Consider the following 70,753-nt stretch of genomic DNA (forward strand, 5'->3'; position numbering starts at 1 on the left):
TCCATTTACAAAATGGAGAATTTCATTTGCAAAAAGATGAACAAGACATGCAAGAAGAACAATTATATTAGCAAAACTATATAAAAGAGAATTGATCTAGAGTGCAAAAATATCCAGAGACAAAAAAGATGAACGCGCGAATAGGGTATCGATAAGGGACTTAAAAAGGGAGCGATTTAAACTGTTAGCAGCGTTAAACATATTTCGAGCGAAGTAATGTGCGAAAGAAGGTAGGAATTGATGTTTGACCCTGATACGTCCGTTCTAGCGACGGCGTTTTCGTACTTAATCAGAGGTTTGGAATAGAATGTGCCCGTACAAATTTTGGCAGACCTGCTGCACGCATTGGTATCATCATCATCGTCTTCTCGTATCACGTCCATCGAACGTCTTCAATTCCCCTCTCTACTTCCGCACGTCGCGATACATCCGTTGCTTGTCCGATAAGCAGTATGCACTCGGTGTGCAGACGAATGCAGCCAGACGTAGCCGCGGTACCATCGAAAACGTATTGCCACTAATTCCTGTCTCCTATTTATTTGCGCAGCCCGTCAAAATGGTCTGGATTACCGCCGACGATAAGGTACTATCCTCACCATTCAGTTAGTAAGCGAGTTTTAGTTTTGCAGTGATTTTAATTGCTCTCTATATATCTCTACGGTCTCTGTGTGTTAATTGCTAAATGTGTCCAGTGAACAAGTTCCGTTCGACACGCAACACCGTGACTCTTCATCGCTCTCCCAATCAGATCCTGATGCACCCCTCGCGAAACCATAGAAAACGATTGTCTACCTTGCACTCTGCAACAGAAGACAGCGAACTCTCGATGGCTTTTGTTTACACGACGGACTCGACGAATGCTTAGTATCGCGAAACTCTGATAAGTTTTTATCTCGTTTCGAACGCACAGTGGAACTTTTGATACAGCGAACTAATTTTTTTAAGATCACAAATTTTCGAATTAATTATATTATAATTATATCTATACAGAGATTACTTATTAAATTAGTTCCTCATCTTGCACTTAATGTATATTAAAAATTTTTCGCATTGCAATAGTTAGCAATTCAATTACCGATATATTTCAATTCATCAAAGTTTCTATATTTCTGTATTTAATTTATTCTATTATTGATCTAAATATTCTACAAATACGCAGAAAAGCAGCAAAATGTGAGAAAAGTTAGCAAACGTTTTCCATGGCTAGTCCCCTATAAATCAGGATCGATCTCGAGTCACGTTCGCTTGCGTAGCTTATTTTACTAATACTTTTACTTTTTGATTGCACTTTAATTCATGTTGATTGAGTTTGCCACGTACGGTAAGTATCACTATTCGGTTCACTCGAATATTGTACATATCGCAGCGCAGTATTTTCTGGTTTCTTTCCTTAGCGTTCGTAGCCGTTTTGTAATTTCTATTTTAAACCACCGTTTGATTCTCGATCGTCGAACGTTCTACGTTTCACTGGGACATTTTCTTCCAGTGCAACGAGTCGCGACGATAAAGTGGAGAAACGCAATTTCGTTTTTCCATTCTGGATGACTGGACATGGGAGTCGACCACGCAGCGAAACGGCTGCATTAATTATGCGTTTCGCACTCGTAGAGTCGAAAGCATGCGTGTATTATTTTGTTACAATGTTGAGTTCTCTTGGATTGTTTACAAAGTATACTTTGGGAATTTTTTCCAATGAACTGGGCATTTTTTTACGAGGCTTGTCGGATCCGTTCGCACATGATTTTTGTAACGCTGTCGTGGAAACTATAGTGATTGTGCAACGACATTCCTCCTCGATAAGTTTTCACCAACGTCGACGAAACTTGAAACGACTCGGAGCTATTTTTATTTAACACGATTACGGTCGGCTCTTGAACAATAAAAAACTAATTACAATGATTTGTGCAAATGGCATCGATCGAAAGCGGGACTACTGTTACTAACACTTTGACCTTCGAGCCGCAATAACAATTGTAATCGATGCAACAATTTTCTCTGACTCAGAAATTAGGTACTCAACGCGTTAAAAAATGTGAAAGCAAAAATTTTAAACGAAACGAAAATTTAGTAAATAGTCTGTCAATAGCTTTTTAACCGATTCCTTAGCGAATAATAATAATTAAAATGAATAGCATTTTCGGCGAACGGCGGCGTACGAAAATTCCCAGATACAGCTTAAATCAGTGCGAGCATGTCGGTAAAGTTTCGTGAAGATCGTCGTGTCATAGGTCAAGTAAAAATTCCTGAAGTATCCCTACGCGAAGTAGATCGGCGACGAACCGGTTCGTAAACGTCTCGACGACAGTAGAGATACGGTTGCAGATTGCAAAAGTCGATCGCGATTGTCTGTGGAATATTTGTGGTCAATGGAAATTAATCTGTCCTATCAAATTGTATATCTTCTTTTCGTTATCGTGGTCTGCGCGACTTACAATTGACAGAGCTGAATCATCTTATCGCGATGATTAACGTGTCGATTGGGAAACCCGGTTCCACGTTCACGGTTCTATTCGATACTAGCTCGGTAGCTATTCTTACTGCATTATACGAAATTTAGCGTTACAATTGAGCAGCAAACGCTAAGCTATTCTTAGTGTAACAGCATACTTTGGGCATCGACTGCTCTTCGAGAGACATGATGCCGAAAAATCACGTGCTAATTGTAATAATCATCGCATCGAATTTTGATGTCTATAGAGATTTGTGATAAAGCGTTTATACAGATCTGTGGACGCTGATTTTGGATCTGGTAACACATTTTCGTTATCGTATTCAGCTTCTCAGAGATAAACGACTCGTGTGAATCGACGCTAATTGTAATTAAGGCGTTACCGACAACTTGTCCCTAATCGAAATTTGATATTACAGATAACGTTTTGTAGAACTGATTTTATCCTATTTCGGATATATCGTATAGCGGATTTCTTATCGATGTACGGGCTCGTAGAATATTTGAATTTTTAGCTAATTTATTTGTATATTTGCAGTTGTTTATTCGTCGTTGATGCGTGGATTTTTATCCATCTTCAGCTTGTGTAAATTTATAAAATATATAAGTGTACGTCAACATTGAATATTAATAGCTCCATGCTCTATTTTTGTTACAAGAGATGTTTCTAAATAGTAACTTGCATAAAGATCCACAGCCTATTTATGCTATTTATTTAGTTTGCATGTAGTTTAGTTGATAAAAAGTAGACAATAATTATTTGTAAGAGATAAAATAGAATTTTGATTTGAAATGTGTGCTTTCATTTCTTTAAGCTTCTTTTTTTCATCTGATCGTAATCGAAAAGGGGCTTAGGAACTAGTTCTGTCAAGGTCATAGTGCCTGTTCATAACCGTATGAAAATAGTGCCGGTGTTGATCCGCTACCCTACGCGAACAAAAATAAATAAATATATGAAACTCTGTAGTGAGTATAGTGGCCGTGACCTTGACAAACTGATTCACTTTGCTTGGAAATGTAGTATAGTAAATTTTCCTTAGAATTATTTGTTTTTGTTCAATATTATTACAAGCCAATTAACACTTTGTACACACGCAACGAATTATGTTTGCAAAAAGTGTATTAGCTTACAATTATTTAGTATTGTTAGCTGTTATATAATGCACCAGCTGTGAAATGTGCTGTTCAACCCTTTATTTCTTGAAACTGCAATTTTATTTCAATCAACCAAAATATCCCTAGATTTACATTTCAATCTTTAATCGACAGAGATAACTAATATTTAATATACATATATATTTATTATAACACCAAATTACAGACAAATTCAGTATACTCATGTACGTATGTCTATTGTTTATAGGAATAATTCTAAAGTTATCATTTAACCCCATGAAATAAAGAAAGCAGTAACAAACACGTTTTTGAATTTTCTTTAAATATGAATGTAAGAATAGCATAATTCAGGGTATAAAGGGTTGGTGGCTGTTTTAACTCGGACATCTGTCGCGCGAAACTAAATGTTATTTAATTGTTATAGATGGCTGGGAAGCCAAATACTCAAGCTTTGTACGCTCAAAGCCACTTAGACCACATGTGCGCCCTCGACATCGAAAGCGGGGGATCGTTTGTGCGTCTCTCTGGAATTATTTGCACGATCGGACCGGTCTCGAGGTCCGTCGAGACCCTCGAGAAGATGATCGACACGGGCATGAACATCGCCCGAATGAACTTCTCCCATGGATCCCATGAATACCATGCCGAGACCATCCGCAACGTTCGCGAAGCCCAGAAGAATTTCTCTAAAAAAAGCGGCATCAACACCCCAGTGGCGATTGCTCTTGACACCAAAGGTCCCGAGATTCGTACAGGTCTCCTGGAAGGCGTAAGAAAGTTTTTAGTTAACGCCATAAATGTCTCAAACATTATACATGATCCACGTCAGAATTTTTATTGAATTTTATTAGAACATTGTGTCATAAATTTTTCTTTGTCGATAAGAAACCTAAAAGGTGACACAATTGCTATATGAACATTAAGTGTCGTTAGTCTTACTAAAAATGTTATATAATATATAATACAACTTGTTGAAAAAATACATTTTTCATTATCTAAGGGCATACAAAATAGACACAGTATTTTAAAGCTTAGATAAAAGTCTTATTTAGTTATCTATTGAACTGGAAGTATACAAGATTTTCTACAAGTATAGTTTCGTTCATAAACTTGGACCATGTTAATCTAAAAAGTAGAAAATATTGCGATGCATTTGCATTACTATATTTTCATGCGAAGCACTCTGTGTGCTTACATTATTTTATAATGATATTAAATATTACTATGTAAAATATATGTATATTCTATTGCTCGTCGTAATATATTTAACCTCACTGATTATTTATTTATTAGGGCGGGTCCGCTGAAGTGGAATTAGTCAAGGGCCAGAATTTCAAACTGTCCACTGACAAGTCGTACGCCGAGAAAGGAAACAAAGATATAGTATACGTCGATTATGAAAATATCACGAAGGTATTGAAGGTTGGAAATCGTGTCTTCGTTGACGATGGCTTGATTTCTCTGATCGTCACTGCCGTCAGTACGTAACATTTAACCATTCTTATAAATAATATACTAGAAAATATAGGGGAGATCTCATTTTACTTCCTAAATAATTCCACATTTCTAAAAAGAATTATTTTCTAATTGAATAAACATACAATTTAACTTAAAAATCATTTTCTCAGCTAATTTAAAATTATACTTTCATAGCCAGCGAATGGAGGAATATTTGTTTTCAGTTAAAAAAAATTAACAAGAGAAATTTCTAATTTCGATAGAATAAAAATCCAATTTAATTTTAAAATCATTCTCTCAGCTAATAAGTTACATGAAAGGATTTTTTCTCTCCTCATAATGTTCAATTTTCTTACTTTTATGCTTGTAAAGATAGAATTTCGCCTACACAGTATTTAACTGTATAAACTTTTCATAACATTCAATTGAAAGATAATTTCACCAATCCGTTTGAATCTATAACAAAAATTAGATTTAAATTTATTATGGATTATTATGAGATATATTATTTATATTATTTTTATAAGACTAACACCTGTTTCATTTCTGATGGTACATCATTGTTTTCATTTAACAGATCCCGACAGCGTCAGCACTACCGTGGAGAACGGTGGCATGTTAGGCTCCCGCAAAGGTGTCAATCTGCCAGGTGTACCGGTAGATTTGCCAGCCGTCTCCGAAAAGGACAAGTCCGATCTGCAGTTCGGTGTTGAACAAGAGGTCGACATGATCTTCGCCTCGTTCATTAGAAACGCCGCAGCCTTGGCAGAAATCCGTGCGATCCTTGGCGAGAAGGGAAAGAAGATTAAAATTATCTCGAAGATCGAGAACCAACAGGGCATGACGAACCTCGACGAGATCATTGAAGCGTCCGACGGCATTATGGTTGCTCGTGGTGATCTTGGTATCGAGATCCCGCCCGAGAAAGTGAACATAGCTCAGAAATGCATGATCAGCAGGTGCAACAAAGTCGGCAAACCAGTGATCTGCGCTACTCAGATGCTCGAGTCTATGGTGAAGAAACCGCGTGCTACCAGAGCCGAGACATCTGATGTTGCAAACGCTATTCTTGATGGCGCTGATTGCGTCATGTTGTCAGGTAATATCAATGATATGATGAGGTCGATACAAACACAATTAGTTGACATGTGCTAAAAAATAAGACATTCGTTAAAAATTAACTTTGCTATTTATCAATTTCCGAAAATTTGAAAACACTTTCTCAAACGATACATTAAATAATTGATGGGTTATTCAATTTGTAATTAATAAGTGAAATATTCTATCACAGGTGAAACTGCCAAAGGTGACTACCCACTGGAATGCGTTCGTACCATGGCTAACATCTGCAAAGAAGCAGAGGCTACCATCTGGCAAACCCAGATATTTGGCGATCTCTTAAGCAAAGCCATCCCCCCGATCGATGCTACTCACGCAGTTGCAATTGCTGCTGTCGAAGTGTCTATGAAATGTTTATCCAGCGCTATCATAGTAATCACGACCACCGGTCGTTCTGCACATTTAATTGCGAAGTACAGGCCACGCTGCCCAATCATCGCGGTGACCAGATTCGATCAAGTTGCACGACAGGCCCACCTTCATCGTGGTATTCTGCCACTCGTCTACGAAGGTAACATAAACATTCTACTATTATTAATTATCATTCTATTTCTATTAAAAATCTTAATAATTTCTTTATTCTCAAAATTCTTTGGTAACTCTAGGCAAAAAGTTTGCATTAATTCACTAATTGTTTACAGAGGCACCGTTGTCTGACTGGATAAAGGATGTGGACGTACGTGTTCAATGCGGTTTGAACTTCGGCAAGAGCCGCGGTTTTATTAAAACCGGCGATTCAGTGGTCGTGGTCACTGGATGGAAGCAGGGCTCAGGCTTCACGAATACACTTCGCGTCGTGTACGTAGATATTGAAGTTCCTCACGATGATGACGAATGCGTTGTTCGAAGCGTGACAGATTCCTATGAAGACATTATGTAATTGCATGCCCAATGTTGTAACGTGCACTAACATTCCCTTTCCACGCACAGTGTAGTTTAATACAATTTGTCCCAATAAATTAAAACGAAATACCCTGTGTGTTTGTGTTTCTAGGTGAAGTTGAACTGAATCTCAAAGTCAGAGTGCATTAAATCAGGTTACATCATTATATTAAAAATGAAACGAAATGATTTTTGTTATATGTTAAATGAAATGGAATTCTTAGAAAGTAATGGACTTAAGAACTCTGACTTTGGTGTACATACATGTTTCAGTTTGTTGTGTAATCGTGAAATGCATGCTCACAACGGTAACAAAAGTAATTTTTCTAATTAACATCGTCAGTAATGTAATAATTTTTGGTTATTCTTTTTAGGAACGTCGATTAAGTACAACTACTAGCTGATTCATAAGGAGAAACCTGGATACAGTGATTGTAGATGTTAAAAATTCAGTATGTATGTAACTTATATGTATGATGAACTTAGCATATTCTTTAAACGTTTTAAAATTTGAAAAATGCCAGTAGCTACAGTATTATTTACTTGGCCCTACGAAGGTCTGCAGTAATACGGTACGGAGAGCATACGTTCACGTATACGTAAATAAGTATACTGTTACACGTATGCATACACACTACATTAATGAATAGTTACAGTGAGATAATTAATTGAAGCAAACTATTGAAACTTGGTTTATTAACTGTTTGAAGGACATACGTTGGATTCTCTAATTTCTGTATGAATACGAATAAAAACGAAAATTTATTTTACTTTATTACATTGTTTTCATTACACGCCCCAAAGTGTACATTTTCCTTCAGTTGTATTAATTGCAATGTTCAGATTGTACGTTGCAAACCACCAACCCGCACCTGACATGAATCATATCAACAGCAAAATGGATAAATAACTCCTAATGTTGCTCCTCTGTAATAATTAATTTCCTTCTCCTTCCAATCCCATCAAATTCACAAGTATATCGACTTAACACCAGCCGTACACTATGATATGCTCCAATGAAGTCGCAGCACCAACCAAAAAGAAACCCAATTACAGAGTACCATGGGTATTTAAATTTTTTCAATTTATATGACATTAGGTACATGAAAGTAATATAAACGCGGTACTCATTTCTGTTAGAGTACTCGTAAATTTTTCTTTCTTATAACTATAATGTAACAATATAACATTTGACATTAAGCTGAGCGATTTTGAAGACGAGACATTATGCAATGGCCAGGCAGAAGCTACCTATCGAAAGTCAGGACTTGAACATAGTACACAGCTAGATATAAATTCTAATCCGAAACTATCAAGACTCACCAAGATCATGGTTACTTTGGGTGAGATCATTAGAACTCATTATCCTTTAGATTATGTTTTTGAACATCTACGTCAAAGTACAATCTTCTTTAGTAATATTCTATTAAATAATACATTAAAGAAATAATAACGAAGCAAGATTGATGATGAATTGCTTCTACTCGTGTTTGCTAGTAGAAAGAGTATGGCATTGGTCAGACAAGTAAAGAGATCACACTAAAGCTCCTAGATGATCACTGAAATTTTTCACTGACATAAATTTAAATCAGAAACTATTTAAACTATTATCTACCAACATTTTACAAGCAACAGAAAACAATTATTTTTTCATAAAATTTTAAAACTTTAAATTTGAATTAAATATGAAATAGAGATAATTAAAAAAAGATGCAATTTCAATTTTCGTTTGATTTGCTGAATGCATTTTTATATACTGCCTTTTTACCACAGTTTTTATGGTATGTCGCGTAATTGAAGTAACAGAATAATGAAAAAAGTATTCTTCGTCGAGGTTGTCCGAACCCACATAGACGTAGACAATATCTGTGTTTTCTTACCGTTTGGCCTAGGTGTCGTGAACTCTGATCCCGGAGCTATCGTCAATATGATGATGGCCGGCGCAAACATTGTTCGTTTGAACATGTCTCATCAAGTGGACAAATGGCATGCAATCACTGTACAGTCCATCAGACAGGCTGGGAATAGAATGTATGAGTTCACCGGTGAGATTTATCCTCTAGGGGTTGCGACCAGCCTTCGGGGACCTGAAATAAGAACTGGCATATTTAAAGGGGATGCATCGAGCATAGTATGATTCTTATATATAATATAATTACGTATTATTATAATTATAATTATAACTAATTATACTTACTATAATTTTTTCTACATTTCAATTTTCTATATCCAATTTTTTATGTTTTGTACTACTTGATTTTCTATACTACATACTATAGTTTCCTTCATTCTACTTTATTTTGGATTTCTATATCTTATACTATTTAGTTTTCTCCATTTTATATTTATTTTTTTATTTTATACTATACTGTGTTCTTCACACTATATTACTTATTTTTCTATATTTTATACTATATAGTTCTTCAGATTTTATATTTTGTGGTTTGGTACAGTTTAGACCATTTAATTTTCTATGTTTCATATTGTAACATGTTTTTATGATTTTCTTATATCCTATTATTATTATTTAGATATATTAATCTTTAGCGTCCGTATTATTTAAATTTAAATATTTTCTACAACTTATTTTTCTACATTTTACATTAATTTTCTATATTTCACATGATTTTTATTTCCCATATGTTATACAATTAATTTTTCTTCGCACAACGTATTACTTATTCTCCCATACGTTGTGCCATCTGTTCCACATCCTATAATATTTCTTCATGCACCTTTCTGGCAACGTTAAAATTGCACACGTTGAGTCCAAACATTGGTTATCGTAAATAAAAAATTACTTTGTACCGAAAGCTCGGGTTTCTTGCCACAACGTCCCGCGAAGCTGTTTCAATAATTCACCTCTGCAGGGACACGCCGATTTGAAAGAGGGGAACGTGGTGAAATTATTAACGAACGTCGTTGCGAAACGTGCCGGATGCGTAAATTGTTTTTGGGTGTCTTATCCCAACTTGCCGCGCGTATGTCGGCCCGGCGACAGAATTCTCATCGGTCGTGGCGTAGCATTGTTGCAAGTCTGTTGCGTCCGTAAGTTGCGTTCAATCTTCCGTACATTAATTCTAACAATTTTATATATTAATTCTAACGGTGCGTACTTTTCTAGAAATTTATTTTCGCTGAACAATTTTTAATCAACGATAAGGCTGCTACGGTTTTACAAAATTCATTATCCCCTTGGGAAATACCCTTGAAGCTTCGCTTAAATGTATAATTAAGCACAGTTCGTTCGATTAAGTACATAGAATGTATTATGTTGTCTATATTTTTAATTATTCAGTTCAAGCTATAATTGGTACTTATGTTTTACCTAGAGTTTGTTTCATTATTATTGTTTTTCTCCTTATTTGTTCTCCTACCTAAAATATTTAAATCTATATATCTTTCTTTATATCGTATTATTTATTTCTCTACGTTTCATTCTATTTATTTTAAGTTATATTGTTTAATTCTTCACACTATTTATTTTGTTATGGATTGTATTATTTAATGCTATATTTTAACTATTGCTACATATGCTACATTTCAAACTACCCAGCTTAAACTACCCTTTTTAATTATTTCGTAATAATTTGCGATATGTATATTTCCATAAGCATTCAATTAACTTCTTAAAATCAATCGAATTACAAAGACGCAAAAGGCAATTTGTTTTCCGTCCAGGTGAAGCAGACGTTGTTTGTAAGGTATTAAAAGGAGGCATCGTTCGCGACGAGGCGCAAGTGCAACTATTGGACAGCGTAGTCGAACTGCCCCAATTGTCGAAGACAGACGAGGAACAGATTGAATTAACTTCGTTCTTAGAATGCGACTTTTGCATAGTGAATCACACGCGGAACGAGAAGATGATAGAAGCTGTTAAAACCGGCTTCGACCAAATCAGTAAATCATAAGCTAATATAATTGTGCTACAACGCTTCCTGCAAACTAGTTTTCGATGTCTGCAATTTTGATTAATCATTCCCAAAGGTACCGTCAAAATTTGCGTGATCGCGAAGATCTCCTCGCAACAAGGTTTGGACAACCTGGATGACATTTTACTAGCAGCCGACGGTATCCTGCTCGACAGAGACAGCATCGAAATCGAAGTCGGCGCTGAACGATTGTTCATGGTCGAGAAGGTTGTCGTCGCCAAGTGTGTAAAGGTAAAATCGTCATCGAACGCTCATTAAAATAAAAAAGGCTGACATAAAGTCAACTGAAGGTTCAATTATTCCTCATAAAAGCAATTTTATAATATCAATAATTTTAATATTAAGAAAATAAATAAAAGTCTGTAAAGCTCTTGTATTAAGCTAAGATAAAGCAATTTTTATTTCGCATACCTTTTGCATATTGTAAAGTAAATTCTTTTTATGTTGCTAAATATTTAAAATTAAATTCCTTTAACTACGAGTATAATTAACTACGAGGTTGCAATTTATGGTTATTAACAATTTTCGATATGTTTTTCATTCAGGCAGGGAAACCTGTTGTACTAAGCTTTCACGTATCCAAGAACAGCGCATTGAAACTCGACGTGAACCTAATTGCGAACGCTGTTTTAAACGGGGTTGACGCTATCTTTCTTAAAACGGGCGAGTTGAATGGAAAGGAAACTAGCGAGCTAATAAAGAAGGTGGACGTGGTCTGTAGACAGGCGGAGAGCGCGCGATGCCAGAGAGAGATCTTCGACGAGTTGGCTTGCAAGGTGTGTGATTTACGCAATCCGTATAAACTAATATACACGGTAACGAAATAATGTCGTCATTTTGAACAACATATAGAACACGTAGTATAAAACACAAGTATACTCGCTTGATGTGAAAACGTTGTTTGACATAAAGATATAAATGTTATAACGACACTGTGGATTTTGTGCAAAATAAAAATTGTCCAAATCAATTGCAAGCAGTGGAGAATAAACAGAATATTGTTTTCTCCATAATTGTAATAAGTTTGAAATAGTATGACAATATTCTTATATTTTTCTATCTTCACAATTTTTACCTAGACATTTTTTATTTTCATAAACGCCTGAAATTCGCAGTTTGGTTATAACAAACAGATATATTTTATCAAGTATATACATGTACTTATATGTATATATATATATAAAATAGTAAATGTTAATTACATCTCTAATAACGCCAAAAATTTGATACAAAAGTATAGATTGAGATCAAATAATTATTACAATGTAGAGAAGTTAATATTTAGAAACTCGTTTCTAATTTTATATATTATTATATATAAACGAAATTAGTCTGCAGTCGAGTTACATTATCATTTTATTTCATTTTATTTATTTCTGACATTTTAGTTCAAAATGACAAATAGTCAAGCAATTTAGAAGAATTTTTTTTTGTAAATGTGAGGAAGAATTTTTTTGTAAATAAACTGAAATAAGGAGTTATCGATATTTCTCTTAGCGGACATAATTAATATCATGGTATTTCCTCTGGTATAAAAATAGATGCTGGTGCCTCCCAATCCTATGCACGCAGTGACCATAGGTGCAATCCAAACATCCTTGAACTTAAACGCCGCTGCAATTATTGTTACAACGACGTCTGGTCAAACCGCTGTCTCATTGTCGACGCATCGACCACATTGCCCTATTCTTGCTATCACGCGTTTCGGGGATGTTGCAAGATGGCTGCAACTGTACCACGGACTCCAACCGCTTCATTATCGACGTAAACCAATCAGATTTTTGCTTACGACAGTTCTTATAATTTTTATAAAAACCGTCAATTATCACGTGAATTTATAACAGCTTTACATAACTGATTATACATAACTGTTTATACATAAACAAAAATTACTTACACATATAGAAAATCTATTTCTTAACTATATTTACCGTGGCATAAAATAATTGATTGCACGAAGTATTAAAATGCGAAATAGCATCGAGAAAATGCAATGCATTGCATTTATGTAAACATAAATAATTTAATGAATTTTAAAAATTTCAATGTCTAAGTTAATTCTGTTATTTTATTTAACTTTTTATCTAAACTAGTGCAATTGTTAATGATTGATATAATTGTGTATATAGTCTCAAATAAATAGATAAAGGGAGGATAGGAGATATGTCTATAATTAAGAAGAACAAAGTATTAGTCACGAACTTTGAGTTTTCTATAATTACAAACAGAGCAACCGCTGGCTGATTGGAACGACGACTTGAATTCACGGATACAGGACGGCGTCGATTCTCTTCGAAGGCGAAGATACATCAAAGTCGGGGATGCAGTCGTTATAGTTACCGGATGCCGGCAGGGATCGGGATTTACGAATTCTATACGAGTGGCCTATGTATCACCGGGACATGTGGAAAATGGCTCAACCAACCTTGAGCCTTGTTGGTGAAACATGCAACTATTTGTACATAACAATATTAACGTAACAAACTATCTATACCAAATTAAAAAAAATGTAACATTAAAAGGTTTAACTTGATTCGAGTTGTTTTATTTCAATAGTAAAGTTATAATTACTGTCAATTTTATTACAGAAATAGATAATAATATAGAGCTGTAAAAATAAAAAAGAAATTTAGGAATTTTGTCATGTTATTTTTCATTTAGTGTAACTATTAAATATAGTTTTCTTTTAATCCTGATATTATAGCTATAACATTTGAATATTTCTTGAAAATTTAATAATTCTTTAAAAATAAAATATTAACAATTAAAAAGCATAGCTTGATTTTGATTATTCTATTTAAATCAAGTTATAGTATCAATTTTATGGCAAAAATAGTTAATAATATATTGAAGCGAAAAGCATAGTTTTCTTTTAATCACGATTTTATAATTATAAAATTTCAATGTTGCGTGAAAATTTAATAGTCCTTTAAAAATCAAGGATTAAGGCGTTTCTAGTTAAAAATTTTTAGCAAGAAAATTAATTAGTTAATGTTTCGTTAATATCGAGATTTATATCAAACTGATATTCTTTCAATCGAGTATTAATTATAAACACTTTATTACCGACAGCTTGAAATTGCACCGATAAACAGTAATTAATTCGACATCCTGTCTGTGGATACTTCATATTTGTTCAAGGATTGTTCAAATTCGCGGGCCCTTCTTTTACCCGCGATTTTTTATTAATTTACGATAATATTAATCTTTGATACACCACATCTGTTCCGTGTATCATCAAGCAACGAATTATCGATTGCACTTTCTCACGTACGCCATCATCATTTATGAAACTTTTCATCGGTAATACAATATTCTTCGGAACCGCGCAAAACTCATTGTCCCGCGCGACAACGAAGTCCACTTCAAAAACGTGAGTAACGCAATTATCATCGTAACCCCGTTTATCCGTTAAAATTCCCGAGGAATTATTTTCACGTTACGATTTTCATGCGAACCCGTGTTTTAACAACAATAATGAGATGCAACGTGATATTAAGTAAGCCGAGATTTTCATGCTCGTCTTTCTTTGTTGCATTTACGTACCGTTCGTCTCGCGAGGAATAAACATTAATTGTTAGTAAAGAGGAGCGCGAGTGCTACCTACATTCATTTGGATGAAACCAATCGTGCTAATAGAGAATGAGCTTTTACAACGAGTACACAACATTGTCGCATTAAAAAATATCGTTCCGTTTCTTTCTCGTGTTTTTTTCACGTCCGGGAAAAAGCTGCGATGAAAGGATTTTCCGAAATGGAAAGGAACAATGAAATTATAATAATGAAGATGAACGCACCCCATGCGAGACAAATGGCAACATCGAGTTTGAATTTTATTGAAAATTTATCTCCGATGTAGACGTTATTGCATATAAAATCACTCACGTTTGTTTATTTCAGATCGAAAGGTTGTAAATATTTTATGACGCCCACTTTTTCTAAATTATTGAAAAATTATTGTATATCATTTATTTTTGTGTGGATTGTCATCAGAATTAATTGACTGAAAATTTTTGATACGTAAATACTTAGATTTCCTTTTACAGTAAAATTGTCAAAATTCTTCATCTATTTAACTTTTACATTACCATTTACATCTAACACTTCAATATTTCCCAACCATCAATATTGTTATTTGTTATCTCAGAGACCTTTAATAATTAAAACGTATACGCCATCATATTAAGAAAACTAAAATTATTTAATAAAATGTCGACGCATTGTCATATGACTTCAAAGTTACACGAGCTTATAAACAGTTCAATAATGTCACAAAACTCCACGATTTTACAGCATTAAATATCCAAAAAAAAAATGATTAAAATAGAATTACAATATCTCGGCCATAAGAATCTCAATTATTTACCAACTTCTGACAAACGCGAGAAAACGCCAGTTACGCGATGATTCGCTCTAATTCTCGCTAAGCATTCCCGCGCGCCGTCATTTTTCTATCAGCCGAACGGATTTATCGGCGCGCATTTATCCAAGCTCGCACAGATTTAATATCCACAGAGGAAGTCGCGCTATTTACCGTGGTTATTAGATTCGACGCGGTATCTGTTCGCGTATCGGTTAATGATTAGGCATTACCGGGCGGGCCGCATACGGCGAAGTTACCACGGTGCTCGATAAAACGCAGGTGTTCTGTTTGCGCTCGATTCGAAGCACAGTAGTCGCGTTATCGTGCCTGTGAAAAGCATCTTTCTCGACTCCGCGATCAATTCGAACCCTCCTCGTTTGAAGAAAGAATGGAAAATGGGGGGGGGGGGACGCACCCTCCCTCCCCCCTCTCTCGACAGATAGAAACGTTGTCGCTCGTTTGTTGCACCAGCCACGGTTTGAAAAATTGAACCCGAAACACGCTTTAAAGCTTTTTATTTCTATTCGAATCTTCTGCAGGATTTCATGCCGGCTGAAAACGAGTGTCTAGATTATTCACAGTTTTATTACGCGATGCGATGCAAATATGTTTCGCGTTACGGGTAAATCGCAGGGGCCGGTTTGCAAACAGATTTTATGCATTTGCAGCGCGTTAAATCTTTTAATATTTCGCTCCGGGGAAATATCGAAGTTTTGTTCTTTGTTTTTTTTTCGGAAACAAGCGAAATCCGATGAGCAAAAATTTTGTTTAAATTCCACTTTGCGTTCGGTCGACTCGTGACTATAATTGTACGAGTTATGTTATTTATCGCTGTCGTTTTCGTCGAGGTTACGTTTAAAATTTCAATTTTTCAATTTTTATACTTTTAGTTCACTGTATGTTTTATTTAATCTGCCCTATTGTAATCTTCATTTTCGAAACCCAAAATATTTATTAATTTTATTTATAATAAAATAATCACAGGAAATTGGAATACTGCGAATTACTTTTATGACATTCGAAACTGCTTTTAACAATTTTATCTGACTTCTAATGAAGCACGGCACCGTTATTTGTATTTGCAATGTGATAAATCACGCCTGACAATTGACCAGCTCCGCGCGCAAATATCGTAAATCAAATTTGGAAAGTTCGAGTACGAGTTTTGAGGAATAATTAGCGGGCCATTTGTCAGAAGTGATTTATATCGGGCGCGCGTAACTTCCTACGATTTTGCGGAATGGATTGCAAACACATTAGAAATCCCGTGAAATTTTCGTGATCGCGCGCCACGGGGTCTTCCGCTGAACGCCAATTAACGCGTCGATCATCGCAGGTAGACGTGTTTATTCAGACATTAACAGCCGAGACGTTCAAGTGAGCATTAACAGAGAATGTCAGAACGGAATACTATACACCCTCGAACCGTCTATGCAAACACGTGTATCGGTGTCAATTATCGATTCTCAGGCCCCGTGTCCGTTTGTCTTCCTGTATGGGATGAAGGCACAATGCCATTCGATGCAAACATCTACGGGCAAATGTAGACATTTGGGCTTACTAAACGCGATTCGATTCAATCATTCGCGTCGACGAAGGGGAGGCGTATACGATAAGAAAGCGAACAGAAGGTTCACGGAGAAAAATGAAAGATAATTAACGTTCCAACCAGCCGGAGCCAATCAATAGGCTTTTTAACGACTCCTGTTATGTCAGAAACGAGCTTAATCACTCCCTTTTAAATAATGGTACCCAAGAGAAATAATTGGATTGTATTTGTTCCGAATAACTTGGCGATCTACGTAGGGAATCGTTCGCTTCGTTGATGCGACAAATTCCAGATTGTCTAAGGGTTGAACACGATTTTTTATACTCTGTTCGGGAAGGGAAGAATTTTGTGATATTTATTTATAAGAATTAGGTAGTTATTTTTATTCTGATATTTAGAGAATATTGTTTTTGAAAATGTAATTTATAATTTTTACCTCCGAAGAAATTGTTGCAGACGCACGTGTAAGCATTTGCTATACACATTTTATATTTATATACTCATTTCTGTACAAAGAGATCGCTTTTGAAAAATTAAATTTTCTCATGAATAAAATACTCCTCGATTGTTGGTTCTTTAATGTTCGTACTCGCGGTCGTTTCACGGATGTAACCATTGTTTCCGGATGAATAACCAAATTCTAATTTTTTGAAATGGGATTTGCAATTTAATGTTCAAAAGGCTGAAATAACATTGCAATGTCGTTAATCTAGAATATAATTATTTTCTCGGTAAAATATAAATTAATTTCATTTCCAATACCTTCCATTTGATGTAATATATCAAATTTGTTACGCAATAAATTATTTTATAAAAGCTAAGAAAAGAAAAATAAGAAGAGAAAGAAAATCGTTGTTGATTGGTGAAAACCAATTTAATAAAGATCTCTGGTCTAGCGATTTCGATGATCACAAGTGGAAGTAATCGATGATGAGCAGCCATGCCAGTAGTGCAGCACTAATACGTAGGTCAGACAAATTGTTACGGATAATTTTCTTAGAACGTGAGCTACGTGTTCTACGTTTTTCAATCTTTATAGAGCATTTACTTCTGCGAAACATCGCACCCTGTAAAAAGGACTCGCTGACCAACTAGCCCTGTCACTCGCCACTCTTATTAAATACCCTTTTGCTCTACACCTGAACACCGCCGCACCGTAAATGATTTTTTGCAGATTTTTGCGCAAAATAATTACGTGAAGCTAATTAGACTTGTACGACATTATAGCGAGAAGCATTGCAAGAATTTGGAAATGCAGGAACGATTAAAACTGTTAAAGTTATACAAATGGTAGAAATTATTAATTCTGCTTCCCTATTTAATCATTTGAATGATTTTTATCGTTTGGGCCATATTAACCATAATTAATTCTTAGTTAGATACCATTTCCCATTTTATTTAGTTTTATCATTTGTACTATTCCCATAATTTTTTGCAATTGAGCAATTTTATTTCGCACAAAAACCTGCAACTTGGATTATAGACCAATAACTTCTTTTGGAATTATTGTTTAAAACACTATTTCAAAGATTCTTTCTGATATAACAATTATTTAGAATTCTATTAAGGTTTCCAACTAAAAGTTTGTTCCTTAAAGCAAAAATCTAAAATCTAAAGAGCATCCAGTTTCTACCAATTAACTATTTACAATTCTAAGTAGAAAAAGTCGACAATAGTCAGCCAAACCCAGCAAATTCTTTCATTTCTTGTAGCCGACCAATTACAATTTTACAAAAGTAATTTTTACAAAAGTATCTTTACACATTTCCTAACATACTAGTAATCCTTACAACATCGCAAAGAAGTTCAAACCATTTGAACCAATTCGCAGAAGGATATTCCGTTTCGAAGGACCGCAGGAAAATGATATATTTGTTATCGATCCCAGAACGAGGCACATTTTCTATTTAGTTGTTCAATAAAATTCAGCGTGGATTGCGCCAGGAAAAAGTCAACAGCTCCCTCATGCCTATTTCACGTCCGGCTCTTTCCTGCGGAGCTATCCCGTGTCTTTCTGTCGTCTGCCCACGCGAAGGATCTAAGAGGTAACAAGCCTGGGAATCGGTTTGGCCGTGATACCTATTCACTGTCCCTTTACCACATACTGTTCAAATTTGTGTCCGGCCATAGGAGAAGCAAGACGATGATGACAAGAAGACGATTTCTCTCTTAATAAGCATAATGGGAGTCGTTTCTATTGCGATCCATTGTCCGCAAATCAAAGAGACATTTTCTTATAATTATTTCATACAAGACGCGAGCAATTCGTGCTTTCCGTTCGTCCATTTTTTCTTATGATATTTATTGAAATATCGAGATTGAAATGTTTTTGATCTTCTAAATTTCTGGCAATAGAACGCTAATATTTTCTCATAAATTATTCCGTTAAATTTAAGTTCAAGTTAAATATTTCTACGGCCACATTGTATTCGCAATTCATTAAATTACTGCTTCAGGCAGAGAACGCTTAGGTTCTTTATTTTCCAATTTAATCAAACCCTTATCCGACCCTCACTTTCTCAACTTAATTTCTCCCTTGGTGTCAAATTTACACCCCGGCCAAGAATCAATATCGTAGCGGGGTGAATAGTTAACTTTGTAAAATGCTTGTTTGAAACCGTGATAAGACGGGGAGAGATTAATTAAGACAAATTATTTTCAATATAAGGAAGCGTGTGCGTTATAAATGCGAGTAAGGGATCATGTGTGTTAATAAGTGATAGTTACGTCTCTCTGTGCCATTTTTAGTATGAAGAATATTCTACTTACTCCAAAAGTATAATATAAATTTAATATAATTCAAGTTCCAATTATCAAATATTAAAAACAAGTTACTTCTCTGTTATATTTCATTTTGAGAACTATTTGCTTTCGTGTGTTTCCTGCATTGTTTTTTAACTAAAATATCCACTTCTTTTAGAACGTGTGCTGTATTTTTATACTATTTTCTCAGTAATATTTAACAGCAAAAATTGAAGGCAGAAACTAAATACATTTACAGACCAATTAACACAGACTTTACTCATACAGCTCGATTCTCTATAAAAGCAATCACCAAACAATTACATAACTTCAAATTAATGCAAGCAACACACAATGAATAATCTGAATTGTGCCAGTGATTTCAGAAATCACGATCACAAAATCTTCGAATGCTTGATAAAAATCTCATTTACAGAACAATTGGTTCAAAGTTTAGACAACTTGCTATTTTAAAAGATCAATGGTCGCAGAATCGCATAACTTTAACGCAAGATCCACATGGAACTTCTCAGCAGTGAATCTATCATTCAAACGGCACACGCTACACCGGCGATCTTTCTCGGCGAGCGAAAGGTGTTCCGGAGCCTTTCCGATGCTTCAAAGAGAAAAATTAACTGGAGATGTTATGTAAACAGCTACTCGAATCAACATTTATCTTGAAGATATCTAGTGGCTCCGGGAGATAGGACGGTTTCCCGAAGATTTTCAGTCGAAGAGATCGCAGCGTGCACAGAGATCCGTGCACGAGAGTTTCGAACCCAGCGAACGGAGGAAGGACGCGTGCGCTCGAGATCGCTGGTGGTTGCTTTCGAGTGGTCATCGGGGGGGTCTTGCGCCCACACTCCCCTTCCCCAGAAAAACAGCACATCCCCCGCATCCGTATATATAACGAAGACACCCCCGACGTTGTCTCACTTGGTACCGTTACCGTCGTGTCGCGCGAATCGTTCAATTCCAAAGATCGCACCCTAACGTTACGAGAGAAATCGTCCACTGGTCAAGGATCACCTCGATCTCTTTATATTTTACAGTGTGAGTTCGCTTCGCTTCTTTGAGACGCCGCTGAACAATTTTGCGTTGTGCTTCTTCCAAATGTGAGTCCATAAAGTGTTTTACTATTTCCCTTGGTTTTTCTTCGAATCCCTGGTATTTTTTAAAATTTAATTTTTCTTTGATTTTTTTAAAGTAAATACTGTTCCCTTTTCTCAAACGTAACTTTGTAAGCCATTTACTATTATTTTGTTTCATTTTGCTTTTCTGAATGTTCGTCCATGAGGTATTTAGTATTTTTCCTTAACTTTTGTTTAGATTAGTTGCTGTTCCTTTTTTAGATATTGGCTTACGAAATTTTCTTTTTTTCTTTTTTAAATTTAATTGCTTTTGTAAATATTGGTGCTTAAAGTATTTATTACTTTCTTCAGCATTTTTTTATATTAATTGCTGTCCCTTTTTTAAACGTTGATGCACATAGTATTTCCTGTTTTCCTTGGCTTTTCTTCTTCTTCTTCCTTTTTCTAATTGCTATGCTTTTTTAAATCATTTATCCATAATCTATTTTTCTTGACTTTTCTTGACCAACTTTCCTTGGCTTTTGACACTAGAAGTGATATTTATTAGTCTGTGATTTTCTTTTTATAATTTTCATATTATACTCCTCTATATTATACTCCTTTTATAGAGGCTATAATCGATTTCTTCTTTTAACAGTTTAATGGTTTCCAACTCAGAAATGACATAATGATACTCCTAAGTTCTTTTAATGTTTCCACGGTTTCCTACTTCTTTTGTTCTTTTCTGTCTCCAGTCCACTGTAAATGAAAATTGGTTTCTTCATTAAATAGTTCTGACAAGTTAGAAGTAATACAATGTGATACTCTCGACTTCAATTAATATTTTTAGAGTCTCCCATTTCACTTACTCCTTTTCATCTGCAGCCCACTGTAAATGAAAATCGATTTCTTCATTAAATAGTTCTGATAAATGAGAAATAATTTAATGATACCTTTAAGTTCGTGCGATACCTTTTCATTCCTGTGTTTGCTTTCTATCCGCAGCTTGAAATTGATGAAACCGCCACCCAGTATGATTTTTGTTATTTCTTTTAAAATAGCCATTCTTGTACTATGGAAATTGAGTTTGAAAAGGTTGCAATATAATTGCAAGATGAGTCGTTATCCTGCAGCAATGACAATTGCAATTTCGGTCCTGAAACAGAATATCACATCGATTAATTCAATTTGTCTCTGCAATTATTATTTAAAAGAAAATTAAATATTCAACAAGTGTTAATCTCATTGTTGCATTTGTTACGATTTAAACCATTGCCTACTTTTCTTAAATCTTCCGAAACTATTTAAACTTTTTTCTTCAATTAAATTAATAATCCTGATGGTTCTTCCCTTTTTAATTTTACCATAAATTTTAGCCGAATTAGTTTAATTCACATTTCTCTGAACTGCTTAAATTTGATATCAATCGTTGCTTGCAATTACGATAACAACAATTTTAATTGCTGTTCCCGTTCCAATTTCACACGCGCCATGCGTTCTGCATTTTCTTCGCTCATTAAGCTCATTTGTCCATTTGCATGAAACTTGAACGGCGCCGTTTTTATCAATTAGCTTTCAACCGCGCGCCTCCGTGATATTTAACATTTTCCTAGCTTCCATAAACCGATTAGCATAAAATAATATTCCATACATTTTTCCACAGCTACAAGATTACGTGGAATCGTTTCTCCCGCATTTTTTCTGAATTTTCCCAATTTCTGCTTCCAGTTATCAATCACGCTGTGAAAACATTGAAATGTTCATTGAAAGTATTCCAAGCTTATTTTACAGTCTGCAATTCGCATTTTCTATAAAAATCTTTCTTTCCGTTCATTACTTCCCGTGAGCATAAAGAAATTCTTTTCTAAACGAAAATATTCCTTTGAAATAAAAGACTTCGCCCATTTTCTTTCGAAGCATCGTAAAACTTTTGATTGCTTTCCCGCTTCCGTTGCAACATTTGCTTCTCTAAAATCTGACATGACTTATCGTTTAAAATTGAAAACTCGAGAGAAAATCTATCTCTTAAATAACTTTGAACGTGGCTACATCGTAGCACATTACTCGACTAAATCGAATTACAAATAATAAATTGAGACACTCAGAGCCTTTTAAATTCGAGCCAATGGATTGCCGGCGATCAATCCGGTAAGACTTATGCGAACGAAGAGACGGAACCGACTAATTTCGGTTTATCCGCTCGGCGATATTATCCGAAACGTCTTCCGAGGGAAGCTGTCTTTCTAAAATTTAATTATTCCATTCCGTTTCGGTTCGGCGACGCCGACCGACTGATTTTCCGTTTCGATGGACGTTTTACGAGAGTTGAAATTCCCGTACCACTTGACTGTCGTTGCGACAGGGAACACCGCGACGGACCCCTTTGAATAACAGGTTGCATTGTTTTAACGAAACAATGATCGAGTTTTAAAGGGGCGGAATCGATTGTGTAACCGTGTGCCCACTTGTGATCCATATAACGCGCTGGAACCGATGGCAATTAAATCGACGTAACACCGTAAAACATTACGTTACAACGATCGTTACGCCGACAGTCGAAAACATATACACGTGAAAAATCCCGTAAAAAATCACGAAAAACCGAAGCGACGAATATTTTCGCACGATGCCACATTTTGATTACAGAACAGTCGAAGATGATGTCCTGTCAATTATACGCGAGATCTCTGTTGCTGATCGCTGCCATGGGATTCGTTTCCGCAGCGGAAAACTACATGGAGTACGCAGGTAAATTCAACGCGAAATTCTACTTAGAATTATCAGGATCGCGAGCGGCGATGCCGGTGATCGATACCCGTCCCGGTGTAATCAAACTATAATACGACTTTAATAAGAGATAAGCTGTTCTAGTTGTATTCGCGGGCCACGTGAATTATAGATATGCCGAGTTTTATAACCGAGCGCTACGGTGTTTCCACGATTTCGATAATACTTCCGCGAAATGTAATTAATGTCGACGCTTCGCCGCCGAGGCGGACGAATATTATAGAATATTGCGAATTAATCGCGGTTCAGATCGTATTCGATGCTAAGCCGTGAACTTTTGAGATGAATTTTTAAAAAGATTCCACGCCAATTACAATATACAATGTGAAATTGTTTTCATATTAGTATCTATTCAATTAGTTTAGTCTTTGTGTAAAGTGCAGCGATTTGCATGAAGTACAATTAATATTTTCTAGTAATTTGATTATAATGTAAAACATTTTCAAATCATTCCAATCACTATGCAAAATTTACTGCATCGATTGCAATTAATATTCCTGTGATATCCTTAATCTCTATGCAAAATACAAATTTTCGACATAAATTACAGTGTACGATATTGCATTATTTTAATTTTTCTGCTGTTTGAAAATGTTTTCTCTAAAAATAGTCTCTTTGTTACAAATAAAATTTGAATAACAAATTAAAACTTAAAATTGCTTTCTTTTTTAAATAAAAATGTGGAAGGTTTTCTATGACAAAATGATGTTAATACGAAAGATTAGGTTCGTCAGTATGCGCCTGAATAGGAGAGAGTTAATTGTTAGAAATGAAACAGCGTTGTTCTCAATATTTTCATACATTTTTCTTCTGGATTCATTAGACGAGATACCTGATAGATCACCTGCAGCGAACATTCGCGAGCTTTACAGACTTGTAATGCAACGCAATGCATATGAGGACGCTGGTCTTGGCGATATTCCTTTGGAGCATCTGATGATCCGCAAGTCGCAGCGATCGCCATCTTTGCGACTACGATTTGGACGCTCGGAAAATCGATTGCCTGTAAGTCCTGCATTGCCAATTTTTATCAAACGAATAATCATTCGTAACGAAGAATAACTGATTAAAAAAACAGCCAAATATGATTTTAACCAACTTAAAAATGTTTATAAAAGTATAAGCTTTGATTTGAGTAAAATTGATCAAATGTAAAAAGCAAAGTTGCACGAATAAAGTGCAATGAAAAGGTTGCAATGAAATTCTATTTCTACAGTTGGTTAAAAGAAAATAATTCTAACACGCTGTTGTTTCTTAATATTTTTATAAAATTCATTGTATATTAAATTATATACTCTTTTTAGCTTCTTGATTGATTTTATATCTCTAAGAGTAATTTCATAGTTATATTATATTATATATAACGAAAGAAAGAATTATTGAAAGAACTATAGTTTGAATTAAAAATTAATGGGGAAGTTATTAATAGCAATTAAACTGTATTTCGAGCGTAATATTTATTTCTTGTTAATTTTATATGTTATACTTTTATAAGCGTTAAGAATTTAAAAATTATTCGGCAAACTAAGAAACTACAATACTGAAGATAATTTTTATATAAAATAGAGAAAAAGTGAACTTTCCTTATATAATATTTTATATAATATTTCGGGAAATTTCGCATGACTTATCTGTGTTGCAGATCGGAGCACTGTCAAAGGCCATGAACAATATTGTGTCCTCGAGGTTCAACGATTGATAAGAATCAGCCAATTTTCTTTATTTTCTACTATTGCTGCCACCCTCGAGCAAAGTATAGAGCTTCTAACAATGATTTTCGTATGGTGTACAATTTTTAGTGGCTTTTATCTACGTTCTATTTCAACGTTCGGTTATGCGATAGAAGGATACAAAAGGATCTATTAATTAAATCGAAATCTGACCATCATCTTTTAATTACAAAGTATGACGAAAAACGGGAACACTGTGAATGTATAATAACAAAGAATGGAATAAAAAATTTTACTGACGCAACCAATTCTTCATTTATCTAATTTCTTAACGAGAAAATAAATTGGATCTACTTTTCATGGCTAGCACTTTTAATGAAATTTATTGACAAACAAGTTGTCGGTACTTAACATAATGTATTAAAAAATACAAGATACTCCCAAATTTTTTCTAATAAAATCGTTTATTTATAATTTTTAAATACTCTTATAATTACTATAATTTCTAAATGCTAATTTATCATTTATAATTATAGTATATTATTATTATATTTTAATTAAGTTCTATTATAATTGCTACAATATAATTTCTATATGCTATTTTATCATTTTCTTATTAGAAAATTTTTTAAGGCAATGTTTCTTATAGAAATTAATGACGAACAAGCTGTCAATATTTAACATAAATTATTAAAAAACTAAGATACTCCCAGCTTTCTTAATATAATCATTTATTTATAATCATTAAATGCTATCGGTGCAATTGCCTATGAATCATTTTTAATTGCTAAGTCACATTGGAATATTATAATCTACTTTTAAATAGGACACTTCTTCCAAATATGTTTACTGATTTTCTTAAATAATTATTACTTAAAATGTGCTGTCTTCACTGTAGTACACAGCTTTTTAATCGAATGCATAGCCTCTCGATCCTCGTACGATAATTCACTTATATTTTTAAATTCTGGACGCATTAAGATTTGGTTTCGCGCGCGTTTCATTGGTATAGAAAGTGGCATAGTTAAAGCTTTCCTCCAATTAGTCTTCTCATACTCGATGAGAAACTATAATAAACATAAAAGTGGATTTAAAAAGTCATACATGACATACAACATCTTAATAATTATTATCATTGAATAATATACTAATTATTGTATCATTAACACGTTGATCGCCGTCTCACGAGCCACGACAATTAAATAAGATCAAAACAATTTATTTGATTAACCAAAGAAGCTAATATTTCTAATATTAATCACCTTTTAATATTAATTAACTAAACTAAATTTAATAGTAGAATAAAAATTGTCAGCATCAATTACAAGATGCAAAAATTATGGAAATTTCAAACTGTTTAAACATTCCTGGTACTTTTTATTTTATCTATTCATATTTGCCATAAATGCATAATATATCTGTCTAATGATAACTTGATCAAACTGCAGGGAGTTAATTGTAAAACAAATAATTTCGCAATGCAAATAATTGGATAGTAATTTGTGGACATGGCAATCAACGAGTTTAGATGATTTAGTTGATGGAGTTAATTAACTGCAAATGCTAACCTGGTCAAACGTGGTATCTTCAATATGAAACATTATATATGTTAATGGCTTGATAAGCGGATCAATTTCCGGTATAGTGGTAGAACCATTTTGAATATCGTTCTGTCGCAGATTATTTAATAATATTTCTGCTGCGCAGACTAGACATTTGTGTACTACCTAGATCACCAGAAAATTACAATTACAATTTATAAAATTATCATTACAATTATCATTACAATTTGTAAAATTATATTTGCGTTTTGCAAAATTATATTTTTATTCTACAAAAGTATATTTATTATGTATTCTATATAATAATATTCATTTATAAAATGAATACATTTCATTTTATATATGAAGGGACCTTGCTACACTTACTTTTAATGCTTGCCGCCCGGATTCGGTAAACAATAGTTCGTCAGTGCATGTTTCAATGATGGAAGCCATACCAGTTACCTCTTTATCGCGTGGATTCTCGTTCATTCTTTGAATACTGAAAACCCCATGCTTTTATATTGAATACTGAAAACCACATTTGTAGAAAATAGTGAAAAAATTAGAATTTGTCGAACAAATTTGAAAAATCGTATTTTTATGCATTTTACATATTTTTAATACTATTTCGAGGTGTACTACAATTCCACCAGTATAATTATCTAATACTTCTTACTGCATTTAATTGTACACGATGTTTTAAAATTTCAATTCCTAAGAGAATTATTTCATCTCGAAAAAATTACTGCAGAAAGCATTAAAATTTTAATTTCAGACTGTACAAAAATTAGAAAAAATATCGTTATAAAATAGAGTCATACAAACTAAACTAATTAAAGAAGAATTAACATTTAAAATTCGAAACAGATCCTGTTTTCTTAGATCTTATAGATCACTGACAGAAAGACTGATTTAACGAAACGAAATTAAAAAGACCCTTTAAAATATCTTACTTCTGATTCACTAGCTGGAAGAAATCATCGATTTGCAACGTGTGTTTATTGTCCTCGTCGATGCTACAGATTGCTTCCGCCAAGATAGTGGCTATCATCGAATCATCGTTGGATTCGAACAAGCTCAATTCGTGGACGGCTCCTTTGGGAGGTGGATCGACTTCCGTTTCCAGCTTGCACTTCCCCGAGAACTCGAACAGAGCGGAATAAAGTGACGTGCACAGAATATGGAAAAGAACGTTCCCGCCGATCGGATGACAATGAGCCGGGACATTGTCATTTAACGCGAGAGCGATCTTCAAAACGGTGGTCGGCAATGTTACGTATAATTCGGCGAAGCAGCCAATTACCAGCGACATCGCCTGATACATGCTGGCTCCTGTCTGCAATTGTTCAGTGTCCATTTTTTTGCGACTCGAATCACCTCGGATTCGAAGATTGATGTCTCCCCTTTATGTTCATCGGATAAAGCTCGGTGTACGATGCTTTATTGACGTTTTACTACATTTTTAATGCCGAGTGCACCACCGTCTACTAGAATAGCCGACGGTGTCACGGGTCCGATGAAATTGGACACTTCCCGTTAAAAATTCAATGAAACAGCAACAATAAATCGTATATGAAAGTTTAAGGACACGCTGTAAAGGGCAGACTTCATTCGTCAAATTCTATATAGTTGGAGTTGCGATAAGTAGTCGTTTAAACTTAGAACACATGTTTCAATGTTACAATTTTTAGAAGAATAATTAAAATTATTTTTATCAATGCAACTGACGACTTACTTTTGCGGCTTCGAGCAACAATTCAATGATCGGCGGCATCATGTCCTTCAAAGGTTTCAAAATTGCATTCAGCCAAGGTGGCCTGCATTGATTCCAGACCTAGACAAGTGTAAAACAAATTGCATTTTTAACGTAATTAATAAACTGTGACTTTTTATGCGAAACAAAAATTGTCTGGATTAATTGCAACAAGAGAGTATTATACAAAAATTTACTTCCTCCTCTAATAACTTTAATAAGTTGCAAAGAATACAATATTTCTTCAGGATTGATTTAATACCTGTTGCCGATTCAGATAATTCGACCAGTCATGATTTTGCTTCAAGCATGGCACGATAACGCGTTCAGGTTCCTGCACTATGTAGCTCAAAACGTGCATTAGGCTATACAGATTTAAGGGTGACGTTGTTTTTATAAAATGATTGCACAGTGCACTGTTGCAAAGAAAACCTCCACAGTTTTTCACGTCTTTCTCGGAAGTCTTCGACGTGTAGTAATTGTCCTCGGACGTGTAATCGCCACAATCGCGAATTAAAATGTCCAACAGGATCTTGGATACGGCGTAGTCGTTCATAGAAATTACCTAAAAAAAAACACGTAACAAGATTAGTATGTTATATTATGGTTAATTTGTTAAAATGATTAAGAAGGCGAATAAGATCTGCAATCCAGTTACTTACCTTTATTACCTGAGGCCAATTTGGTTGTGGTTGGTGTCTAAGTATATTCAGTTCTAGAATGACTGCTCTGTCTTCGGGAAGACTCGTGATGTAGACGTCGGAATCGATTGATCCTAACAAATTGGGTGCGCATATTAGCAGCCAGGGTGCCGGTCCGTGACGCGGTTGTGAAATCTTTAAATTGTCGAAGCCTCCACGGAAAGCCTGAAAAATAAAATCATCGTTGAAAATTTGATAAAAAGAAATGTAGAACTTTCTGTATTGCTATTTACAATATCAATTGTACCTGATACAATTCCTGAAGTGGCGTGCCCCTCAGTAATAAGCAAATGAACAATTCGTTGCATTTAGCATGAATGTCCCTAATGGCGACTGGTAATTTATTTAATTTCATTCCGATCATTTCGCTGACGCTGACAAAGGCGTTCAATGCAAGGTATCCGGTGCAACATAGAACATTGAAGGCATCCGTCCAAAATTGTTCGGCTCGTGCTAAACTTGGTCGAGCCTAATACAATAAACAATATCGTACCTTTTACTACATGCTAATATGATAGAAAAATACAATTGTCACTGAATATAGAGCACAGAAAATTATTTCTTTTCTTATGAAAAGATATAATAAGCAATCGTTTTACAATTAAAATTTGAATGGTGTTTATAATATGACTTACATAAATGAATCGTGTTACAATAATGGAAAGCGATTCGTTCAGCATCCCCGTGAAAATGCGCTGCGCCATTTTTGGAGAAACAGTGTCCCACAAATCAGTTTTTGTTCCTAACAATTTTATGATTTATTATATAGAAAATTGTACTATAATTATGCTTAAAAAGGGACAATGACTTATGCTACCTTGCATGTACAGCCACCACATTTGTATCACAAAGGAGCAGCGTTCGCGTTCGAAGAATGATTTTGTATCGTGCCAATTAAGGGAGTCTGCCTCATTGAGGATGTACAATGAAATTAAACGGCAATGTAAATCTAGTAGTCTTTCTGCTACAGCTTCGGCCATCTCGTGATACGATTTGTAAGACTTGTTTATCTTTTCACTGTTAATAATTGGAAAATACATTCATTTACTTCGGATATAGATCAACCCTTAACTGATATACAAAATAATACAGGCATGGAGTATACTAATTAAGAGTTGAAAACATTTAAGAAATTTTTATCTTATTGAATAACTATAAATAAATGTACCCTGTCTGTGCAGAAACTGTGCTTTTAGACTGTTGACTGTAACACCACAAACAATTTCTAACCAATGCTGCTGCACCTAATGTTGCTGTTAACACTGTTAAGTCTGCATGATCCAATGACTCTTGAATGAGCAAATGCAAGTGTTCTGAAATTAGTATATTAACTGTTTATGCTGGCCTAGTGTTAATACAATGCATAAATTTTAAAAAATAGTAGTAGATCAAAATATTTTCTATTAAAATCGTAAATATGGATTAAACATTCTTTCCAATATAAACTTGGATATTCATGAAGTCAATACCTAATAATTGATCTGCAGTATCAACTACTGTTAATACAAATTCGGATGGCAGAATTCGTTTAATGACTTTGTCTTCGGTTCCTGCGCTATCAGCAGCTTCGAAACTTGTTAATCCAGAGTGTCGTTTGAAAGTCGCTTGGAAGTCTAATTCCCACCATGTGACAATTTTAATGGCAGCGAAAGAAGCGTGCCTAGGAAAGTCAAGTTTTCCACCGCATATTCGCGTGCACAGTGGCTCTTTTAGCACCGTCTGCATCTCCTGCATCATTAGAGCATATCACGCTAGTCTATGATTTTTTAAATTAATTTTCTAAGAAGAAATGTTATCGAAATTCTCGCCTACGATTTCTATAAAATTGATATATACTATAAAGCCTCCAAATTGGAATAAGGCCCCGTTTTTTACAATCGCATCTATTATAATTACTAACATTATTACCTGATAATATTGCATGTCGCGTTGCAACAAAATTCTAACGCGATCTACTAAGTTGCCATCTTCCATAATCTCCATGATTGTTGTTAGTTGCTTAAAAATTGATATTAAAAATTACTTAACGTTCTAGTCAAATGAAATTCGGTAACAATGATTAACTACTTCAATATTTGTTTATTTGTTTGTATAAAAATTTTATAAACTATGAATAAGTATGGTCATATAAAATGTGCACAGTAAGTTCTAGGAAGAGACTGAATGATTGTGTAAAAAAAATGCGAACTTATTGTAAAAATATAAATACTCACATGTTTCTTTTACAATATACTATATTATAATTTATATACAATAATTGAGATTTTAATGGTTGATGCAGGACAGATGTATACACAAGAATCAGAGGTTTTCAGGAAAATTAGCCATTACAGCGTCTTTTTCTCTACCACTAAAGGAACATTTTTCGAAACATGTTGGATTCATTATGATTGCTGGAATCTCATTGTTAAGTAGGTCGTGTAAGGTCATTCCATCATGTTTGTAGATCCATTTCCCATTCACAAAATCATATCTCTTTGGACCAGACTTAGGAGAAGAGAGCCAAATTTGTTTATTTGGGGTCTGTCGATTTATTACATAAGTACCATAGGTTTTACCAAATTTAATAGTCAATACGCCATCCTGCAACATCAATGCATATTAAACTGATGTATATTTTAATAGAGGCTATAATGGAAGAAAATACTGAAAGATATACCCCATAAGATACATCTGCTTCTGTTAAATGTGGTGAACTCTCAATTAACTCATCGAAGTACTCTGTTAACGAGTCCAGAGTTTCATTTGTCACTTTCTCAAATAATACAGGTGTGAGTTCTCTGTAAAAAAGGAAACACTTGTTAATATTTCAGACAGTTAAATTAAATAATAATATTTTAAGCAGATTATTGTCTACAACTGATCTGTCTATGTACCAGTAGTCTACTTTTAGACGCACAAAAATAAATTAATCAAAAATAAATTGTGCTCCAAATATCAAATCTGAGATGACCGACTACTATATCAAATTAATTAGATAACATAACAGAAAGTACTGTTATAATCATGGACAAATGAAAGGTTTCTTTCTGCTGATTATTATTTTTAAACATTTTGGCCATCTCATCTTTATTAGAGTATAAAACATCCACCAATAAAAGTTGATAGAATTTTATATAAGTTTACATTTGTGAAATGTTAATGAATTTGAAATAACTTTAAAACGAACTCACGTGTCAGTTGAATATCCTTGGCCACTGTTTCCAGTGGATGAAAATTGTGCAATTAATTTATGATTTGTTGCTTTCAAACCACTTTTATTACTCCAACATTCTTCAGGTTGCAACACAAGATAACCTACAATGTTTCGTTTATGTTGTACCCTTATTCCTTTAGTTAAATACTTGTTGATAATATTTGGTACGGTGTCACAGGAAGTAATTCTACAGCAACCATACTTGGTTACGTTCCTTGTCAACAACATTGTAAATTTTCTATACATTCGATATTGATCAAACACACTTTTTAAACATCGCCATCAACCGTGTCTCCCGACATGTCTCATTGTATCCATTTAAATGTGACGTCACAGTACCGGGCCGAATCAAATGAAATTTGAAAAATAAGTTCATTCGGATTTCCTAATTCAAAGTTAAACATTCGAGTGTTATTTCAACTATTACGTCAATCTAAATTGATCTAAACATGTAATACATAATTCTTAATATTTCCATCCAAACAATATATGTAATTATTATAATATTAGAAGCAATATCTGCTAAGCGATTAATATTTTTAAATTATGAAATGCAATTGATAATCTCAATTCTTGTATTTTTTCTAAAACATCAACTACTCTATTGAATTCTATAATAAAATTCGAACAAAAGTACATCATTAAACTAAAAGTTTTTGAAAGTTAGTATAACTGCAGCAATCATTTTAATTTTCTATTTTAAAATTACAATTATAAGTACACAGCACATTTTTACGTTAGATAAAAATAGTCTAGATATGAAAATAACGCGATAGTACTTTTGAATCCTTTAAATAATTTTAATTAGCTGAAAATAGCTTTGAAATTCTTCGAATAATTTCAATTGGCTGAAAATAATAAAATAGTATTTCTAAAAACTTCAAATAATAAAATACTGTAGCTGATTACAATAAAATAACATTTTTAGTGAACAAATTCAGGGGAATCCACACCAACAATAAAAAAAACCCGGTTCCCTTCACCGATTTCATTTTGCTCATGTTCGGTTAAGCAAACCATAATTTCCCATTCAATGTGCTTTTATTTTAGATCTTGGGATGCCCCGGAAGAAACGATAGTGCGAGAGCCGTGGAAAGGACTGGTTCGGAGATGAATAAAAGTTATCAAAACCACGTGCTCAGATCAGTATTGAATCTGCAGTCCGCAGCGTTTACTTTGCCGTGCGAGCCGCGTTGTTAATATTTTACTGCGCGAATTTGTCGAAGCAAAATGTTGAGTCGCGGCGGCTTTATAGTAACGTTTCTAGTTATTTTCTTAAAGTGCGAAGAATTTGTTGCTCAACAAAACTCTAACGTCCTGCAGAAACCAACATTTACGATGCTGTCACCGAATCAGATTCGAGTTACAATCCCAGGCAAGTGAATAATAAGAATCGTTCAATGAATTTAAAAAAAAAACTCTGCGAATTTTTATTGTTATATGTTTTGAATTTTCTTTTTAATTAATAAGTAACCGAGGGCACGATGAACAATTTTCTTAGACGTGTTTACATATAGATGTGACAGATTTATTGGAACACTGATTAGCGGGGTTTTCCAACGCGTGTAACGGTGCATGATTCATAATTAAATCCCATATGTTTATATAAAAATTGCCTATCTCAGTAATATTTAATTAAAATGAAGTAAATCCTTTTGAATAGATATAATAAGTTAAAATCAATATAACGATATTGTTAAAGCTTTCTCAATTTTTCCACTGCTTTTTGTGCGAAATGATAGATAATAATTTAAAAAATTGAAACTAACAATTTCCTTACTATTATTATATGAAATATAGAATGAAAGATTTTTAGTTTATTTCGTTAACTAAAAGGTAACTTATGATAGAGATCAATTAAAAATTAAATTGATACTTCTGATCGATATTATAAGTACAAGATCTGCAATTTATTTACAATATCATTCTGTTGCATGTGTTATGTTATTCAGATAATCCTTATCTGTTACATGCGTTCGAAACTTAATAACAAAGATTCCACAGAATTACTACGTAGAGTAGTAATTGGAAATGATGCGGCACTTACGTTTGCAAATTCCTACAAAAACAGAATTTCCGATTTTTGCTCTGTTCACATACTCTGAAAACATGTGGTAGTGTTTGTACGATCTAAAAGTATTATTAAAACATTCGACAAAAATGTATAAAACGTACTTTTTTTATTATATCTTTAGATAGAGGCGGACTACGTTTTTTCTCTTTCAATGGTAACATAAATAGAAAGATCGCGATAAATAAAGCGGGAGATATATCAGGCGAAACTTTTAGACCAAAAAATGGAAAATGGACGATTGACATGAGCCATCATAACTTGCAAAATGGAAATGTTATATATTATTGGATCCAGGGCCAAATTAATGAGAACATATATACTCTACTCGACCAATGGACAATTACAGGTACGTGTTTTCTAATTGTTACTAATTTCATAATACGATATCTCAATAAATATCTGAAAACCCAAAAGTCAAGATTTTTCGATAATTAAAAATATAAACTATGCGATAAATATCTAAAAACCTAGAAACTAAAATTCTGAATAATTAACATATAATAAATATCTAAAAACCCTAAAACTAAGATTCTAAAATAACTAAAAATGTGAATTATACAAACGAAAATATATTTGTGTGAATTATTGTCTTAAAAAACATCTAAAAGTTTGAGATTTTTAAATAATTAAGAATTAACGTGAATTATCATTACAGACGGAACGGAAAGCAATGGAGGATCACCTAGTTCAATATTGTTCGAAGAAAATTTTGATACCTTGGATTCAACAATTTGGGAACGTGACATGAGAATACCATTAGGACCAGTAAGTCATTAAAAATGATATTGTGATTTATATCACAAATTTCAACGATTAACAATAGCAATTGCGATGCTTGAGTACTAATTGTAATTAATGATTACATTGTGTGTAAAATCAACATTTAGTAAAGTAACTATTTAATTATTATTTAATTTTCTATTTCAGGACTACGAATTCTGCGTATACCATAATGAACACCACGAAACTTTGCTAAAAATTGTCAATGGCAAAGTTGTATTCGAGCCAAGAATTTTGGAGGAAGTTTATGGCGATCGTGCCACCGCGTATGGAAGAATGCAACTTAGTGGGTGAGCGCACTATAACAAAGCAAACTATTAAATGTAATTGTACTTTGCTAAAATTGATAATATTTTGCAAATCCATCAAATCTTTTTCTTTAATATATATCAGCTGTACGAGCAACTATCCGGATGAATGTGCACGAAACGCGACATCCTTCAGCATTTTGCCACCTGTTTTATCGAGTAGATTGACCACAAAGAAAAGATTCAACTTCCGTTATGGCAAAATCGAGATTAGAGCGAAGTTTCCTTATGGCGACTGGATATATCCAGGTATTTAAAGATTTTACTTATGTACATTCTCAGCTTTTCAAAATAGATATTTGAAGATTCCTCTTATAGATCTATTAGCTTTACTGTTGCTCCCAATGTAATAGCAATTTAATTTAATCGTCAAAGATTGAATATTTTGGTGATGACTTAAATACACTGGGTCGAAATGGTCCAGTCTGTAGATTATTGTAATTATTATATTTCGCACTACAATTTGAAATAATTCAGAATATTAATTTGATTGTCTTTACCTGGAATATAAAATCATTAATAAGGTGAACTCGATAATGACTTAAATTGAATTAGAAGAAAATTAATACGATCTTCATTTGCAACAGAAATGTATCTGCTACCAGTGAACGTAGCTTATGGCTACGGAAATCCTAATGGTCGCATCATCCTTGGCCTTGCCAGAGGAAACGATAATTTAGTCGACCGCAATAAAAGTCAGATTTTTGACTCGAGAAAAGTGGATTTCGGATTCAGGATAAATACAGGCGGGAACGTCGATGATTTCATCGTTTCTAGAGTGAAAGAATTAGGTCCCAAATGGACCCAAGACTTCCATAACTATACAACGATATGGGACGAGACTGGATTCACGTTCTCTGTCGATGGTGATATGATTGGCAGACTGAGCCCTGGGCCAGACGGATTTCTGCGTAATAAGAATTACAATACAATGGCGCCGTTCGATCAACAAGTAATTTTTACAATATTCGAATTATAAGGATTATCGTATGATACTTATGCTGATTTATCTGTTCACAGTATTACATTTCTATCGGCCTCGCAGTCGGCGGTGTTCGCGTATTTCCAGACGGAACGGAGAGTTCACGCTATAAAAAGCCATGGCGAAATGTTGGAGCAAAAGTAAGAATAATATTTGCTATAGTAATCATTCTAAGAGATTTTATATTTAGTCTGTAAACATTTCGGAAAAGTTAAATATTTTAATGAAATTCATCACAACTTACTACTTATTATTGTTTCATGACATGAATCAAGAACTAATGAAGTAAATAGTTGACAAGCAATTCATATAAAATTTGTAATTCAATCTAAGGATTATTTAATCCAATTTTGTGCAGCTTTCTCATCTGCTAGGATTGCAATAGGATTAAAAAAATTAATAACTTTAGTTTAAACGTTCCTGAAATCTTCACAATTCATATTTCATCTATACATTTTTACCGTGAATACATGAAATCCTCTATTTATTAATGACCACCAAATAAAAGAAACTGATGCATTCTAGGCGATGTTGCAATTCTGGCAAGCAAAGAACGACTGGTTACCATCTTGGACAAAAAATGGTAAAATGACAACTTTTGAGATTGATTATATTCGAGTATCATCGTCTTGATTAAACAAAAGATGACTGAAATGCTTCTAAAGAAGTGTGCGGAAGTATTAAAATCGTGTAACTATAGCATCATGCCGTATCTATTTATTACTGTTTTATAATACGAATAATAAACTAAGAATTGATTATTAACTTCAATCGATTATTACTATACCCACATTCTTTGTAATTACCGATTTTAAATTCCGCTATTTAAAAATTGTATTTTGTTCACTAATGTAATTAACGAATAAGAAATGAAATTAAAAAATGAAAAATTATATCAACAGTGATCTTCTAATAATATGACTAGAAGAGTAACAAAGTGAATACTTAACAAAGTTGCACAGTTTATTCAATTAAAACTACAATAAACAATAATATTCCCACCTATTGCTCTTCTGTAGGCGATGCTTTTTTAATTGATGCAGGTAATGTTTGCAGTTCAACCTGTCAAACACATTTTATTCAGTTTAATTGTATATCATAAAACAGTACTGCAAGAAATAATCAATAGATGACACACAGCAATTTTTACTTATGCATTTACAATGTGAAATTCTTAGAAATTCTGATATTTATGAATTAAAAATCAGAGAGTGTCATTTATGAATACTTCTTTGCCGTATAAATATAAATAAATAACCAATTGAAATTTTACCCTTGTAGCTTTCATTGCTACTCCTTCCGGAAGATTTCTTTGAAGATATTCTAAGAAAGTGTCAGCTGTTGAACCAGTTAAATGAAAAAAGTCAAGATATCTAAAGTATGTCCTGGTTTCATATTGAACTCGATGCTTTTTAAAAATGTGGACAGATTTTAGTAGAGTGTATCTTTTATGGATAGCTTTCAATGGTTTCACACTGTTAATATAAAATTGATGCGATTAATTATTTTCTCAGCAGGGTTTAGCTTGGTAACAGCCTTTGTCATTTTAACTTATTATTAGGTATAACATATTTTAAAACTCACTTTCTACCAACAGTAATATTTAAATTATTAGCTGCCATAACGGCAAACTGTCCATAACTACTTAAAACCGCAGGATCATTTCCTCTGACTTCAATTTCAAGTTTTTTGTACAATTTATCAGGCACAGGCTGAAATCAGTAATAAATTTTAAAGGAGAAAAAGATTAATAAATATTCTCAAATGTTTGTAGAATAGATGCAGCATAAACGATATTTGATTTCCATCAATACCTCAGCAGCAGCTGAAGAATCGGCCTGTAAATCAGTCGAAAATAACGAGCATGGTAAGAATTTATTATGTCCCTTTTGATATAAGCTGTTATTCACCGGGTTTCGTAAAAATGTGGATATCTGAAATTAAGTACAGCGATTAATTCTAACCTCTTCTATGTTGGTATACCAAATAATAAAACAACATACTACTGTACGAAACATTTGTTATTCTGATTTTCATCAATATAAGGAAGGCCTAAATTTGATGATCTCTAATCTAAACGAGATATATCATTTGCGTTTTAAGACATAAACACGTCGCGAAGAAGATTCGCCGTATAATAATGTGCTACACATGAGAAGTTCACTGGCTTCTACATGCGCAAAGCTTGATAAGCAGTAAAATGGTGGGGATATGCGTGCCAGCTTAGGGAGCACAAATGTGTGCAACCCCAATGTAATCGTACATACTCAAATATTTATACTTAATATTTCATATGTAAATACATTTAATATTAAACTAAATGTAATATAAATAAATGAACCTGACATCAAATATATCGTGTACCGTTTTTATAATTATTCTAGTATTAAATTTTCTTACGATAAAATATCAAGTTGAAATTAAATTTTATTAACGTTAATGCATTATGTATTTGAATTTTAATAGTTCGTATTCACAAATTAAAAATAAAGTTACATAAAAATTTCGTTTAAATATTATAATTACTTGTTTTAATACAAAGTATCTTACGATGTGTTTAGGGAATACATATTCATATTTTACCTTTTTTTCTTATTGTAACTACTTAACAGGCAAGTGTTAAATGTAATGTGCACGAAGTGATGTTTCGAGTGGGCAGAAACTTCACTGTTTTATGTAAATGCAGATTTATTTAGAAAGTACAATTGAACTTACTTTTTACACTGTCTCGTAGATTTATGTAAATACCATTTCCTAAGTTTTACAACTTGAAATTGTAGGTACTATATTTATAGTGAAGTTACGTTCTCAATCAATACTATTGATACTTTATTTAACGTAATACTTAAACAACTGAAATAATAACTTTGAAAATCAAATAGCGTTTCGTTCATATTAATTTGTAGAACGTGCAGAAAATACTATAAAGCCTCGATCGTAGCCATTTCGTAATTCGTTAAATCATTTAACTTAATGTCTGTTCCTGGCCCAAATAACGCGACGGGAAGAATTCGTTAAGAAAACAAATTGTTAACGGTTAATGTTAGCGTTAAAGTAAGGAACGTGAATCTTAATGGTAACCTTTAAACTGGTTAGTAGAAAAGGAACGATGATGTTGGAAATTTGTATTTTGTGTTTGCCACGAGCCTACGTTTTTTCCACTTTGCCAAGAGGACGAAGGTGCTTTCTGATTATTATCGTTATGTGAAGGCGCACATAACTCTCCAATGTTCTTATTGCCATTATTTTGCCACTGCTGTTTCTGCGCGAAACTTTGATCTTTACTCTGCCAATTATCCTGCTGTTTCAGCCACATGTTCGTTGGTTTATCATTGTCCCTCTTCCACGTAGACGACGATGAAGACGAAGCGGTATGATCTAATTTGAGCCACCTCTCTTTCAACCCTAAATTATTACCGTCATCGCCCCAAGGATCTCTCGCATCTTCCGGCAAATCATTCAAATCATCTTTATCGTTCTGCTTCCAAGAATCCTTAGCATTATACGATTCCCATCTACTCTTCTTTGTATTGTCCATCCAAGCCTCTTTGCGAGCATTGAAACTTTCTTTTCCACGAATATTCCAATTATCGTTGCTGTTTCCAGGCATGTTGGACGTACCCCACCATTTATTCTCCGGATTGTGTTGCCACGACTCCTTGCCCATTGGTTTCGGACACGGCTGCTTATTGTTCCAAGAGCTCCCCGCATCAGTATTCCACGATTCATCGCGATTAGAATCCTTGGCGTTCCATTTCTTTGCATTGAAGCCCTTACGACGGTTATCGTTTGACTCGTTTTGGTCCCAATTATTGGTAGAAGTCGAAGGTTTGTCGTTCCTCCAAACGTTCTGGTTTGGTTGTTTCTCAGTGGGTTGTTGCCAAATGTTTTGTTCAATAGCTCCTCTACTAGGTATGTCCCAGTCATCCACGAATCTCTGTTGTGGTGACATTTGTCGTCTTGGTGGTGATGGCTGTCTCCTCGAAGGTGATGTTGGCTGCATAAGTATGTATCTCTGCGGCGATTCTGTGCGTCTCATCGGCGACATTTGTTGTTTTTCATGTAGCATATGTCGTCTAGAGACCATCATTTCCTGCGTTTTTGGAGACATCATTCGGTTGGGAGAAGGAGCTTGCCTTCGCGGCGTAGATGTATCTGGCCTTGTAGGAGACATTTGCTTATTGGAGGACGATACAACGATCATCATCGGAGATACTTGTCGTCGTAAAGTCGAGGGATCCTGATGTCCTATTGGCGATATTGGTCGATTCATAGTCATCTCTGGTCGTCGAGGCGGTGATGCATGCCTCGGTGATTGAGGTCGTCTTTGTGGCATCGCACGTCTAGGTGGAGACATGGGACGCCTTAACGAAGAAGGTGGCGCACCTCTCATGGGCGGAGAACGTTGTCTGTATAATGGCGATGACGGACGTTGCGTGAGGTTGAAGTGTTTTCTAGGAGGAGAACTTGGACGTCTAGGTGGAGACAATAGTGGTCGTTTAGGTGAGTATCTTTTTGGCGGACTCAAACGATGCTTCATCGGAGAATTTTGTCTCCTACTAGGCGAATTTGGTTTTCTCATATTTCCCATTTCATTCCACCGATTCCGTTCGAATGCTTTATTATCTCGATTCCAGTTGTCTTGGGGTGGCTGATCGCGCATGTTCGTATCGTGATACCTGTCAGGCGATTCGCGGAATGAATTTGATCTGCTGTGAGTAGGTGGTCCGACCGGTTCTATTGTGTTTGGTTCCAAGGGCGGTATATTGTTGTACTTTTTGTAGTATGGGCTTGGCTCACCCGTCTCATTATCTGAAAACTTATTTGATAGGGTGATTAGAAAATCTTCGCCGTTCCTTCCTTGCACATATCGACCTTGCGTCACAGATTCCTCCTCGTTGCTGTCTCGCTGTACCGTAGCGTTATCTGCAGGAGCTATACGATCCCAAACGGAGCGAGGAAGCTGACTCTGCAGTTTATTCGTCTGTTCTAGAACCATATTTAACATGCTCTGCAGTTGTTTCGCGGTGTTTATATCTACGGTCGGTGCTGGTCCACTCAGCTTCTCCTTTGCTATCTTCAAGAGTGACTGATGCTCTTTCACCCTTTGAGCGATGTCCGTGTCAAACCGATTATGAGACAATCTTTCCCTTAAATCTGCTTGCTCTCGCAGCTTCTTTTCGTATAGGGTATTGATTTGAACGTGCGAGTTCTCTGCGTTCCATTCTTTCTTCTTTTTAGCTGTCACATCTAATGTTTAATAAAAAAAAAGTTTTATTTCTTTGTACTGTTTGGGACTAAACGAAGACATTTTAAACTGAGAGTTATAGTAATACATCAACTTACCTGGCTGCCAAGGTTTAGCATTAAATTTGTTAAATTTCTTTACTAGTTTTTTCGGCGGGGCTTCACCTACATCCGGCGAATGTGTACGTTTACCTCCAAATTTACCTTTCACATGTGCAGCCTCGATATTTTTCAAATGAGCAGCTCTTCTCGTCAGCGGTTTCGTTTTCTTTATAGGGAATTTTGTTAATAGTTTAACTAAAAACTTTCGTGCTTCATCTTCTTTGACAGCTACCTTTTTTTCGGTTCCGTTGGTCTTTTGCTTGAACGTCTTCTTTTGGTCGGGCTTACCACCAGTTGCTTTCATCAATGCCTGGACAGTCCTTTGGAATGGCGTGGTAGGTATTTTATACACCATTCGTCGTTCCAGTAAGATTACAACTTCGACAAGTGGACCAACTGGCAAAGTGTCAACGACACATGCTACAGTAGGAACAAATGGTGGTCCATGTGCCATAGTCTCTAATGGTCGGGCTAATTCTAATATCGCACGGACTGACTGCTTCGTTAATGTAGTAATCATCACGATTCGCTTGATAGATGCAATTTTTCTGAGGCACGTCATCACTTCAATTGCTGAAAAATATAGAAAAACATATATTTTATATCCAAGATTATAAACTTACGTTGTTGTAGTCGTAAATGTGTGATTAACAAACCCCGGCCAATATTAGTATTTGCATTAATTATTGCGCAAGGTTTGCTTTTTTTCGCTGCTATCACTATTTTGCTTGTTACTTCGGACGCGGTTCCCATGATGAAGGAAGCATTTTTTATGTTATTTAATTCGCACGTCATTTCAGCTTCCTCCACTTCGGATGGGAGATCTACTCCAACAACGTGATGACATTTCTATAATATAATAATAAAGTGTTATGTAATAACAAATGTTGTTATTTATGGTAAAAAGTATTCTTAATAAAGCAGTATATGCTTACTGAAGCCATCATTAAGCCAATGAGGCCAATGCCACAACCTATTTCAATCACAGTTGTTTTTGGAGTAAGCACTAATAGATCCATCACTGCATTTGCAACATTCTCAGCCCCTGCAGAGTTTGACCAAAAATTTGTTTTGGGCGCAAGTTGCACTTTCAATCCTCCAACAATTTCATCCAGTGCTTCCGATCCTACTAAAAATGTTGTGTTTGTTACGGTAATGTCATGAACTCTGTAATTAAAAAATAGGTCAGCCGTCTGTCTTCTGCAATGATCTACTATTTGCTGCCGTGGAACTTTTCTTACTTATTTGTAGATTTGCAGTACAATGATTTAACGTTACAATCTTTGCCTACTCCAGATTCAAAAGTTTGTTTGAAACGATCCATTGTGGTGCGACTAATATTCCTTCCCGTCGCGAACAGCATAAGCTCATCCATGCTGTTACAACGTACCACCAACGATACCCACTCCTGTTTACCTTCGGTACTTGATTCTTTCTTTATCTCCACTTCTTTAACATCCTCCGTATTTTCAGTTCCACTGTTTTGATCACTCGGTTTTTCGGCTGTTTGAATAAATTCTTCAAATATCTGCGAAATTCAATCATAAAATAACGATATTTATAATTATTCTATATTTGCGCTTAATAATAGACAAACTATATCATGTCATTAATTATGGTTTGAGTATAATCGAAAATTGCGCACCTTCACAGCACGGAACACAAAAGGTGGAAATTCAAGTTCATTATTTATGTTAATACCCCATGCTCCGCTTGGTTCCAGTTTCCAAACTGTTTCCGCGCTTTTGGTACTAGAAGTATCGTCGTTGTTTGTCTCCTTGGTATCTTGAACTTTCTTCCTACTACCTAAATAAATGAAATTAAACTATTTAATCATAATATCAGAGTCAAAGTTCTCATCTCGAAATTATTGGAGTTTGAAATCTTGAAACTTCGAAAACGACTTATACTTACAAACGAATTTCCAACGATTTGTGTATGGCTTTTTCAAGGAGCAACGACGAGCTGGTCTCATCTTGCACAGAGGAGGTCCATTTGCTTTTGTTTCCTTTTCCAACCACTTCTCATAGCATGGATACGAAATTCCAAAAATTCTAGCCATTTTTGTTAATCGCTCCTTTATAATTGCCTCTTTCTCAGCTATCTGTATGTAACAATAAATTCAATTTTATAATTTTATACAATATTTTAATATTATTTTCTGTCTCAGTTACGTATCTCAATATATACCTTTTTTTCATACCATTCAACCTTTACAGGAATTACTGTTTCAATTATTACTACTTCCATGTCTGTATTTTTACTATCATTACTAGATGTAGCCTGTTCAACACTAATATCTTTATCTGCTTCATTTGAGTCTGTATTGTTTTGTTCGTTCGAATTAATTGCATTTTTCTCTGTTACCATTTTACTGTTATCATTTTGAATTTGAAAAACAGATGAAGTTAATACCATATCTTCAATTATATTTAAATTATCTAAAATATCTTCATCGGTTACATTGTTCTGTTCATTTAATTGATCCAAATTAATATCAGCTGTGAAATCAATTGATTCTACAGTTGATGCTTCAGTACATTCATTTTTCTCACTATTTTGATCATTGTTATTACTGCTCAAATCATTTGATTGTATATCATCAGTTAGATCTACAAGTGTTATTTCTTCCATTTTTGTTGTATCTTCTTCTTTTTCTGTTGTTAAATCCTCCCCTTCCTTTTTTATAGTCAATTCCTCCTCTTCTTTTTCCATAGTCAAATCCTCCTCTTCTTTTTCCATAGTCAAATCCTCCTCTTCTTTTTCCATAGTCGCATCCTCCTCTTCTTTTTCTATAGTCAAATCCACCTCTTCTTTTTCTACAGTCAAATCCACCTCTTCTTTTTCTACAGTCAAATCCACCTCTTCCAAGTCTTCTTTCTCCTTGTCTTGTGTCAAAGCTTTGTTATTCACATTATCTTCTTCGACATCCGTTTTTCCTTCAGCTGCGTTCTTCTCATCCATATTTTGCTCATTGGCATTTTCTTCATTTATATTCTGTTTGTTCACAATGAGTTCCTCTACATCTGCAGAACTCTCTGAAATCTCATTCTTTGTATTATTAGATGCAACCTCTTCTTCATTACGTTCATCTAATACTTTATGGTTTTCACCTTTGTCTCCAACTGCTTCCGAATTGTCTGTAAAATACTTATTATTAACTACAATTTCTACAGTGAAAATACACAAGAATACAATTATTATTTTCAATTATAACAATCGACGGATAAGAAAAGATTAGCTTGCTTGCTTGTGTTTAATTTTGTTGCAAATAAATGATTAAAAAACGTTATCCAAATGAGGAAAAATAGTAATTGGTTTATTCTTTGCAAGTACATCCACATATTGTCCTATGTATAACGGAATATAAGCGAGCTTATGCATAGGTGCGTAAAAAATATAGTTCATAAGTATATAGATATAACTACTTTGTAATATCATGTTTCGAATAGATTCCGATTCGAAATCCGTGGAAACTTTCACGATATCCCGTTATTCGATGCAACTCGACAGCGGCTAACATTTATGACAAAATCTAAGAGAGGCTTATCGATAAGGTGGAAAATATTGGTACGAGAATTTACCCATTTTCTTGTTGACCTTTATGTGATTTTCGAAGCTTGCGATCCGTGAAACAAATGACACTTACAATTACGGGAAAAACTGTTACTGACGTTGCACTTAATTTCGATAACAGTCTTTGTGACGTAATTGACGCATACAAGGAATCGATGAACTAGTGGAATGAAACCGAATCATTTATCACATAGTTTACTGTTGTTGTACATCTCTGGCTCATCATGAACATTGTACTTATATTATGGCGGTCGGAAAAATAAATCTTCTACGGGTACATTAAATACATAAACGTATGTATATATGTATATACCACTGTGTAATACGGCACTAATTCTTGAATACCTTTAATTACAGATAGAACTCGCGAATTAAAGGAGATTTACATAATCTGCGCTTTATTTCATTTGTACTGCTTTATGCCAAAGAATGCTTAATCGCCTGATGTGCAACGAAGAAAAATGGCGTTCAAAAAGCAATCGATTATGTGACGTTCTGTTCTCGAGACTAGTATCTCATCGATGAAAATTTTCACTACAATCGCACGATGAAAATCGTCATTGTTGAGCTGTGTGTTAATTAATTAATTAAACCGTTGTCTTCGCTTGCTACTTCTTTCCTTCCACGATAATAATTTAATGAAAACATGCTTCGGAAATATATCGGCAGAGGGATTCGACAGAAGAATTTCTTTAGTTTAGTCAGTCAATGGTGACTATGGCCATAGACTATGTTTGCGTGTATTTTTCCAGTTATTAAAGAACGATCACAGCGCCATCAGTGGGATGATTAGAACCATAAAATAAGAGAGGGAAATCTGAAGTTTGATAACGAATAATGATGCTTGGAACAATATCATAATATTGCTACTGTTGTCATAATTTGAAGTGTAACTAATTTTGCTATAGTGAACAATTTTACTTCCAATTTAACCAAAAATCTTTCATGAATTATTTGTTATGATAGTACAACAAATCAATGTTTTAAATGATTTATAAGAATGCATTTAAGAAGATGAGCGCTAATATCCCTAGTATTGACAAGAGCAGAAAACATTTTGGTAAGAATTATCTTTTAAAAATAATACGAGAAAAGAAGTTTTGGAAATCCTTTAATTATCTTAAATCTAAATTCTGAAAGAACGGTCATTATGATAAGGAACTGAAATTTGAACTAAATAGTCGAGAAAATTGATGCGTTAAGAATAATGTAACTACTATAATAATAATAAAAATAATAACGTTATAAAAATATATATAAATTAAAAATTAAATTTGTACAACAGAAGGATGAAAATTACGTTGTTTCTAAATAGACCATACCATTTCTATAAATAGTGTCAAAAACTGCCGGCATTTTTTAATGGCAGTGCAACAAATTACCGGACGAATATGTGTTAATAACACTGTTTAAATTAATCTCGCAATTTACATGGATCACCGTTATTACATTAAATAAAGTCGATGTATTAAATATCTTTATTCCTTTATTTTGTTTATTAACGAATAAGAACTAATATATTCTACTCGATAAAGATAAAGTTAATTGTTTCCAAAATCAAATGAAACGCACACTAAAATGCTCACCCTACAGTAAACCGCGCCACTACACTCCTAGTCCCATTAGTTTCTCGATAATAAACTTCGAAACACGTTTTACACTGAGTTGTGTAGCAGGAACATTACGAACCATTACTGCTGGTTGACTTAGAAACTGGTTTTTAAGTACATGTACATTTCAATCAATTTTTTAAGAGACTCGTATACTTTCAATGATATTCGGTAAATTCGTTTAAAAGTACTACTTTTTCAAAGTAGCATAGCCAACTAGAACTCGATTAGGAATGGACAAAATTCGATTAGGCGTTGAGAAGATCAAATTACGAAAAGTTTCTGCTTCGATAGATAACCACCCTTAGTTCCAAGTTACACTCCGTAACTCGGAAACAGAGTTATAGTGTTTGCAACTGCCACATTCTTTTCTTGAAATTATTCCTCAAAGCGTTTTGATTGGATTTTGATGTTATAAACAAACTGGTTTCGTTATAATTTGCTTTGGCTGCTTTGATGTGTGAATTGTGGTTATCATGATGAAAAATGAAGTTGTCATTCTCAATTTTATTAGAAACTGGTATTAAAATCGACTGATGTGATAGTTGTGTATATTGTGTCGAATTTACTATACATAAATTTAAATGAATAGATTGGTATCTTTTTAAAGGCTTTAATATAAATAATTAAAGAATTACTGTCGAGACTTGTTGTAACGTTAGTTTCTTTTTTTAAATCTATATTTATTGGTATGATAAATAGCGCTTTATATAGACAACGATTTCTACAAATAACAATTTATATGAATAATTTCTATAAATAACGACTTATACAAATACTTATTAAAGAAATGTTAATTGCGCTAACTATTGATCATTCATTAAAGATAAATATACAATATTCAATATTCAATAAATATTCAATACCATATATTGACGTTATTTGCTTAAAAAAAACGTGTACGCAAATTGCGCCCCTGCATTTCGATAAAGTGCACAAATCTGCGTATTCGATCCCAGAATGTTCGCTCATTTTCATAGCCGCGAGATAATAAGCTTTCGCGAAGAATAACAGGTGGTTCAACCGGGAATTTCGGACAGCGTAGATTTTCGGGGATCCAGGGTCCCGGCAGGGTGCAAGGACCCCCTCTGGGCCGTGACAGGACGCCGCTCGGCGAAGAAATTCGCGATGCCGAGGAAAAGGCGTGATCGTGCGAGTTTCGCACCGTCGTATCGCGGCGAACGTGGGGCGCAGACGCGGCCCATATAGATTTTCGCCGTGGTGCTTTCGTGCGCGGGTTCAGTACCGATAAAGTCGGGGGTGTTCGGCGATGGGGCGAAAGGGGGTTGCCGCGGGTTCCACGGGGAAAGGAGCTGCGCACAGCCGGCGCTGGCGGAATAGGAGGAACGGACAAGGTGGCACAGAGGAAGAGAGGCGGAAGAGAGGCGTGGAGTAGGAGTAGGATACAGCGAGAGAGAAGAACAGAACCGACGGGCTAGGCCAGCCGTCTGCAACATGAACTGCCTTGATCGGGAATAAATAAATTTCGGTGCGCAGGTGGTGCCCGGCCGAACGAACTGGACATGTGACCGAGGGCGGGTGCATCATCGGGGTGCATCTTCGTGGTGCACTGCTATACTGATATTTCTCGGCGAAAAGAACACGTGGTGCCGTTCTCCAGTATGCTTCTCGAACGGTAAGTCCCATTGCTTGTTTCAATAATCGTCGTCGACGTCGATCCGCGATCCTCCACGATTACTTCCTTATTTATCTCCGTGAATTATTTCCGCTTATCGTAACTAAGGTAGCTTCTCTGACTTTATCGTTCCGTTATAGTAATTTGTTGAAAGCTCTCTGATGCAGTCGCGTCTCCGCGAAGCTTTTCGATCGATGCCTCTGTTCGATATTGGCTTTCAAGCCTTGTCGTATTAATCACGATACGATGTTGTTTCTGCCTCCGATGTCGCCGATACGAGAATCTCTGTTTGACCTGTGGGCGCGGTTTCGTCATTGTAGACCGACTGGATGCGGCTTCGAAACAGAGTTTACGGATTTTCGCGATGATAATCGATCGCCGCTGCTTGGGGCAACGGTCGATCGAGTTTTCTCGGTATCGTTCTTCCCTATTATCTTCGATAACGATGTTACGTTCCGGGACTTTGCTTTCTCCGAGAATCAGAATATTCTTTCGACGTTAGAGCGGATAGTGTCTATATCGTTGTCTAGTGTAGTCAAAATAATTTTTAATACAGTGTTTTTTTAGATTGGTGCATTTTCAGTTACGTTTTCAGTGCAACAAATGCGCGACGTCTCTTTAGTGAAATTTAAAATACATTGTGTTTGAACTGTGTGAACACGAAATAATAGGAACATTATTGTATTATAATAATTTTGATTGATGTTCTTATAATTTTGTTACATTTTTGGTGCAATAAGTATTGACGCAACGCTGTTGCTTCGTTGCAATTGAAGCATGTCCTGTGTTTTAAATGTGCAGACATGAAATATTAGAAACACTGTTGTATTATAATCATTCAGTTTGACGTTGTTACTATTTTATTACATTTACGAAACAGTAAATATTTAGACTATAAATTTAAATTTATAGTCTTTTAAATATGTAAACATGAAATATTAAAGACTTTTATTTTATCGTAATAATACAGTTTTACACGATTGTATTTTCGAAGTAACAACTATTGTATGCAAATCTGCTCCTTCATTGCAATTTAAAACATATCGTTTTAAATATTACAAAGACTAATTGCATCGTAGCAATTCACTTTTATTGCAATCTTAATCACAGTAAATGTTTATTTTCAAACAAGAGCGCGATTTTGAAACGATGTAGATCCCGCAGTTCGCTAGATAAAGATCGCGGCGTGCGATTTATATATTATCTGCTCACTTCGATAAATCTGAAATTGCCGGATTCCATTGTTTGTCCGCCCTTTGCGACTGATGCACTACAGAAGTTGTGACACAGTGAAATTCACTGTTCGAGCGTGTACGCTACGGGAATATTTATACGGTCGCGCCGTGTCCAATCGGATGATTTCGATGCGAAACATTGGGGGGGTTGCTGTTGAAAGTACGCGGGGGTTAAAATAGGAAAGTGGGCGTGAAAGTTGATTCATGCTGGTACGTACACCGTTCTATAGTACGTTATCTGGGTATACTTTGATAATAAGACGCGATAGCGTCGGTTGCCGCATTATAGCCGAATTTAGGTATTGAATTTCTAAAAAAAGCCCACGTACCAAGGACGTTAATTTTGTTTCGTTGTATATATTTCGCCAGTCCCGACTATAAATAATTCTCGTTATCGGTGCTCGGCGTTTCCGTCGTTGCAGAATTGTTATTAATCAGCGCCGGGTTTACGGTGCGTCAACAGCGACTATTTTCTATTAATTGATGATACAATGAAATGATAATGTTAGTGTTACAAGGTTCGTCGAATTTTCCATTATTGTTGGAGCTAGCGATTGCTATTTTATTTAAATGTTTTCATTGCTATTATCTGTTTATGTTCACTTAATTTTTTATAATTATACTATTTTCTATACCTATACTATTCTATATTTGATGGAAGCTTTTTGTTATTCGATTCAAGGTGACAAATATTTTTTTTTTTTAATTTGTACTGTTAAGAATTTTTCGATCTGAGATTTTTGAGGTCCTTGAATATGCAGCTTCAAAAGCACGCTGTTTATTTAAGGGTCCTCACACAGAGAGAGAAGACGAAAGGGTTAATTGATTCTGTAGTATGCAAGAGTCCTTTCTAATTACTTGGCGTAACGAACGAAACGTTTTAATTTGTCCAGTGCCCTATTTGGACGTACCTATTTTTAGCAAATTAATTTGATAAGATCCTGGGAAAAGTTCAGAGGTCAATCGAGGGATCGTAATTAAACTTGAAAAATGATATTTAATTTGAACAGATGTCTTTGTCAAGAAGGTGTCAAATTAGAATTTGTAAAAGCGTCTTCGGTAAAAACAGTGCTAACTATATCATCCTGAATTAATTCACAGAATTTATTTATATCGATGTTGCAAAGCTAGTAAGCTTAATTTGAATTATCCATAGCAATAAATAATTCAGTAGAAAGTGCTATTGGTAAAATATTCAAAAATTAATTTCATCCAGTGAAATACTTTCATAAAATCATTTTTAATATTACTACTATATTATATATTGTATTATTAAAATCGTTGACAAAGAGAATGAATTTTTGTTCGACCTCCGTCAGTGAAAAATTCATTAAGAATTCTTTCTGTGTAGAACTTCTGTGTTAAGACTCTTGGAAACTTAAACAGCAATTGTTGCAAATTATTGCCTATACTATAAAGATAAGATTTTTAATATCGATAGTCTTCTTAAAAGTACTTTATGTATCGAGTACACGCTTTTGTGCTCTATTTAGTGTTCGTGATTAGTATTGTGGTTATCAGTGATAGATATTACCTGTTCAGTCGCCGTGACTTATCGCGCGAATGATAAAACATAATATATACGTCCGTTTGACTTTTTGAGAGAAGACAGAACCGCTTGCGTCGGCATCTGTTCACTCTATCAACAAATTAGATCCCTGTACTCATTACGAAGCGATCATATTTCTAGATGCTCTCGATTAACGCATATTATTATTCACATACGGAATAAAATATTATTTTCTTCTGACATAGATTATTATCTTCACTCGAAACGAAATTTATTTTTATTTGAGGCAAATATTTTCATATAAATAATGAGATAGGTTATAGGCAAGTTTTTCTCTAAACCATAGTAACAATGTTCATTAAATTGATAACATAAATGAATAAATCTTTTTATTTTGATTTAGCCTTTTCTCTGGCATAATAGACGATTAAATTATTGGAGCCACAGTACGGAAAAATCTATTATTTGTCCGCTTGATTAATAACGTTGCGTATACTTCCCCCTTTTTACTTCCATTAAAAATTGTCGAACTTGAAATTGCTTTGTTAAATTTTAACCCGATTTGTGTTGAATTTGAGATTGAGTTGTTGAATTTAAGATTGAGTTGTAAAATTTGAAACTAAATCATTCATTTCGAAACTGAATTGTTAAGTCCGACACTGGAATTGTTAAATTCGAAATTGAATTGTTAAATTTAAAGTTGGGTCGTTCAATAATGGAAAACCTGCACGAAGTAGCGTTAACATATGAATCATCGTGCGTAACTTCGCGCTCGTAGAAAAATTAATGTCACTGTTTCAAACATACTAAAATATAGAACATTAGTAACGCTTCCAGCACGTGACACAGCACATCCACAATTTCTCTGACATTTCAGATTATTCAAAGTGTACGCAATTAGATCGAACTCTGTCGGTCAATTAAAATAAAATTATTCGACTGATGCAATCCATTTCCGCGTCAACATGTTTTTTTTGCGAAAGCCGTGACGAGATATCCGTGAAAATTCTTCCTTAACAATACACTCTTCATTGAACAATTTTACCACAAATGATTCAGCAATTCTTTGCAATTAACCTGCATCAAACTTCCGTGTCTCATTTTTGTTATTCGACGTTATTTGCATCATTGGAATTGCTACTTGCTCGCTGATATAACGCGTGATTTATACCGTCGTATTTCTTATGTTAATTCATAGTTTATTTTCGCGTTGCTTTTCGATTTCAATGCCGTTACAATTATTATTCGTCCGGCAAGGCGAACGAATATTCATGACGGCCGTATTTTTCTGAACGGACATTTCGCGACAAAAGGATCGATAACAGTGACGAGGAGAATATTATATCGATAACAGTGACGAGGAGAATATTATATAGAAATGTATGTACATACTAATCTATTTCCACTATGCGGTTTGGCATGGTCGCGCTCTCTCTCTCTCTCTCTCTCTCCATCGCCTTCATTCTAGGGTGAACTCGGAATAGACCCCGGTTTCTAGAACGTCAATTGTATAGTAGAAATAAACTGGTGCACTCAAAATACGCTCACCTGTGAAAATTACACGGAATGTTGTTCGCTAGACAGAAAACGTGAGTAAACAATATCGTTCGTTTCCCATTCACTGCCGTATTCTTCAATGAATCGATCCTTATTGGTGTTTATCGGTTTGTATTTTTATTCTCGTATATGTTTGTTACAAATACTTCATGTAATCGAATGTTTACCAGACAAGTGTCCGCGAACTTGTAATTTGACAAACGAATCTTACTAATTTCTTAATTTCAATTTGATTTATTTTTCTGAGAAATGATTTTTCTAAAGTGCATTTGTACGGTCTATATTTTCTATTTTCTTAGAAAACTTCGATTTTCGTATTAATATATCGTTGGAAGTACAGCGATTTATATCGCTCGCGATAAAAATTGTAATTATGCAAAAATTATGCAAAATATGTGACGATTACGTATTGCGAACTTGACGCATTTGTGACAAAAATGAACGGTTGAAACAGAAAACAGTAAGAATAGTGGGATGGTATTATTTTTAATCGATTCAAATGCTGAGCAGACGAATGACATTTTTATTTAACTTCTGTTTATCGTAATCGAAATAGAGAATTTTAAAACAAATATCCGCTGGCGATAAAATGTCAGAATTTAATACCTTGATAGATAAGATTCGACATAGATTCTCAGAATTGATCTACGATAAATATGAGTTATTCTAGATCTTTATAGAGAACAAACATTGAATAAAAAAGAATTAGCTCCTCCAATCACTTAGACAAATAAAAAATATCGCCACGATATTATTAAATTCTTATTCGCAATTTTATATTTCGCCAATCCAATTTTACGAAGAATATACAAGATTCGTGGACCGGCGATTATAAACACGCCTTATCTTCTTTCACACTGTTTGCAAAATACTCTTGCACGACATTGTGGAACCTGTATAAATTTGTCGAACTTGCAAACAGTCCGATAAAGTCTTAAAATAATTTTCCTTGAAGCAAATTCACGCAAACTGTCAAAGTGCGATTTGCGATCAATGGAACACGCTGTTCGATTTGTTAATGTTTGAGTAACTTTTCGGAGCTGTTTGCCGTCGACGAGTACATATTCCGTCACATTCGATTACTGAAAAGATAAACTCGCGCGAGACTGATAAAGGTATTTGCCGGCCTCTTCGCGGAATTCCGCAAAACCGCAAGGACCGGCGCCGGTATCTTGCAATAGGTTGCGTCGAACGAGGATCCTTTCATTCGTTCGCAATACTTAATTGCTAGATAATAATAGTACTGCGAACGAACAGTTTAAATCGTAGGGAAAAGTAAGCTGAAAGACCACCGCGATATCTATTAAAATTTTTAATACTGTACCGTCTCGTTAAATCGTAATATTAAACAATAACGCAGGGTTCGTTCGACGATAAAAATATTACCGCATATTCGCGCACGGAACTGAATTACAGTTGACGGTAGATAAAGCATTGAAAATATCAATGAACGATAAACTAAATAATATCTACCACCGTTATTGTGTATTTATCTCGTCGAAAACATTTCGTAGTATGTCATTAAATTAATTATTACAGTTGAAATACGAAACGTGCGATGCGATGTCTAGTAAATTAATACCAATAAACCAGAAGCAACGATTCGAACAGTGGTTATTTTATGTAGATAAATAATTAATCGGCGATGAATGAAAAGGTGTAACACGTGGTAGGCATTTCGTTAAATCGAGACCCATTGAAATATGAAAGTATCCCGCATAGTGATGCAAAACAGGTAAAACCTATCGGTTTCCTGTTACACGGTTCACCATTAACACACGAGTGTCGTCACTTCCTGGAGCGCAGCAATCGGAAAAAAATTCAATTCTCATCTTATTTAGGTTATCTTGATGGCATCGGAACGCGCGACCTGATTGTACTTCGTGAACTATGTCTATCGAAACGATATCTACGCTGAAACAAAATTTTCTGAAAAAGAAACGAAAAAGTTGCATCGTTTTTACCAGACTTTAGAGCTGCGATGGTTTATTTAATAAAATTCACCACGATAATCGTGATCATAAATTATATTAACAATAATAATACTAATTTTAGTAATTAATCGTTCTTGGAATAAACCGGTAATCATGATAATAGTAAATAGATTAATCTATGTTTTAAGCCATCAATAATCATGATAATCGTAATATATAATCACAATTATGTTTCCGTAATCTATAACCATTGATTAATGATACAGGAATTAATGGTCGAGAAATTAATGATTCAATTAACTTATACTAAAATTAATTAGTTATACGAATTAAAAAAACTGTCTCAAATTATTACTAAACTGTACTAAATTTTAGTCGATCGTTAATCATTGAGACAAACAATTTTGATTCATCATTAGTCGAACGACTTTCAGTCTGACATCAGTTCGGCTCTGTATTATCTCCTTTGTCCGTCATTATTTACCTTCTCGAACACCTTATCACTGTTATCTTTGACTACCATCTTATGTTCGCTATAAACACATTCTCCGTTACCTAATGGTTAGACTACAGATATCGCAAATAAATTTTAAGCAACAGAAGTAAGATAAAGTGAATACCTTCTGTAAATAATTTTCATTACGTTAAGTAAGATTTCTGAGTTTCATTAATACCTTTGAAGTTTTATATTTTCTCCCAACATCTTGTAGACAACCACTTAAATTTGTTAAACGCAGTAAATTTAATATCTATTCTTTTCTACAATAATTTCAATTCACCGAAAATATCATTTTGGAATGTTTCACTGAATCTCCTAATTAATTAATTATATAGTCACGTTGTGTTTACAATAAGGAACTTTCTGTATAAATAACGATCGAAATTGATCCACGTTTTATTCGAAAAATGTTTAATGAAAATTAGAATTCCTATAAAATGAATTATATCATTTTTGATTAGATCAAATTTCTATCGAAAATTAGCTACAACGCGAATTTATATTGCAAATTTACAGTGACAAAATCATGGATAATTTTGCAAACTCAATTACTTGATTTTTTCGTTACAAAGTTAAAGAAGTATCGAAATCTCCGTATCAGTTTCGAAGTTTTAAATTTCGACTATCGTGTTACGTTGTTATCGTAATAAAGGAGCGAACGCTTCACAATTAGCAGGACGGTAAATATTTACGTATAACCCACGTGGAAGAACTTTATCGGAAGTTCGACTGACGTTCGCTGACCCTATTGTAATTGTAGCTGATAAAATGCTGATATACCACTTGGCCCGATGGCACCGGGTAATAGTAATTCTCAGGTAGTGCGCGAAGTAACACCGACTTCCTATATACCGCCGCAGCTATAACCGTTCATCGAATGAGCAAAGTTATTCATTCTCGCGGTACAGAGTTACGATTTCGAAGCAATAAATTAATTAAACTGTACGCGAAGTTCGTGAATGCTCTCGGTGCTGTGGGCTACCGTATTGAAAACGTTGCACTTGCACAGTGATTATTCAGCAAAAGTTATTCGCAAACGAACCGAACGGGTTAACAGGCGACAAACGCGCGCGGCAATGATTCGTTGAGTCATCTATTGATAATTATTTAACACTCTTATCGAAAATACGAAGGTAATTGCTATCTCGTTCGTGCGCCGACGAGTTATGTTGTTTAATCTCCGTTACGAATTATTAACGTACAGAGTCGTTTGCTGCTAGCATTACGGAGCAACAAATACGAATAATTAGCGTGATTTTATAAAAATACTAAGTCTGTGATTTATTTAGAATTTGTGCTATTTTTATCGTAGTATGAGTTACGAAACAATAAAAGTTTTAATTGCTTTTATAATTTCTAGCGGGTTTTAATATGTTGATTTACAACAAATTCATGATATAAATACGAGTCGTGATTCATTTTTAACAGGAATTTACTTAAATTGATTTTAAACAGGGGAAATTCTTACATATTTTAATTATGAATTAGAATTCTAACGAATTGATAAGAATAATATTTCTCATTACTTTATGAAGATAGAAAAGCTATATTTATTTCGATTTCGAATCATGTTTATCATACTACGCGTTTAAAGAAGCTATTAATAACGAACCAATAATACCGAATAATTCACGTTGATTTATAAAAGTAGCGAGCTTTTAGCGACACAGATTTCCCGTGGTTTTCGCTACAGTATGCGTCGAAATAAATACATTAATCGGATAAAATATTGCAATCTCATCGAACGAAGAATTAAATAACATAGGCGGCTAACATTGGCTTGGTCGTAGTGTAACAAAGCCTAGTAACAGGCTTCTGGTATCTAATGCGATAAAAGTCGTTGCTGTGGTCTCCCGTTGCTCTCGATCAGGTAATTACAATATGCAATGAAATAAACAATTAAATCGAAAACACAGAAACTATGTTTCACGTTGCCACCGTTGCCACGAAGCTCGTCATTCTCTGTCGAACTCCAACGCTATCAGTGACAACCAAATTTCTTAGTTTTTTTTTTTTTGGAAAAATCATTTTCAATTGTTGTATTTAACGAGTTTAGCAAAAAGATCGACGTTTACGTAAAAATAGCCGATTAGCCGTTTTCATTGGAGAACCTTTCACGGTAACCTGTTCTCGTGTTGCGGACCTTTCCTCGCCGTTATGCTAACATCCGCAGGATATTCAGCATGCGAGCGATAACACGGAAGTTTTCGATTGTATATCGAAGGTGTTATCGCCATTAAAACGGTTGCATAGTTTCTTGAAAATGAACAGTCGATAGTAGGTAATTCGGGAAGCTTGTAACAGCTCCGATATCGCTGAAGCTTTATTGGGAGAAACGAGGACTCGGCGAATCGGGAAAGTGTTAATCAAGTTCTATCATGTGGAAGTTCGTTGCATAAACAATATCTTTCAGTGTAATTTTGCCGCGTCTATTTATAATCTTGCTATAATATAGATACAATGCATAATATAATATAGATGTGATATTTAATATAATATAGATATAATAAATAATGTAATGTAAATATAATATACAACATAATATAGGTATAATATAATTAAAATATCGCGTCTGATATTTTCTAATTAATAAGTTGTCCATTGCCAGACAGTGAATTTATATAAAAAATGAAATTTGTTTGTATTACTTACGATAAACAAGACTTTAATACAACAGTGTTTCGTCTCTCGATAATTATTAATTAATAATTTCTTTAACGTTTCCACTCTTTTTTTCGCGAGTTAATCGTTATGTAAATAAAATCTATGGTCCGATCATCGAAGATAAGTTCAAGCTACTATATTTTATCGTAATTATTATGAAACGAGAACGCGTTCCAATCATTCTTCACGAAAAATCAAAACACTGAACCGTTATGGAACCGATAACAGAATTGGATTACCGGCTAGCAAGTTAGAGCCAAGCTGCTGTAAGAGGTACAGGCGAGCAAGAAACTTTCGACAAACTTAATTGTTTTAAACTTAAGTTACAGTTGGTTTCAAAATTTATTGTAATAAGTAGACCGCGGATTTTGTGCAACTGTGACAAAAATAAATAGAAGATTAGAGAAAATATTTCAAATGAATCAGCAGATTAATATTTTTAAGGAAAGAGATGAATTTTGAAATTGCTGCAGTATTTTGCAATTAATGCAGTCAATTTTAATTCTGCATAAAGTCTAATGATTGTTGGAGTCTAGTGATCACCGTGCGGCGTGATTAATGCATTTGCAACAGAAACGAGTAGACGTCATTCGAATAATTTCGGACTTAATGATATTATTACTGTATGAAATTATTATCAATTATTACCAATTCAAATTATTATTGATTCGACAGCAGGATTGGACATTATTCAAATAAAATCGTATACGAACAGCGTATCGAATAACGTTTGCGAGTAAAATTTTACTTGAATAATTCACCGAATAAATTCATCGAATAAAATTTCATTCAAATAATATTTTTATTCTAATAATTTTTTTTAAATTCTGACAATATTTTAAATTCTAATAATATTTTTTATTTATATTCTTCGAATTCTTATTATATTCTCCGAACACAATGTTATCGGATCAGTACATCGATCAATGGAATTATGCAAATTATTACTGAATCAAAGTATATCATCGTGTATCGGGAAGCGGAGCGTCTGGGTAAAAATTCATGCGTGTCCTTGCGAACTGTTAGATAGTTTATCGCGTATGAACAACGTACTAACTTGCGATTGGCTGAGTAACAGCAATGACCGGAAATGGGCGACCTTTATAAATATTTTAGGAGAATCAGACTCGAAAGAAATTTTCCACCAAAAAATATGCGATCGATGTAAAAGTCAATATACTGTCAATGTTCGCTACCGCATAGTGTAGTTATAACAAAATTGTTGAAATAGTCGGCGCAAAGTACGTAGAGTCTATACGAAGCCCGCAAAATCGTTCTTGTTTCTATGTCCCGGACAGTTCTGCAAATTAAATATGACTGGCCATTTTACGCATCGATCGCTCGGATCACGCATCGAGCGACAAATGAAATTGTACGGTTGTAATTTCGTTCGCTGTGTGGCCAGTCTTTAAAACTCGTAACGCTGGCAAACACACGGGGAAAACTTGTGCGGAATTGACTTTTCCAATTAGCAAAGTCGCTGGAAGTTAGTTTCACGCGTTGCACGGCGCAACTTCGTTCGCTAAAGCATTTCGTTCGGATCAATAAAAATAGGTGGAGGTCGATGTATGTACCTTGTTCTTAAATTCTTTCAAATTCCGTCGATTGTTCATCTACAATTCATTAAGCGTAATTTACAATGCTATTTCTGTTCGTAAACGTTTTATTTTAAAACGCGACCGCGTGAAATCTTTGTTCGAACGATAGCCGCTGTTCGCGGGACGAAGACTAAATATAATTAAATATATAACTAAATATAATAATAATTTAATTAATAATAAAGATTAATTTAATAATAAGTTCGTTTAAAATTAGAGAAACTATAGACTACGATAATTGGCAGAAAAATACCGAAGCGGAGAACACGACTGCTCAACAACTCTTTAGGCTTCTTTACTCTTCGACTTTCAGAATTACATTAAAAGTACAATCTAACGCTCGCCTTACACTTACTATACCACAATAACATTCAGACTAATAAATCAATTATTCTTACAATAATTTGACTTCGATCCATACTCTTATACTAAAACGTTTGGCGTTTTATTTAGCTTCTTCTTCATGTATGCAATCTTCAGTTTAAATACAAGTATATTGAAAATGGAGAAAGTATGTAGACAATATATGAAGAAATAATATAAAGAAATATATGATATATATAATAATATTATAGAGAAACAATAATTTATACAGAGATATTACGATATGTAGAAAGATATATTATTTCACTTCATTTCTCTATATTGTATTAACATCTAATAGATAAATTATGAAGCAGTTATTACGGAGAGGATTTAGCAGAATTTTCGTGTTTCAACTTAGTTTATGAAATGCTGGGGTCGCGAACAACGCTCTTTAGAGCTCGAGCAGAATCCAGTTTCTGGTCTGGTTGTCACCTTCTTCCACTTTATTTACACCCCAAGGCTGCAAATTAAGCGGAAGAGAGCCTCGCCGGGCTCGAGATCACCGAAAAAAAAATTGTCCGTTATGTTTGCGCAACGTTTATTTCGCTCTTCCGGCTTCTGGATTCACGTGCGAACTATTTTTGCAAGATAAATAATGATCGAACGAAGATAATTTAAAATGGTTTAAAGTGATTTAAAATAAGTCATCTTAAAATGTATTATAATCCAAAAGAAATTAATTTTTAATGTGTAAGGTGTTACTTAAACATTGCATTGTAGTTAATTTCATTTTAGAAAACACATAAAGCGAATTATTGCAAATTCTATGGAATATGCAAGATAAAAATTTCCTGCATAAATTCACCATATTTAAATTTCATGAACGTTCCTTTTACTTCCTCAATAATTTCATCGAGTTGAAAACAATGCAATAATATTTTCGAATTCGTCTGCATTCGAACTGCATATTGTTCTCATAAATGCATAAAAAGTGAAACTATCATTAGCAAAACGAAATTTTAAATGATATATGTAATACAAAATTCAAGCATTTTATTTTGTACTTCAGTCTATTAGGATAAAAATATTTTATTTATCGACGTTTCACTTATTATAGTCGATACTATTTCTATATACCGATAACAACAGCAATTTTAATCGTGGATCTATAAATCACCCACAATAACGTGATCCAATCTTTTGGGGGAGATTGTCATTTGCAAAGTGACTTTTAAGCTTCTCGTTATCATAGCATAAATATCGCATGATCTAATAACTTAAGACGTTGATAATTCGGTTCTTCGTGAAATGCGAATTTTCGCGGTAAATTTTCTTTTAAAAATTTTCGTGTTCCCGTATTTTTATGCGCCGATATATTTGTTATATACCATATAAAATACGGTTGTCGACCCTCGCGTAACCAAGCTAACGAACCCAAAAAGTGAATAATTAAGCAGCGCCAATGAATATTTATAGGTTGTACAATCCAGCGCATGAACAAATATTTATACAGTATTTCTTACACCATGGGTGCGTGGTGGGATTAAAGAGTATACTGATAGTGCCCGCATCATGCATATTTATAGGGAACTTGCAAAATTATTTCGTCAGGTGCTTGTTCTTGACTGTCGCTGGATACGCGGGGCTCTGTAATAATTTTCAACAATGAAACAAACAGTGTTCTTCAATTTTCTTGGCGGCTTTGAATTTGTAATTCTATTCATCAATTTCTCTCAATATATTTTTAATTGTTTCTCCGGCTACATAGAACGTAACTAAAAATATGCTTACTGAAATGTATTAATAAATTGATTAAAAGTGTGTGAAGTCGATAAATTTGATTTTGATGAGATTAAAAAGCTAATTAAAAAGAAATTCGTAGAAAGGTGAAGAAGAATAGATTTAATACAGGACCTGAGTAATATAAAACTGAAAAAATGTTATACAAGAGTTAACGAAACGTGTAAAAATTGAAATTAATTATCAGAGATTAAATAGTCAAACAATAATATTTGTCAGTGAAAAGTTCAAGTCAGTGTAAATCAAGAAAGTTAATTTCTTCATAAAAAAGGATGTATTAATACATTTACATAACAAGTTCTTACTGTAAGCGTTGATATCATCCGAATGCGTTCCGAGAACATTCGGCGTAGCCGTTAACGTGATCGCCAAGCGATAACGTATCGAACATACTTTGTAGCGTCTTTGATCGGGACGCGGTGGGACGGCACTTTGCAATAGGCAACAGTCAGGGTCACTTCGTGTCGCGTGGTCAAAATATATGGATTTTCGGAAACTAACACGTTTGTTCGCCCACTTTGACCCATCCTTACATTACAATCGTTTAATATAAATATCTCCTTTCATATTCATTTAATATAAATATTCCCTTTTACGTAAGCCACCCTCAAAATTTAATTTAAAATCCTAAAGTAAATCGAGTTCAATGTTAAATTAAATTATACGCTAAATTGACCTACTCTACTTTTGCATTATACATGTATATCCGATTTATATATCCGATTCCTACTCTGGGTCCAAATGAATCATACTCCGCTGACAGACGTTAAAATACAGTGACAACTAAACGATATTGTTATTAAAAATCTGTCGATATTCGTTTTCCAGTTTGGTTGAATGGACGCTGTGAGTGGAGGGTCAATCGGCGCATGGATTAATCAAGATTTCTGACACGAAGGAAACGTGCGGCATGGGTCTGCCGCGTTTCTCTCTAAAGGGATCCTTTTTGTACGTGCTATGCTTGTCCGGATTGCTATTGGTCATCCTGAATTTGTTGCAAGACGAAATATGGCACCGTATGCGGCCTCATCCTGCACAGACGCTGTCTGCTCGCGTCTCCGACAACACCAAGGTATAGTAAATTGCTAACATCGAAGCTGCAATTCTGTCACTATTCAACACATTGGCCTAAATCCACGTCCTCTCGGGGATACCGCACTTAACAATAAACGCTTCTGACAACTGTTAACAATACGAACAAGGAAAATCGAAATGATTAAAACCCTTTTAGTGCCGAACGAAAACCGATGCCTATGCGATGATAAACGCACGAATTTGAGGAATTTACTAGGGTTTCGGAAAAAGCCCATAAAAATCAAAATAAGAATGATAATTAAAAAATTCAAAATGCAGCATGCTGGGTAAGAATGGGAGAGTAATGTAATGCCAATTATATTACAATATTAATTGAAAATCACATAAATAATAACGGTATAAGGAATGATCAAAATAAAAAAAACTAACATCTCTTTTGCAACGCCTATTTTCACTAATCATCGGTTGTCAATTTTATGCAGGTCACATGGTATAAACTATAAGTATTCCATTTTCAATAATTTTTCAAAAAAAAATAACCAATATTGGCTCTGAGAACAAGATGACAACTTCATAATGCGCGACAAGCGTAGACAGATCCACTACAGGAGAAGTTCCTCGAGAACCTTTTATACCGTGTCTAAAAAATACACTAAAAAAGAAATCCATGTCCGAAACAGGGTGTAGTTTTTATAAAATGGTAACAATAAAATGCACAAAACTTTCTGCTTCTAACTTTACCACTGACATTGAACAAAACGTTGACGGTTTTTTATCACTGATTACTCACTCAACTTATCAAGAAAGACTGAAAGAAAGATTTCAGTTCCGCCTTGTCGATGCACTTGAGCCGTTCCATAATTATCATAAACACACAGACTGCGTTTACGCTCCGAAGTTGTCCCGTATCTAGTTTCTACTTTATTGCTCTAACATATACAGAGCCCCGGCACTAATCGACATCAGATATAACAAAAAGTTAAATCAAATAAACATTTTTTTCAATCGTATCGCATAGAATTTGAACCATTTTAACGTTTGATAAAATTATCTTAAGGAATATATCTCCCGTGATGCGTATAATAAAACGCCATATAATAAAACGACGATATATCGTCGTTCGGCACTAAAAGGGTTAAGGGTGCACTGCCATGAATGGAACACTTTTGTTAGATAACGAACGAGATAACGAAAATATTAAACGATATGGCTAATTTTAGTTTGACATATTCGAAAGATTAGTCTATTTACTATAACAATGCATAGTGTCAATAAGTTTCTCTTATGTTCATTTGCTCTAATTTTATTTTATTTTAAAATACATATTGATCTATTCATCAATCGATAGCATTAAATGGAACAAGTTCAGAAAGTAAAGGAATATTGTTATCGACTATATAAACAAAGTCTAAAAATTTCAATCTAGTTCTCTGCCAGATGATAATGTATCAAAATAATATAGTGATTAGATAGTGCAACCTTCACATACCAGAATGTTATAAAAATAAGTGTTTAGATAAAGCAGTCTCTGCTGTACATTTTATATAATGTTCTTTACATCTTTGAGTTAACATCACGTTTTAATATTTTATGACAAAAAGTAATTCTTTCAGTGTAGAGAAACGGAGAATAAATAACAGAAATTTATTTTTTTCTTAATTTAAAAATTAATGACGTAATAAGCAAAGAGTTTATCCCAGTTATACTCCATGTTCCATTTATAAAATTAGTAACAACGTTAAAAATATAATTTTTAATTACTATAATAAAACAGGGTAGCCAATGCTATATGTCAGCATTTTAGAGGAAATAGTTGATCGAATGCAGTAAATAAAAAACTCAATCAAAAGCAACGATACCGCACACAACATTACGACAGAAAAGATCAAAATATTACTCATAAAACATGATTTTAAAATTCCAGTTTCTATTTCAGTAAATAAACGCCAAGATTTCAATGTAGTTCATTGACCAGTATTTTGTTTGTATTTTGTGTGTATTTTTGCGTAGTATTTTCCTAAACGTAATTAACTTTCTCACATTTAAATGCTTCTCTAAGCTTATTCAATGACACAGGCCATGCAGTTCTTATCAAATTAATGAAGAACATAAAATAATATCTTTGATACCTTCGAACCTTTTTATCTGCACAGTGGACGATTAAATAATAAATGACAAGTAAACTGTGTATCTTCATGCACTTAATTAAATATTTCAAACACGGCGTACCATTACCATACTTTGATTAATTATGTTAAAATTTGTATATCAATGTGACAATAAAGAATCTTTTTAAAATTTTATAAAATAACATACAAAAATAGGAATTTGCTTTCTACCGGTATGCTTTCTACCGAATATTAAGAATTGTTTAAGCGACGCGGTATTAATGACGTCGATCTCTGTATTTCTCGCGTACAAGTCACTCGTCATACACAGAATCGAAGGGTGAAGAGAAAGCATTTGTTGGACGCTATAAATGTCGAATTTTGATCGCAGATCAAACGAAATTGGCCTTCGAAATTGAAGAAACCGACGATGCAGGTACTGCAGACTCGGGAAAAAGTGAAGAAAAAGCTTCTGGTCGAGGTACAGTCATTAAATTGCAGTATCATTAGATGGCTGCAAGACAGTATCTGCGAAACACGCTCGAGACAACCTTCCCGTCGTGTCAGAAATTATTCAAGCTCCGTTTCCAATCGCTTCAACTAATCCGCCTGTGTTTAACACTATTTTTTAACGAATGGATCAAAAGACAACTTTGAATATTAAGATTTAAAACTGTTTCCTAAACAATATTCCTGCAATTGACTATTCAATATTTTCGAGCGATATCAGATTATGCTTACTCTAATTAAATCTAGACAAATTTAAATAAATTACTGATAGAGAAAATATAAATTTGGTAAACAATTGATACAGGATATTCCAGAAGTCACAATGTTTAATAACTCTTTTTTTGAGAAAGTTATTGAACATTTAAAAAATCTACCAAATATTTCAACCCCTTCGTGACTTTCGACTCACCCGGTATATACAATAAATCGGTAAAAATAGTGTTAAAGATATAATAATCTACATTTGATAACATTTATCGATAAAACATTTCTTAAAGAACGTACGATAAGCTATTCGAATATTTAGATAAAATCTTATCCAAAGATATAAAAATTCAGATTTGTATATAAATTATATCAATTGTTGTTGAGAAAAGTTTGTGTTACATTTGGAATGTAAAAAATTGTCCACGTTCCACGCGTAACGTGGTTTGTCCAAGTCGAAGGAACTGAAAACGCGGATCGTTTAGCATAAGATGCTAATTTGGTTGTCTCTGTTGTTTCTAAAATACAGCTGACGTTACATAGTTAGTTCTGGTTAGTGTAGTCTGGCTTGTTTCACGCGACACACAACGGCTGGCGTTGTAGGTACAGCCACACGATCTGCGATTCATTATCTCCGAAACGATTAAGCATTTAATTAATAATTCATCGCGCGACTACGGCGGATAGCATTCCGCGGCGAATGCAACGATCAAATCAGACACGATTCTTAAATACAAGCGATTCGTCGGCGTGGAACAATTAGTTTACGATGTAAATCGTAATTCGCGATCTCTCGCGCGGATTACATTTAATTTAACAACACGTCGGTTCGACGCTTTCGGAATAAACTCGACGACTCGTTTCTTCTAGAAAATTAATCAGCTTATATTCTCAGGCTTTTTGATTAAAGATGTCCATTGCCTGCGAATTTTATGTGTCTTTATTTATTGTCTTAGAGTCTTCTACTTTCTTCTACTACATTATAATATAATATTATAATATAATGTTATAATATGATATAAATATTCTTATAATATAATATTATATTAATATTAATTATATTATAAAAAAAGGAACCTTCCGTTTCGATTTTTTTGCAACTAGAACATTTTTTTTGCACAAAGACACACGCAGTCTATTCGTAGTTAAATTTTCATTGCCATCGATTATTTGTCACGAAACGAGGAAATAAAATATTTATCTTCTGTTTGAGATCGAATGTCGATACTGTCGCTGCCGGTTCTTATCCGGTCGAGTTATCAGTTTCATAGATAGTTGTCGGCATTGTTATCGCTGTCATCATCTTTCGAACTTGCGATCTTGTATAACCGCGCGCAATAATTACATTATCTGTTACAATTAAATTGTGACAATTACTAAAAGGAAACTTCGAACACATTATTCAGTCTCTTTCAGTAGATCTAGTCGTCACTTAATTACTTTAATTACAGCTTTTACATGATGTTGCATTCGAGGAACGTCAACTTCTCGCTTATTTTTTCTTTACAATAGCTGGCTCGTTGTTATATATTACAAAAGTTGTTTGTATGACACAATTTTTCAGCATCGAAGAGGACTTCGCATCTTTTTGATTATTTAAGGACGATGGAAACGAATTCTTTCCGATTCGATATAGAAAATTAGAGGTATACAGAAAATTAGGTATCAAAAATCAGATATACACAGAATATTGCATTAAATAACATTGCATAAATATAGCTTTAAAGGCAAAGCCAAATTGGCAAAACTATTATCATAGAATCTCCTGTTAACAATTGTTCGCATTTTATTATCTATTCAACCTTCGATTTAATTTGAGCGAATCCATTGGTTAGCGAGATCGTTTAAAAAAATGTCAAGCATTTTCGAAATACTGCAATACTGCTCTTCGATACGCTGCATTTATCATAGGGAACTAATCGGAAAGAATTCATGTCTGCACCTAATATTTCCAAACGAGTCACGCGACTGGGAACGTGCCAAGGATGTATATAAGCCATTGTGGTTTTTTTTTCAAACTGTTACATAAATAACGAAGTGTTACAGATACTTATCTTGCAAAATTATGACCGATATTGTACTCGCAAATACGGCTGACATTAGCTTCTCCGTTCCACTGTTACCAGCGATAAGCGGTCCTCGATAATCCCATTATATCATCGAAGTAAGAGAACGATGAGCGATGCCAGAATTCCAAACATTCCGAATTCTTAACACGATTTACCGACCGATTCGAAAACAAATGATTCCTCCATATATTATTGCATGATAGAATTACGCGAATCGCATTACGAGTCGAATAAAATCGACGGGGATACCTATTCAAATGTCTACTCGTTAAAATAAAGTGCTCCTTTGAATGTTAAATGGATCGTACTTGAATTGTTGCATTCTCAATGAGAAACTAATTTACAATTAATTAGGTTTCGATAAGACTGCGTTATAAATAGAAGCGATGAGGTGAGCATTAGAATATTCTTATTTATCAGTTTTATATTCTCGTTTTAACGGAAAATGCTTTTATAATTACTAGACTGTGGTTTGTTATGTAAAACGAAAGCTGTCTGTATTAATTGCAAATAGACATCGAATAATGTTCTCTGTTTTTCAAAATTATTTTTATACATTTACAGACAAAAGTTAATAAACTTTATATACAGTACACGACAAATAGGAAAGATAATAAAAATAAAAACCAAAAGAAATAAAATTAAAATAAATGAAATAAATAAAAATACAATAAATGAAATAGATAAAAATACAATAAATAAATGAAAATATAATATTTAATACAAATCTTTACGCTATATTGAATAGGTTTATTACAGCCAAGAATATGCATCTGTGTAGCATGTTTCTTAACTTTTGTCGTCAAGTGTATATTGACTAATAAACTAACATCCGTTTAATCTGTCCATTACTTTAAATTTCGCTTATTTCATCTAATTATAAATGCATCAAATCCACAGTCTAAATTACCGAGTCTCGATAGATCCATCGTAATGCATAGAGACAACGAGGTGAGCATTAGGGTAGTCTTATTTATGCACTTTCTATTCTTGTTTTAAAGGAAAATAGTTTTTGCAATTACCAGATTGCGGATCATTATGCAAAATAAAAACTGGAACGTTTACTTTAATAACTTTTATAGATTGAACGTAATATATCGACAATCTTAATCTTATTTTATCTTATTTATATCAATCTTGTTAAAAAGGCATAAGATTCGCAGTCTGACGATTAATGAAGTCTCGATAAATCCACGATAACGAATAGTAACGACGAGGTGAGCATTAGATTACTCTAATTTTCTATTCCGCTTTTAAAGAAACATTCCCTGACAATTACCGAGTCTCGATAAATCCGTTATAATGAATAGAAACAGCGAGGTGAGCATTAGAGCATTATGATTTGTGTATTCTGCTTTTAAAGAAACGTTCTCCAACAATTACCGAGTCTCGATAAATCTACGGTAATGAGTAGAAGCGACCAGGTGAGCATTAGGTCGCGGCACAACCGCTTCTGGATCGTTAGCTGTACGCTGAAGAAAGTATGGGTGGCTATTGATTGATGCGAGACAGCTGTAATAATACTATTCTGTTTGTTTAAAGGTTGCCAATCTGACCGGCGTTGGAACGCTGTCGCGAAGCACTGTGGACGCGTTAGATCCATCGAGGAGGCCTTGGTATATGAAAAAAGGAATCAGAAGACCGTTCCCTGCTCTAAAATCAAATCGCACTGGACGAAGACTGGCCCGACTGTGGCCCGAAGAAGATGCTTACGATGACCGTGTCACGAATCAGGTGAGAATCGTGTAAAGATAAGAAGAATCTCCCTCGTTCTAGGATCTCTTGCGCTGCCACGTTGAGTAGCACTATTTTGTTGTTAATAATTTTGCTGGGGGAACGAGACAATTATACAATTATTCACAATTATACAGAATTGATCTATTTTTCTATATAGATATATCGTTATCTATTTAACTATATGTATAGCTATATAGCTAGACTACATACTATTTATACAATTACATGACTGTATAAAACTATAAGTATGTACCTATACGTACAGCTATTCTAAGATCCTCTCCTGTCAGTATTTGTTTTTTAAAAAAATTAATTTCGAAATCATTTGAGCTACCTAATGTCTGTCTATGATCCACTTTTTCTACTTAACGAATAAATCTATTTTGATTTCATCGATTAAACTTGTTATCGTCGCTCACAATTAACACTACAAAACGACCTTTGCGTTAAAACAAAAGACTCAGCCGAACCTTGTTAGCTTTATCATACAAAAGAACATTTCCTACAATATTCCACCTACAGTCTTTAATTAGCTAAAGCACGAAAACAATGAGATCAACGAGATCCGAAGTTAACCACGCGCTTCATTCCACTCGAAAAGAACGCGCCACTCAATCTGGTCAGGCTTGTGCACACATTTAGGCTGCCGCGAGTAGTACGCGAGTCGTGAGGACACGGTCGCGCGCGGAAAGTTAGGTGTTAATTTACCATGTCAAATGAATTGCATATGGAGTTACGACACCGTTCTCGAGTGCACTAGACTGAAATAAGAACGCGTCACGTCGCCCGGCAGTAGCTTTCATTGAAATTTCGCGCGCACACGTGCACGGCCACTGTTCACCCCTTTTGTTTACGACATCCGCGGAATCTATTGTTCCCGTATTTGGGACATCGTTCTCAAAGAATTACGGAGGTGTAAGAAACATTTTTAAGCCGCTATGATTCTTCCACGGCTAGCAACGTTTCCCCGTGGCCGTCGTTGCCGCGGCCACGAATTGTTTTCCTATGAAAGACCGGACTCTGCGTCATGCAATTACTTTTAGCCACGTTCCCGGTTCGGCATTGATGTTCAACTGGAAAACAAAAGTGGTTCTTTTTTTTCAACAAGGAGAGAAAAGTATTCATTTATCAAGCTGTTGACGGCGAATAGAGTGCGAGCATTCATATCTCACTTATAATAGATTGCGGATGTCTTATTGCAATTTCGATGTTCGAAAAGTACTATAAAACACTGGGCGCAGTTAATGAGGCTCTTGTTTCATTCAAGTTTTAATGATATTCTTACAAAGTTAGTAAATGACGTAGCTTCTTGTTCGAGTTCGATATCTATGGCTGCTCGCG

General features: G+C 34.3%; 9 protein-coding genes and 1 long non-coding RNA gene across 13 annotated transcripts in view; 5 read left to right on the plus strand and 5 right to left on the minus strand.

Moving 5' to 3' along the window:
• The window catches only part of LOC144469762 (uncharacterized), a 2,097-nt gene extending 1,600 nt beyond the window's left edge, over positions 1-497 (minus strand). Inside the window, exon 1 of the long non-coding RNA XR_013494046.1 lies at positions 334-497. This is a non-coding gene — a long non-coding RNA (uncharacterized LOC144469762). The remainder of the gene's footprint in view (positions 1-333) is intronic.
• LOC144469760 (pyruvate kinase) overlaps positions 1-7,799 on the plus strand; it is a 12,486-nt gene extending 4,687 nt beyond the window's left edge. The window contains exons 2-8 of one of the 2 annotated variants that reach the window (XM_078180355.1): positions 548-583; positions 3,990-4,334; positions 4,859-5,045; positions 5,601-6,122; positions 6,315-6,653; positions 6,784-6,940; positions 7,399-7,799. In XM_078180355.1, coding sequence (XP_078036481.1) covers positions 557-583; positions 3,990-4,334; positions 4,859-5,045; positions 5,601-6,122; positions 6,315-6,653; positions 6,784-6,940; positions 7,399-7,411 — 1,590 coding nt within the window. In that variant the 5' untranslated portion in view covers positions 548-556 and the 3' untranslated portion in view covers positions 7,412-7,799. The remainder of the gene's footprint in view (positions 1-547; positions 584-3,989; positions 4,335-4,858; positions 5,046-5,600; positions 6,123-6,314; positions 6,654-6,783; positions 6,941-7,398) is intronic. The other variant, XM_078180356.1, reaches the window with a different exon arrangement.
• A 467-nt stretch (positions 7,800-8,266) lies between these two features.
• On the plus strand, positions 8,267-13,399 carry LOC144469761 (pyruvate kinase). The gene is made up of 8 exons (XM_078180357.1): positions 8,267-8,367; positions 8,917-9,155; positions 9,895-10,072; positions 10,706-10,924; positions 11,012-11,187; positions 11,502-11,732; positions 12,498-12,720; positions 13,185-13,399. Exons 1-8 carry the CDS (start codon positions 8,355-8,357, stop codon positions 13,397-13,399), a joined length of 1,494 nt encoding a protein of 497 aa, XP_078036483.1. The 5' UTR covers positions 8,267-8,354.
• A 7,154-nt stretch (positions 13,400-20,553) lies between these two features.
• Positions 20,554-25,433, plus strand: LOC144469951 (short neuropeptide F). Of its 2 annotated transcripts, none has more exons than XM_078180701.1 (4): positions 20,554-20,663; positions 23,327-23,428; positions 24,291-24,472; positions 25,110-25,433. In XM_078180701.1, exons 2-4 carry the CDS (start codon positions 23,338-23,340, stop codon positions 25,164-25,166), a joined length of 330 nt encoding a protein of 109 aa, XP_078036827.1. In that variant the 5' UTR covers positions 20,554-20,663; positions 23,327-23,337; the 3' UTR covers positions 25,167-25,433. The 2 variants fall into 2 exon arrangements, with proteins under 2 accessions (XP_078036827.1, XP_078036826.1); XM_078180700.1 differs by having other exon boundaries at positions 20,560-20,725.
• A 281-nt stretch (positions 25,434-25,714) lies between these two features.
• LOC144469772 (uncharacterized) lies at positions 25,715-31,490 on the minus strand. The gene is made up of 14 exons (XM_078180381.1): positions 31,349-31,490; positions 31,044-31,133; positions 30,605-30,863; positions 30,304-30,448; positions 29,953-30,152; positions 29,771-29,877; positions 29,383-29,604; positions 29,097-29,300; positions 28,697-28,999; positions 28,417-28,515; positions 27,635-28,017; positions 27,066-27,180; positions 26,706-26,864; positions 25,715-26,204 (listed from the first exon to the last, which is right to left on the minus strand). Exons 2-14 carry the CDS (start codon positions 31,116-31,118, stop codon positions 26,007-26,009), a joined length of 2,469 nt encoding a protein of 822 aa, XP_078036507.1. The 5' UTR covers positions 31,119-31,133; positions 31,349-31,490; the 3' UTR covers positions 25,715-26,006.
• Positions 31,248-32,634, minus strand: Fh (frataxin). The gene is made up of 3 exons (XM_078180382.1): positions 32,309-32,634; positions 31,795-31,915; positions 31,248-31,718 (listed from the first exon to the last, which is right to left on the minus strand). The coding sequence occupies exons 1-3, from the start codon at positions 32,575-32,577 to the stop codon at positions 31,437-31,439; spliced, it is 672 nt and encodes a 223-aa protein (XP_078036508.1). The 5' UTR covers positions 32,578-32,634; the 3' UTR covers positions 31,248-31,436.
• Positions 32,635-33,487: 853 nt separating this feature from the next.
• On the plus strand, positions 33,488-37,300 carry LOC144470204 (beta-1,3-glucan-binding protein). Its single transcript, XM_078181109.1, has 8 exons — positions 33,488-33,706; positions 34,527-34,751; positions 35,061-35,170; positions 35,333-35,475; positions 35,579-35,742; positions 36,081-36,445; positions 36,514-36,615; positions 37,001-37,300. Exons 1-8 carry the CDS (start codon positions 33,562-33,564, stop codon positions 37,106-37,108), a joined length of 1,362 nt encoding a protein of 453 aa, XP_078037235.1. The 5' UTR covers positions 33,488-33,561; the 3' UTR covers positions 37,109-37,300.
• A 117-nt stretch (positions 37,301-37,417) lies between these two features.
• Mrps10 (mitochondrial ribosomal protein S10) lies at positions 37,418-38,689 on the minus strand. Its single transcript, XM_078181108.1, has 5 exons — positions 38,479-38,689; positions 38,290-38,409; positions 38,060-38,187; positions 37,749-37,950; positions 37,418-37,537 (listed from the first exon to the last, which is right to left on the minus strand). The coding sequence occupies exons 1-5, from the start codon at positions 38,491-38,493 to the stop codon at positions 37,478-37,480; spliced, it is 525 nt and encodes a 174-aa protein (XP_078037234.1). The 5' UTR covers positions 38,494-38,689; the 3' UTR covers positions 37,418-37,477.
• Positions 38,690-39,003: 314 nt separating this feature from the next.
• Positions 39,004-46,049, minus strand: LOC144469906 (uncharacterized). 2 transcript variants are annotated; one of them, XM_078180633.1, is made up of 10 exons: positions 45,409-46,048; positions 44,015-44,964; positions 43,739-43,928; positions 43,470-43,630; positions 43,066-43,352; positions 42,760-42,991; positions 42,481-42,673; positions 42,057-42,397; positions 41,822-41,990; positions 39,005-41,725 (listed from the first exon to the last, which is right to left on the minus strand). In XM_078180633.1, exons 1-10 carry the CDS (start codon positions 45,410-45,412, stop codon positions 39,546-39,548), a joined length of 4,707 nt encoding a protein of 1,568 aa, XP_078036759.1. In that variant the 5' UTR covers positions 45,413-46,048; the 3' UTR covers positions 39,005-39,545. The 2 variants fall into 2 exon arrangements, with proteins under 2 accessions (XP_078036758.1, XP_078036759.1); XM_078180632.1 differs by having other exon boundaries at positions 39,004-41,725; positions 41,822-42,397; positions 45,409-46,049.
• Positions 46,050-59,562: 13,513 nt separating this feature from the next.
• Fucta (glycoprotein 3-alpha-L-fucosyltransferase A) overlaps positions 59,563-70,753 on the plus strand; it is a 15,960-nt gene continuing 4,769 nt past the window's right edge. Inside the window, exons 1-4 of the mRNA XM_078180748.1 lie at positions 59,563-59,611; positions 62,578-62,821; positions 65,284-65,373; positions 69,218-69,409. Coding sequence (XP_078036874.1) covers positions 62,660-62,821; positions 65,284-65,373; positions 69,218-69,409 — 444 coding nt within the window. The 5' untranslated portion in view covers positions 59,563-59,611; positions 62,578-62,659. The remainder of the gene's footprint in view (positions 59,612-62,577; positions 62,822-65,283; positions 65,374-69,217; positions 69,410-70,753) is intronic.

This window comes from Augochlora pura, chromosome 5, assembly GCF_028453695.1.
Source record: "Augochlora pura isolate Apur16 chromosome 5, APUR_v2.2.1, whole genome shotgun sequence".
In the NCBI taxonomy this organism is placed as follows: Eukaryota; Metazoa; Arthropoda; class Insecta; order Hymenoptera; family Halictidae; genus Augochlora; species Augochlora pura.

Coding starts and splice junctions, on each gene's coding strand:
- LOC144469772 (XM_078180381.1), bottom strand. CDS start 31,118: ATGGAGATTATGGAAGATGGCAACTTAGTAGATCGCGTTAGAATTTTG. Junction 29,605..29,770: donor TTGTAACACGATTCATTTAT/GTAAGTCATATT, acceptor TTATTGTATTAG/GCTCGACCAAGTTTAGCACG. Junction 27,181..27,634: donor TTCCAGCTAGTGAATCAGAA/GTAAGATATTTT, acceptor TGGGGTTTTCAG/TATTCAAAGAATGAACGAGA.
- LOC144469906 (XM_078180632.1), bottom strand. Junction 42,674..42,759: donor TTGGCTTAATGATGGCTTCA/GTAAGCATATAC, acceptor ATTATATTATAG/AAATGTCATCACGTTGTTGG. Junction 41,726..41,821: donor TGCTAAACCTTGGCAGCCAG/GTAAGTTGATGT, acceptor ATTAAACATTAG/ATGTGACAGCTAAAAAGAAG.
- LOC144470204 (XM_078181109.1), top strand. CDS start 33,562: ATGTTGAGTCGCGGCGGCTTTATAGTAACGTTTCTAGTTATTTTCTTA. Junction 35,743..36,080: donor TGGCGACTGGATATATCCAG/GTATTTAAAGAT, acceptor CATTTGCAACAG/AAATGTATCTGCTACCAGTG. Junction 36,616..37,000: donor GGCGAAATGTTGGAGCAAAA/GTAAGAATAATA, acceptor GATGCATTCTAG/GCGATGTTGCAATTCTGGCA.
- LOC144469761 (XM_078180357.1), top strand. Junction 11,188..11,501: donor TCGTCGCCAAGTGTGTAAAG/GTAAAATCGTCA, acceptor TTTTTCATTCAG/GCAGGGAAACCTGTTGTACT. Junction 12,721..13,184: donor CCAACCGCTTCATTATCGAC/GTAAACCAATCA, acceptor AATTACAAACAG/AGCAACCGCTGGCTGATTGG.
- Mrps10 (XM_078181108.1), bottom strand. Junction 38,188..38,289: donor ATTCTTCAGCTGCTGCTGAG/GTATTGATGGAA, acceptor TACTGATTTCAG/CCTGTGCCTGATAAATTGTA. Junction 37,538..37,748: donor TAGCAATGAAAGCTACAAGG/GTAAAATTTCAA, acceptor TGTGTTTGACAG/GTTGAACTGCAAACATTACC.
- Fh (XM_078180382.1), bottom strand. CDS start 32,577: ATGTATAGAAAATTTACAATGTTGTTGACAAGGAACGTAACCAAGTAT. Junction 31,916..32,308: donor CAAGGATATTCAACTGACAC/GTGAGTTCGTTT, acceptor CCTTTTTTACAG/AGAACTCACACCTGTATTAT. Junction 31,719..31,794: donor AAGCAGATGTATCTTATGGG/GTATATCTTTCA, acceptor TTGATGTTGCAG/GATGGCGTATTGACTATTAA.
- LOC144469951 (XM_078180701.1), top strand. CDS start 23,338: ATGATGTCCTGTCAATTATACGCGAGATCTCTGTTGCTGATCGCTGCC. Junction 23,429..24,290: donor AAACTACATGGAGTACGCAG/GTAAATTCAACG, acceptor TGGATTCATTAG/ACGAGATACCTGATAGATCA. Junction 24,473..25,109: donor GCTCGGAAAATCGATTGCCT/GTAAGTCCTGCA, acceptor TCTGTGTTGCAG/ATCGGAGCACTGTCAAAGGC.